Here is a 72,089-nt window from a genome sequence, read left to right as displayed (position 1 = left end):
GGCCTTTCGCTTATGTAATACGCCAGGGTCTTAGCAAAGTACAACTGATAAGACTTTTGGTGACATCTCTCCAAACGAGTTAAAGGTTTTTATCGATGATCTGGGGGCAACCACTACAAGGGAAATACAACTTATTATTTTAAGGAAATGTTTTGAGTGTTGAAAATAGTTTTGCATTGCTCTTAATCTATGAAAGTGCATCTTTGGGGTGCCCTATGGGTTGTTATTGGGCCAAGTGGTTAGTTCAGCTACTAATATCATGATCGACCCTGAAAAGATAAAGGTTATAGTCACTATGAGTCTGCCACGCACTCCAAAATCGATACACAACTTTTTGTCTCATCAGTCAGAGATTTATCAATGCATTGGAAAAAAGAACATTGCCATTGAAGAACTTGTTATCTTTTAACTTTCTGTTTAATTGGAGTGAAGCTAGTAAGTATCCTTTGAGGATGTGAAGTAAGAACTAGCAAAAAGCACCAATCCTAAAGGCACCTAAAAGAGATAAGGTCTTCTACATATTTTCAACAGCAACAATACAGTATTAGTTGTTTTTTAGCCCAAATTTAGGAAGAGAAATGGTATCATACAATTGCCTTTGCTAGTTATAAATTGGGGATATTTGAAGTCAACTATACTTACATGGAGAAATTGTGCCTTGGAATGGTTTTTGCAACAAAGAAATTTAGGCACTATATTCTCTATGAGAAGGTGGTATTCTTTATGAAGGCAGAAGGACTTAGACTGTTGATGAACAAGTTACAGCCACCTAACCATTTAGAAAAGTGATTAATTACTTTGCAGGAGTTTGATTATGAGATTAGGAGTAAGCCAATAAAGATATAGGGTATTGTGGAATGTCTTGTAGATTTCAAGAATCCAAAGAAAAATCTTGTTGAAGGGAATGACATCAAAGGTCTATTCAAAATCAATAGAGTCTCCATCCATTTCTTGTATGCAATTTTAATACATTATCTATCTACAAGGGGATTTGGGGCTGCTCTATCAAAGTCTGAGAAGAGAAATATTAAGTAGCAAGTGCTATGCTTTTCAATTATAGTAGGTGTCTTATATTGGAAAGGAGTGGAAAAGATTTATCGCTGATGCATAGTACCTGATGAACGTTTTACATTTAGTGTAGGGTTTGAGGAGCCCTTATCCTTGGTTGGTCTTATGCTTCAGTGGAGTTTTGTCAAGACCAAGGGTTTATTTAAACAGTACACTACTGAATGGTTGTTTTGTGAGCTATCTCATTAGGCCAAGAGGGCAAATCATTCCATGGTAAAATGTCATATTTTGTTAGGCCAAGAGGGTCATGTATCTGTTTAGTGCAAGTTTGGTGAATGGGTCATGTTTTAGTGTTGTGCTAGATAGATTTAGCAAGACTTGGAGGGAGCCTCTTGCTATGCACAAGCTTCTTATGGCCAAGTCCAGGTGATATTCTTCCTTTATGAGTACTTTTCTTTTATGCTATATGTGCTTGTATACTTGGGGAGAATTGTTCTTTTGTTGAGGACCAATAATCAAGACATGAAGTCCTAGGGTTAGGTTAGGTATATCTAGGGGAGGTTGGAGTAGTTATCTACCTCTTGGAAAAACATTGTTTAGCATTGTGAAAGAATTATTTTAGAAAGCAACCCTAGTGACCCTGTTTAGCTAGCCTGCTACGCAGCTGTTCTGGGAGTCCTTACTACTGTGAGGTAGTTAGAGAAGCCCGTCAAAAAAAGAAGAAGAGACAAGCATGACTATACTCGAAATATAAAAATACAAAGGTGTATTAAAAGGGTTTTTAACCGTTTTTAACCTCTAAAATAGAAACAACACTACAAGGATATGAGGGTATACCGATGCCCATTAGCGACAAGAAATAGCGGCATCGCTATTTGCGACGTTAATAGCGACGCAAATAGCGATGGTACCCAGAGGAAAAAACCACGAGCCGAAACTCGAGCGCGTCATTTTTCCCGCATTCACAAAAGAGAGAGCGAAAGGGAGAGTGAGAGGGAGAGCAAGCATCTTGCTGAAGGGAGAGAAAGAGAAAAAGGAGAAAGAAGGCTTCTCACCGCCGCTGCCGTCACCGCCGCTATTCGCGAAGAAGAGGAGGAGGTGTACGGAGGGCGAAGAGGAGCCGTCGTCGCGAAGAGGAGCTGCCAAACCCTTCTTCGAGCCTTTACAGTGAGTGCATTGTCCATTATTGCTTTGCTTTTGTGTTTTCTCTCTCTCTTTTACTTGTTTTTGGTATAATTTGTGTGTATTGAGAGAGGGAGAGGAAATGAGAGAGAAAGAGAGGGAGAGGGAGAGGGAGGGAGAGGAAATGAGAGAGGGAGAGGGAGAGAGAGAGGGAGGGAGAGGGAGGGAGAGAGAAAGAGAGGGAGAGGGAGAGGGAGAGGGGGAGGGGAAGGGGGAGGGGAAATGAGAGAGAAAATGAGAGAGGGAGAGGGAGTTTTCTCTCTCTCTTTTACTTGTTTTCGGTATAATTTGTATATATTGAGAGAGGGAGAGGAAATGAGAGAGAAAGAGAGGGAGAGGGAGGAGAGGAAATGAGAGAGGGAGAGGGAGAGGAAGAGGAAGGGAGAGGGAGAGGGAGAGGGAGAGGGAGGGAGAGAGAAAGAGAGGGGGAGGGAGAGGAAAAGAGAGAAAAAACATTAAACATAATAGGGAAAGAGAGAAAGAGAGGGTGAGGGTGAGGGATGGAGAAGAAATGAGAGAGGGAGAGGAGAGAGAAAAAATGAGAGAAGGAGAGGAGAGAGAAAAAGAGAGAAAAGATGTTAAACATAATAGGAAAAGAGAGAAAGAGAGGGTGAGGGTGAGGGTGAGCGAGGGAGAGGAAATGAAAGAGGGAGAGGAAGAGAGAAAAGCGAATGAGACAGGAAAAGGAGAGGAAAAAAAATTAAACGTAATAGGGGAAGAGAGAAAGAGAGGGTGAGGGTGAGGGAGGGAGAAGAAATGAGAGAGGGAGAGGAAGAGAGCAAAAGGAAATGATAGAGGAAGAGGAGAGAGAGAAAATGAGAGAAAGAGAGGAGAGAGAAAAAGAGAAAAAAGATGTTAAACATAATAGGGAAAGAGAGAAAGAGAGGGTGAGGGCGAGGGTGAGGGTGAGGGAGGGAGAGGAAGAGAGAAAAGGAAATGAGAGAGGGAGAGAAGAGAGAAAAAGAGAGAAAAAATATTAAACCTAATAGGGAAAGAGAGAAAGAGAGGGTGAGGGTGAGGGAGGGAGAGGAAATGAGAGAGGGAGAGGAAGAGAGAAAAGGAAATAAGAGAGGGAGAGGAGAGATAAAAAACATTAAACATAATAGGGAAAGAGAGAAAGAGAGGGAGAGGGTGAGGGAGGGAGAGAAAGAGAGAGAAAAAAGAGAGAAAGAGAGAAAAAAATGAGAGAGGGAGAGGAGAGAGAAACATAGAGAAAAAGAGAGAAAAAACATTAAACTTGATAGGGAAAGAGAGAAAGAGAGGGAGAGGGTGAGGGTGAGGGAGGGAGAGGAGAGAGAAAAAGAAATGAGAGAGGGAGAGGAGAGAGGAGAGAGAAAAAACATTAAACCTAATAGGAAAAGAGAGAAAGAGAGGGTGAGGTTGAGGGAGGGAGAGGAAATGAGAGAGGGAGAGAAAGAGAGAAAAGGAAATGAGAGAGGAAGAGGAGAGAGAAAAAGAGAGAAAAAACATTAAACCTAATATGGAAAGAGAGAAATAGAGGGAGAGGGTGAGGGAGGGAGAGAAAATGAGAGAGGAAGAGGAAGAGAGAAATGGAAATGAGAGAGGGAGAGGAGAGAGAAAAAACACTAAACATAATAGGGAAAGAGAGAAAGAGAGGGAGAGGGTGAGGGAGGGAGAGGAAATGAGAGAGGAAGAGGAAGAGAGAAAAGGAAATGAGAGAGGGAGAGGAGAGAGAGAAAAAATGAGAGAGGGAGAGGAGAGAGAAAAAACATTAAACCTGATAGGGAAAGAGAGAAAGAGAGGGAGAGGGTGAGAGAGGGAGAGGAAATGAGAGAGGGAGAGGAAGAGAGAAAATGAAATTAATTGTTGTTGTTTGTAGTAGTAGTAGTTTTTTTTTCTTTTCTTGTTTATTGTCGTTTAGTTTTCTTGTTTTTAGTAGTAGTAGTAGTAGTAGTAGTAGTAGTTTTTTCTTCTTTTCTTGTTTATTGTAGTAGTAGTAGTAGTTGTTGTTGTCGTTTTTTTTTCCCTTTCTTTTCTTGTTTATTATAGTTGTTGTAGTCGTGGTAGTGGTAGTGGTACATAGTCGTGGTCATGGTCGTGGTTGTGATCATGGTCACAGTCGTAGTCGTGGTCGTGGCCATGGTCGTGGTCGTGGTCATGGTCGTAGTCGTAATCGTAGTCATGGTCATGGTCGTGGTTGTCATAGTTGTAGTCATAGCCGTAGTCATGGTCGTGGTCGTGGTCGTGATCGTGGTCGTGGTTGTGGTCGTAGTCGTAGTCGTAGTCGTGGTCGTGGTCTTCATTGTAGTCATAGCCGTGATTGTTAAAGAAAATGAGAGAGGGAGAGGAAGAGAAAAAAGAAGGAACGAGAGAGAGGAAATAAACATACAGCATAATAAAGAAAGAGAAAAAGAGAGAGAGATGGAAGGAGAGGAGATAATGAATGGATAAAAAACAAAGAGAGAGTGGTGGTGAGGTCTGGTGCAACACCACGAGATGGGAAACACTCTGACATATATATGTTAATCTGTGGGTGGGTGGGTGGAGACTTTGCATACGTTAATTTTTGCTGAGTTATAAGAGAAGAAATCCCTTCTCAAACAATTTAAGAAAGAAAAAAAGAATGATAACAAAAACAAATTGTTTGTCATAACGTAGACAAAATGGAAAACGATGAAGGTCTTGTTGTTCAAGATTGCAAGGCATATCTTAATCAGCATGTCCCATGTCCTTGCTCTCAATGCAAGCTGGCAATTAGACAAAAACGTCGATTGTCTATAGAACATGTACGATGCTTCGGCGAGTTTCAATCTAAGATCATTGATTAGGCGATCTTGGATTTTCAACAAACGGTAAGAAAAGTTAATATCAATCATGCATTGTACTCACAAGCTAATTGAATACCATATACAAGAAGATTGGGTGTGGTTGGTAAATTTTCTATCTAGGGAGGTGACCTCTCGTCCCAAGGAGGAGTGCACCCTTTGTGGTCAATTAGAAGAGTTCGTGGGCATGCGATGGATGGAGTGACTAAGCCAATCCACCACTTGGAAGGTATTACCCAATCTATACTGTCAATACCAAAGGAGACAAGCAACCTTCCAAACCTACCTACAATCTTGGAGCCTGAGGTGGAGGCAATGATCGATGCATTGATTCCCATGGATGTCGAGACTTCTGATCCGCTTAGAGAGGAAGCACCCATACCATTATATGATGGGTGCCGAGTATCTCGCCTGAAGACCTTACTTATACTCCCAAGTGTGCAAGCAAAATATGGGTGGAGCAATGCGAGTGTGACCGAGTTGTTCAGGTACCTTGTACGTACGCTTCATTGATTTCTTTTCGGCACTATCATTAAAAACATTTGTTTTTTTCCAAGGTGTTTTATGATTTTTTTCAGGTTACTAAAATATCATATATTACCCCCTACAAATACCATGCCTGAGTCTCGTGATGATGCACGACATGTTTTACAAAAGCTTGGCATGGACTACAATAGCATCCATGTATGTATCAACAATTACATACTGTTTCGAGGAGAATACGAGACTATGGAGACATATCTAAAGTGTGGTGCTTACAGGAATCGACAAGACTTGCAAGAAGAGCAAAACATTCCTCAAAAAGTTCTTAGACACTTTCCACCTATCCCCCGCATAAACCACATGTTTCGTATGTCTGGCATGGTGATTTTGACAATGTGGCATACGCAGAATAGATCCACAGATGGAGTTCAACAAATATCAGCAGATTCACGTGCATGGAGCCACATTGACTCTACCTTCCCAGGCTTTTTCCAAGAGCCATGGAATTTTCAGCTCGATCTTGCAATGGATGGCGTGAACCCATTCGGTCTGTGCTCAACTTCTTACAGTGTGTGGCCTATAGTCCTTGTCAACTATAATATCCCTCCATGGCTTTCTACGAAGAAAGGACATTGCATCCTTAGCTTACTCATCCCCAGCCACTACAAAGTTAAAAATATGGACGCGTATCTTCATCCATTAGTTGATGAGCTTAAGATTTTGTGGAAGGAGGGGGTCACTGTGCAAGATATGAGCAAGCACAATAGTTGACGGTCTGCCAATATTCGAGCCATTGTCATGTAGACGATGCATGACTTTCCGGGATTCGGAGGGTGCTTAGGTAAATAGGCTTCCGTTCTCGTCGGTAATATCTATATTTTATCTCGTTCAAGTTTGTATTCACTGGATAAAGGTGTTGGAATAGGTCTGGTTACCTCAAGTTATCATGCACGTCCATTATGCAGTGGGCCACAGTTAGATTCCTGAAGGTCACGAACCATAAAGAAGATGGTATATCAAGGACACCTCGCTTTCTTGCCAGAGGGTCATGAACTCAGGGAAGGTTTTCTTGGACGACCTCCGACACGTATGAATGCCGCAAGCTATTACGAGCTGAAAATGGTCTACGCGGAGTCACATCCAAACGGAATGTGACGATTCTTAGTTTTCTACAAGTTGCCATATTGGACCCACTTACAGATCAACCACTATAGGGGCATGAATGGATTTGAAGGAGGTAGGCAAGATGGAGGCACTTTGGCCGCAGTCGAGTGCTGATGGTTGTGTGCAGCTACCTTGCGCTCCTTGGGTTTTGTCCACTAAAAAAGAGCGCATTGTGAAGCAAGTAGTCAAGTCTCCCACTTCGACGGGTATGATGCGTTCTCTCAAGTCTGCATTTTCTAAAGACGACCAATTATTAGGGCTAAAATCCCATGACTGGCATAAGAAATGTTAGGTTTGTACTATGAATGGATTGTAATTGGCGTGCACATTTTGCTATTTGGAGTGTAGTCATTGTTCATAATGCTTTCTCATTTGTGGCAGTTTGTACTACCGATCGCGATCGTAGGATGCCTTACTCTAGAAATACACGGGTCCATTTACAAGTTGTCGACTTTGGTGCAATGGATCTCACAAAAGGAGATTAAGATGTCCTCTATTGAATCAGTGAGGCATGGAGCAGTGGAGACGGTCTATCTCTTTGAGAAATACCTACCTAACAGCATGCTCACGATACAAATCCACCTTCTTGTGCATCTTTAGATGAAGTGGAGATTGCTGGACCTGTCCATACGCGATGGATGTTTTTCTTGGAGCACTTCATGAAAACCCGAAAAGGCTTTGTGTGACAACGAGCTCGGCTAGAAGGTAGCATGGCTGAAGGTTGGTTGGTGTCTGAGGCGCTAGTGCATATTTCACAATGGCTACCAACAGTGGATCCAGACAACAAAATGCTATGGTCACTGAAGGACGATGATAGATTGACTAGAGATGTGGTGGTTAGAAATGGGTTAGAAAAAAGAATGGATGCTGCAATGGAGGAGAAGGTGAAACACTTTTATATGTTGCACCATGCCTCTATGGAGACGTGGCTCACTAGGTACCAGATCCCTAAGCAAGATCAAGAGGAAGCACGATCTGAATTTCAACGTAGTACATGCCATCGATTGATTTGATATCCTGAGGGCATGGAGGAGATGGCGCGGTTCATGTCAACGCGATGGTTGCATGGAGCTTTGACCGCAGCGTCTCGCAAAGGAGCGGAGGTCTCAATTGAGGAGTGGGAATTCGCAAGGGGATGTAGTCCAAAGGTGATGACGTGTTTAGGATTTGTCATATCTATATTTTATATGTGACAACTAATTTGAGTGTTTCAATGTACAGTACAAAATATATAGTGCAGCATGGTCACGTGGACGATATTTTTGCATGGAGGGTATTGACAAAATGCTCTCCACAATGGACTCTAGTATCATGGCAAGGTTCGAGTAGGAGAGCCGATGACAAGCAACGGATCCAAACATGGTTATAGATGAGATGGAGTATTTTGGGAACTTACAAAGTATTGTTACGATGGATTACTGTAGCTTCTCCATGATACTATTCTATGTGCAGTGGTTCAAAGTGGTACTTGAAGAAGTTGGAGCAATAGTTTGACGAGGTCCATCTGGATTTCTCAAAATAGATTCCGAAAAAAAATGGACGGATTTGCATGACACCTTTGTGTTGTCGGCCCATTGTGAATAGGTACATGAACTCATTTTTTTGTTAATTGTATTACGACATGGTACATGTCACAATAGTTTAATCTCTCTTGTATGTGTTTGTGAACATGTAATCTTCTATCCAAACCCCCGACAACCTCGATGGTGGTATGTTATACCTTGAGCTCCCCGAAGTGCAAGAGTATATGATCAAGGCGATGTTCTGAGCATAGATGAGGATAATATGCAAATAGAGGCCTCAATATTGCAAGGGGTGGAGGCCACCAACAGCTTGGACCATGTACAGGAGCTAGCATCGGCTAACAATGATGGAAATACAGGAGTCCAAGAATACTTTGAGAACGAGTTGGACTCATCCTTTTGTGGTGACATGTCTATCGACCTTCCAGTGTATGCGGAGTTGTGTCAAGAGGTTGACATGGGACCATAGAATACTTCATACTTGGAGCATCCACTTACTCAATTCGTTGACTAATCGCTTATAAGGGTACATAATATATGCATTTTAAGTGAGAACATTTTTTCAGGATTTATATTACCATGCTTTGTATGATTTAAATTGATTATGCTAACATCATTTTTTGTTTGTTCAGGTGACCTTTTCAGGATGAGTCGAGGGATGAACGATGAGGAGTTGCAAGATATCTTCACGTGCATGTCTCTAGATTAGATGGTGAGATTCAGAGACATGGCAGACTATGAGCTATCTCAAACATCGTCAGGCCGCTCTATTAGATCCACTTCAGTGCAATCAAATGCTTCAGCTTAGAGCAGACAAGGTCGACGCTCCAGACTTGGGCCAGAGGGAGGGAGTGCTTCAAAATCTAGTATTTCTCTCTCCTCCCTCTCTCTCTCTCTCTCTCTCTCCCCCCTCAGTGCCAATTTCTATGCATCAATCTATGAGAGAAGGGGGTGGGATGATTTGAGAGATTTCAATAAAAAGATAATGTCAAGGCATGTTAGAGAATAAATTGAGGTTTAGAGGAGCGCCAACAGCTATCAGTGAGTGTCACCAGCCTTCCAAATGCAAAATGTGCATGAAATAAAGCGTGTTTTTTCAAGTAAGTGATAGGTTTCATCATTTTATGGTAGATCTTGGTTGCAAACAGTTGGAAATGGTTGTTTTTTATGGTCAATGATGTCTATGAGAAGCATTAAGAAAATTAGCAAGAATGGGTTGTTCATTAATTTCTTTATAAACATGTAAAACTCACAAATTGTGATTTTAGAGTAAATAATGGATTTTGGGAATTTCGATGTGTCAATGCTATTTACATGGGATGAAATAAGGAATGAAAATAGTTCTCATCAAGTCTAATTAGTCAAAATTATTAAATAAAAAATATTAATAGTTATCAAGAAATAAATAGAGAAAAATAAGTTTTTAAATCTTTTAAAAAAAGTACATTTGTGTTTGTGAATGTATGATAAGGCTAAGACATGAGGGTGAGTTTCAATTCAGCCCTATCTTTATGTTAAAGTGGGTACTTACATTTTTTGTTTAAAAAACACATTAAAAATGCTCTCTAAGCCTACCATTGAATGCAAAATCTCAAGCGGTAGGGAGAGAGGGGGGTACTAAGGGCTGATAATATGCTGAATTTTATTTATTTTTTAATGCATGGCATATAAGACACATAGTTTTGAAAATCAAGAGGGTCGAGTAGAAAAGCATGCTCGATGCTGGCCATATGCAACACAACAATTACATGTAGAGTAAAGGCATGAAAATATGTGTTTTTACACCTTCACAATGCTAGTTATTGATGAAAAAATACTTGAGAAATATGAATTATACACAATTGCGTTACATGCAATACATGGTATCATCCTGGATGCACAACAATTGTCTTCATGAACAATGACCCACATTGAGGAGGTGAGATACACTAAGCCATAGGGCTAGTGATTAATCTCCTTGGTGAGTGTGTAGTGAGAAATATATTACATCTCTTGGAATGATTGTTTAAAAGAGAGGACTATGTGTCATATGTGTTCTACATATGAGCGGTACATCTTAGGCCAATCCCCGAGGTGTAGGAGAGTTGCAATGGGGCCGCAACAATCAGTTGAAGGGGCGCTCTCTTTGTTTGTGCTTACATGATGTATTACACTAATATGTGTAGGGACTCCCTCTGAGGACTATGGGAAGGGTTATCCATTGGATTACCATCCATACAAATGCAAAGTTCTATATTAGAGGTTATGGTAGTATACCCCTTAGACGCTCTTGGCCCCGTGAGGCCAAGGGGTGGTTTGGATGTTTAGTAGAGGCTTGACTAGTGCCATAGAGCCAGTGTCGAGCCCATTTCAGGTCTCGACACATGGTCTGTCTGCCACCAAGAGCTACTAATAATTGGCAGTCTCAAAATCTTGGTCGATAGGGACCAATTTATTAGTGTATACCAAAAGATAGTGAAATAGATCCAAAAGATTGTCAAGCTGAGCTTCACAAGTAAGAAAGAGATAAACAGGAAAGACAGCAAGCAAAAAACATTAGGAGATATTCTCATTAGCAGAGTGGTCTGATATCCCTACAAGGGAGGGGTCTTACTAAACCTAGCTCCATGCATAGTCTGTTAGAAGGAGGAGGAAGTTCTAGTACTTCCCCTCTCCCAGTTAGTCAACCCACTTTGGGTAGGGTAGTTGGCACCATTCAAAATCCTTTGGTGAATCCGATTGTTATTATGGTGCAACCGATTGAAATCCCAGTAGGAATTTGGACTTCCCACTCTTGGGATTTCCTCTATGCATTTTTAATGGGTTAGCATAGATGTTAACCTCAATTCGAGATAGCGAAAAAATGAAGGAAAAAGCGAAAAAATGATGGAAAAAGAGCAAAGGCGTAGAGGCGGCCCCTAAAGCTAAGCTAAGGCAAAAAGCACAATTTTAAATGAAAGGTGCCTTTAAAAACTCGTGTAAAAGAGCGCCAGGCTCCCTTCTATGCCATTTGTAAAAGAATAGATGGGTACAGGCTTAGGGCATAAAGCAAGAAGAAGGAATTAGAAAAAGGGACCTTGCCATAATGGCCAATCATGTAAAAAGGGATGGGTATGCATGGGATTTTAGGGCTTGTATATAAAGTTCAAAAAGTAAATGGAAGCCCATTCTTTGGTGTGTGGCTAATAAGAGTCCTCTCTTCTTCTCTTCTTCTCTTCACCTTGCTTGTGTGTGCGCTCTTGAGAGAAGGAGTGTGAGAGTATGAGGGAGTGAGTGAGTGTGTGGGAGTGAGGGATCAAGAGGGTGAAGCTCTTCACCATCTCCTTTTCTCTCTTCTCTTCTCTTCTCTTTTCTCGCACGCGCAGCTATGGTGGATGGAGCTTGGAGATGGAGGAGGCTTGAGGATGCTTCAGCTAGCATCTAGGGTCATGGAGCTACCGGCGTGTGGGAGAGAGGAGGCAACTCATTTTGGCATCAAGGTAAGCTCACTACACCCCAAGAGGATCAACGGCACGTTGGCTAGGTGAGAGATAGCCATGAGAGCTCGCTTGAAACACTTGAAACAATAACCGGTCCGTGCATCTTGGCGGTTGAGCGTGAGCTCCTACTACATTTTGGTTTTGTTGTCAGGACCAACGGATTCAAGCTTGAGCACTTGTGCATCTCATACGAGCATCGAAGTAAGGGATTCATCCCTGAAATGGAGCTTGAGATAGGTAGGAAGTTTGGGTTTTTTATCTTTGAAATAAGTATTTTGGGTTATTTTGTTGGTTTGATGATTGGAAAAGATGGAGAAATCATTTCAATTTTTTGCCTTCCATCTTTGTTGCATTTAGCATAGGTTAGGATTAGGAAATCGGATCGGAAAAACATAGGGTTTGCTATTGTAAAACATGGCAAAATAGCGCACAAATCATGCAAAAATGGGAAAAAAAAGTGCTTGGGATGTTTAATGTCGGCAAGTGAGTGATTGGGGATATCAAAACCTTATGCGAGAAGGGGTTTAAGAGCCAAGAGGTCAAGGAAGAGCTCATTTCATACCCTAATATTAAGAAAGAGAGAGAGAGATAGCTCTTGGAGATTCGATTCGATCTTGCCGCTAGGGAGTCTACCGCACGTTCGAGGTATATCAAGCCCTTCCCTTTATGCCTTGGTACTGATCTGGAAGCTCTTGTGCAATATGATTGCATGTGTTGCAAGATTTGAGCAAATTACCGCCTTTACTGCAGTCATCGAGCACCGTTCGGCCCATCCGAGTGGTCGGTTCCTAGGCGGAGTCCCAGAATCGGCCCTCGGCCCACTTACTCTTGACCGACTTGGCCCACTAGTCAATTCGACAGCATATCACTCGGCCCACTCCCAACTCGGCCCCCGGTGGCCCTCGACCTGTCCGAATGAACCAACTTGGCCAAAAGTTTACTCGGCCATGTCGAAACTCAGCCCTCGGCCTGCGTGTCTCAGCCCGTTTGAATAGACCCCCTCGGTCCATCTAAGTGAATCTCCTTGGCCCATCCAAATCACCTCGTCGTCACCCTGTTTGAGCTTCCCATTCAGCCCTTGGCTAGGACAACTTGGCCCGCCTGAGCGACACACTCGGCCCACAATTTCCATTCGACCCTTGGTCCATGTCCAAATCCATCACTCAGCCCCTGCAATTCGGACGAGTTGGGTGGAGTAAGGATTTTTCCAAATTTTCAAGAAATTAGACTAGACCCGCAGCTAGAGTTCGACCGCGTAAACCTTTGTGAGTCCTCCGGATGTACAGAACTCGATTTTGGCACAGGGAATAGGCAAAATCGTAGGACGCAACCACTTAGCAGCACGAGCAGGCTATTTCGAGACCCAGAGTCTAGCAACAGCCAGCTGAGCCAAAGACCTTGAAAAAACCTAAAACGGGTAAGACAACGCAGTAAGAAACCCAAAAACCTGACAAGACGGCCAGAAGTGGGTCAACAAGCCTATCAGGCCTAAAACAAAGCAAGAGTGCGTAAGCCCCTTAGATAATTATTTTCCTCACTCACCCTAAATTTCCACACTTGAAGTACACTTAAGGACAGTTGAAAGCCTGATTGAGCACAAGTGCACGGGAAAGAATACACACACACCGAGTAAAGATAAGTTGAGGATTGGATGCAATAAGTTCAGAAACTTGCTTAGATAAACACCTCAAGGAACCCACCAATAGGAGAAGATCCCAAGACATAGATGGACGACCAAAGCACAAAGTAGGACCAAGCAAGAGATGCTAGAGAAGTGGATCTGACCAAGTTGCTCAACCTGATCGACAGCTTGGTGGGGCACGAGAATGTGATCATCCGCAGGCCAAACGAGGAACTCAACTTAGGAGTTTTTCCAGAGGCAATTTGGCAGCTAGTGAGTAGCTATGATGTGCGCGCACGGTATGAGCACCACGACAGAATGGTAGAGGCCATCATAACAGACTTGGAAGAGGAATGGTAGCTAGCCCACAAGGCACTGCAAGGCATAGTCAAATAAAACCAAGACCAACATGCTAGGAGCTTAAGGCAGAACACAAAATTGCAAGGTATAGCAGGTGCTAAACCTAGCAGGTGAGAATCAGATTGATCATGAGAGAGCCCTGGAAGGAGACTTGACATTGAGTGAGCTTCCCATGAAGCGACTGCTCGACAAATAGCACTGGAGCAGAGTGCTGCAGCACTAGCGACATCATTACTAGTAGGATTAGAAGAAAACCAAGGCTCTATGGGCCAATCTAAAATCCCAATTGTTGCAAAGCAACTCGACAAGTACCAACCCCACAATGATCCATACAACTTTGTAGAACAATTCGAGCAAGTCTGTGAGGCCAACGATCTCACCGACTTGACTCAATGCTCTCAAGCATTCGGGTTTTGCTTAGGTGACAAGGGTAGGACTTGGCACACGATTCTGGATACTGGAGAACGAGCGGAATTCAACGGCCTCGAAAACTCTTTATCAAGAGATTCTCCAAGCCCAAATACTTTGACAATCTACTAGTAAGACTGATGAATGTCAAGTAGAAAGAGAAAGAGGACATCCGCGACTATGTCACCTACGTGAAGAGCCTCTTCAAGAGAATCCCCATGGGAGAACGACCTACCGAAAGAGCAGTGTCCATCGTGTTCATCAGTGGAATATGGAGTGAGGAGCTGAATAAGGCCTTGGCAAGCAACTCGAGCTTGTAGCAAGACTCGCTAGCTAGGGTGTTTGAAGAGGCCATTCAAGTAGATGACCAGCTGAAAGAGCGGATGTCTAGGAGCTCAAATTTAGAAGAGATCAACTCGTGGAGTTCAGAGAGAGCGTCAGCCTCTAATGAATGATCAAGTCCAATGGCCCAAGACAAAGGGAAAGCCATTGAGACAAGGCTGAGGTAAAAATGGAGATAGCCAAACTACAGGATATGTTGAGATGACCAATGTATCCACACGTCCAATGCGTGTACTGTGGCGGAAACCACTTGTTGGGCGAGTGTCAAGACCCTAGGTCATGACCTTGCACTAATTGTGGTAGGTTTGATCATGATGCCGAGCATTGCAGATTATCGAGAAGGCTTCCGTACTCACAACCATATGACCATCCATATCTAGCGAGCAAACCCCAACAATTCTTCGGAAGGGGAGTCCTATTGGCCCTTCCTACACCTAACGATGTTAAACCGACTATTCCTAGAATGGACATAAACCCTACATGCATACCTAGACTGCCTGGTCCCTACATGACCCATCCATTGAGTGACGCTCCAATCCACTATGTGGAGGAGCCAAATGAGGAAGAGACTTACATATACCCATATGTCTCACATGATGACGAGGGCAACACAATCCTTATGGACTATCAACTAGTACCGTTGATGGCATTAGGAAGAGGCCAAGGTAGAGGCCTAGGAGAGCAGACGCAAGATCCAATCATATGTTGGACTTGCGGTCATTCAGGGCACGTCTCATCATGTTGTCCTAAAAGGGAGCAACCAAATAGAGACAAGGCAAACCTAAGGTGCCCTGAGTGTAGAATCACTCATCTCTTCATAGACTGTCCCAAGAAAAAACCATCCTCAAGTTCAACCAACATGCCATCTGTCCCATTGGGACTATTCGGTATCAGGAACCTTGATGGGGAGGGCACACCTATCCCATTGCGTGTCATGACTAGAGCATAGATGAAGCAAACTGGCATATCGTTGCTAGGTCCTAGCACCCTTGATGCAGCCTCAATCGGGAAGAAGAGTCATAGACAAAGAAAGAAGAAACCCGAAGCTAAGATCACGCTAAAAACTGAGAGTGCCACAACTTTGCATGTTGGAAAGAAGGTCATTGACTCAGAGGCAGAAACCTCAGCTCCTAAGACGGCTGAAAAGGGAAGTGCTAAGATAGGGGAACACAAGCATCCAAAGTGCCAACTAGAGGCTATTGAGAAAGTGAAGGAATGGGTAAAAGAGGTCCAAGAGCACCTAAAAGATGTTGAGCCCATCCTAGAGGATGAGGTCAAAGATCTCTCCAGCATAAGCTCGCTAGTCTCACCCCTCCACCAAAATCGAGAGATGCAACTGCGCCCTAAGCAGTACCGCTTAGGCAAAGCCTTGATGCTATAGGCCAACAAATCAATCATGGCCATTGACGAGGACAATCCAGAATAAGAGAAAGATGAGCAACCAATGACCTCCTTACCATGTTAGTGACCACTCCTATGACACTGAGCGTGGGAGATCTACTTAGGCTACATTCCACTCTATGGCAAGACCTGAAGCAGTGGGTTGAAGGATCATGAGAGTCCTTGCACGTTAATGCTTTCGGGGAAGGCACCGAGATGCATGCGGTCTTATAGCCCTATGTGACACAACGAGAAAGGGGATTGTAGACACAGGAGTAGGGGTTACGCAGTGCTTCAGACTTGGGAAAACCCGCTTGTTGAGACCTCCAGGTTCAATGTCACACCAGCAAACAATATGAGAGTGAAACCATTTGGGGTACTTTAAAATTGGATGGTGAAAATCATAGGTGTCCTGACTTTATAGTCATGAAGGGGGTGGACTACGATATCCTATTAGGCCAACCCTGGATGTGCAATGCCATAGTCATCAAAGATTGGGGTAATGGCTTAATCTTGCTTGGCAATAGAACGAAATTTGTGAGGGTAGAGATGGACACTTGGAAGACCTCACCAGCTAACTTGGATGCCATCTCCGCGATGCTTAAAGGTAACACTTAAGTCGAGAAGTCCTACCGGCCCTTGACCAAGTATATCCCATGCCCGAAGGATGAGTGAGACTGGATGCATGTCCTGTTAGATATGATCAATGCCCCACCCTCATTAGGTGCTACCAATGATCCATGGTGCTCAAAGTTGTAAGGCCCCCATTATGAGGAGAAGCCAAATGTGAGCCCGGACATTGGTTGTGAGTCCTGACTTGTATATCAGATGAGGTCTATGTGATCGGATGGCAAAAAGGTGACCATTGTGGGTCTAATCTTTGGGTTAGACAAAGTGGTTAAGCTGGTAGCAACTCGAGGCGCATTGCATTGAGTTGCGGTGTAAGGGAGTTAAAAGGGGTCCCTATTGTGGGGTCCAGGAGTTGCGGAAGCGGTCCCCCCTGGTGGGGGTCTGGGGGCAGCGCCCCCAGGCCGATGGTAAAGGGAATACTCCCTGGCCGACTAGTGGAGGCTCATATGGTAGGTCAGCCGACCTAATGACCTTCGCGGGCTATAAAAGCTAAACCCCTTCGCAGCCATCTCTCACTCATCTTTCACCCAGTTAGAGTTGTTGTTCCAGCTAGCCTTAAGCTCTTCACCTATCTTCTGTCTAGATCGCCATCTAAGCTTCACACAGTGGAAGCGCACGGGTGGATAGAGCCATCTTTGTATCAGTTGTTTGAAGTTAAAGAATTTACTAATTATCCTCTTATCTGTTGTGTACTCTCTATCTCTTTCTCAGATTCTGTTCGCTGCGCCGTGTAATATTTTACATGTCCTTGCTACAATCGACTTGCCATTCTTAGATCATGAGGCATACGAGCAAGCCATCACAAGACAATTGGCAAGTCAAAAGACACACCCTCCGTACGAGTGTACATGATGGTAGGAACCCTTTGTGGGCGATCTAAACCTGTCACATTCCAAGTGCCAAATAACAAGAGGGAACTCCAAGAGATTTTGGAGTATTTGATTGGCAAGTTAGCTGGAAATCCAATAGCAAACTTCAAGACACTCCAAGATCTATTAGACAAACCAAGGTGGCAATGGACCAAGGTTTGGACCCTATTCCTCGATGAGAGACAAGAGATATACCAAAACCTAGGAGACGATGAACAGTCGGGACGAAGATGACTCCAATGACGAGTACAAATATTGTCATTCTTTCAGTGACAAAAGTGAGGGTGAGATAGATACGGTGGAATACGACATTGAGGGATGAGAAGTAGAACAGATACGAGTAGACTCCAAGCCATAGAAAAGAGTCTCTTTAAGATAGAGCAAGGGGTCATGTGCATGTATTGCGACCGCGCTTGGTTGGAACACATAAGAGCCATAGGTTTTGAACAAGCAGGCCTAACCCAACTAGGTACGACACTAGTGCTTAGAATAGAGTCACCCTCTGAGTTGCGACCACTAGGAGAAACCACCTCTTCTAGCGAAAATGACAAGTTTGATTTTGAGTCAAAAGTAAGCTCAGGTAGCAACCCAGAAATACCTAGATCATCTAAGACCAGACGCACCAAGGGGGACCTACCCGTCCACCTGAGACGCAAACAATTGAAGGAAGAAAGAGCAAAACAGCCTAGGGACATGCAAATGGAAGAGAAAAGAGAGCCACAGGATCTCCTGAAGAGATTTACAAAATTCAAGAAGGGTGACAGGGTAGTAATCCTGTTGGGTGCCAAATGCCAAGGGCAAACGAGTGAACCCACCGAGGGACCAACCAAGGTCAAGGATATGAACCTAGTATAGGAAGGGGAGACACCCCAACTGGTCTTTATTGCTGATGACTTGACTGAGGAAGAGGAGACGAGTCTTATTGCTCTCTTGTGAGAGTATATAGATGTGTTCACTTGGACCTTAGAAGAGCTTAAGGGGGTAAATCTGAGTGTAGTGACTCATAACATACCCATGATGCCAGATGCAATGTTGGTCAAGCAGTGACCATACCCGATGAATCCAAAACATGCTAATGCAGTCAAAGAGGATATTGACAAGCTGATGAGAGCAAGATTCATTTACAAAATTGAGCACACAGGCTTGGTGTCACCCATAGTCATAGTGATTAAGAAAAATGGAAAGATTAGAGTGTGCATCAATTACAAGAAGGTGAACGATGCCACTAAGAGAGAAAACTACCCATTGCCGTACACCGAGAACATGCTCAAAAGAGTGGTAGTCAAAGAGGCTTACAGCTTTCTAGACGGCTTCTCTGGATACAATCAGATGCAAGTGCATCCTGCCGACAAGCATAAGATTGCCTTCGCCACTAAGTGGAGTATCTTTGCTTACATAGTCGTGCCCTTCGGGTTGACTAATGCCCCAACCACCTTTCAACTCCTCATGTGTACCATATTTAAAGACATGCTTTGCAAGGAATTGGAAGTCTTCGTGGATGACTTGGGTGTTCACTCGACCAAAAGAGAACACTTAGACAAACTCCGAGCAGTCTTTGAGTGGTGTTTCCTATATCGTCTCTCCCCCTTAAAGTGCTAGTTCTGGGTGAAACATGGATGCATCCTAGGTGCGTGGTGTCAAAGAATGGCATTGCCACTGACTTCTCGAAAGTCAAGGTTATTGTTGATCTTCCACCCCCAATCAACTATAAGGGAGTTCAATGCTTCTTAGCCATACGGGATACTATCGACGGTTTGTGCTGAACTATGCATTGATCACCAGACCTTTGTACAAGCTATTGATCGTCTTCAAGTGGACTGAAGTATGCCAATGAACATATGAGAAATTGAAAAAGGCTCTGACTAGTGCACCGATTCTACAAGCCCCAGATTGGACCATTACCTTTCATGTGCATATTGATGCTTCAAAATTCACTGTGGGGATAGTGTTGTGCCAACCTGGCAAACTCAACCTCGACTATCCAGTGAGCTTTGCTAGCAGGAAACTCACTGATACTAAAATGAATTACTCAACGGCTGAGAGAGAGGGTTTAGCCATGGTATTTGTTGTAAAGAAGTTTCGGCTTTATCTATTGGCTATGCCTTTTACTTTCTTTGTGGACCATCAAGCCTTGCTATATCTAGTAAACAAACCTTGCACTATAGGATGCATAGCTCCTTTGCTCCTTCTACATTTAGAATTTGACTTCTCCGTGGTTGTACAAAAGAGAAAACAACACTACATGGTTGAGCACATGTTACGCATCCCCATAGGAGAGGTCGCTGGACAGGGCTTTGCCGATGAATTGCCAAACGCCCATCTGGTTAACCTTTCCAGCGAGTGAGATTTATTCAAGGTTGATCTAATGCCATATTGCACACATGACATCGTCCAAGTATGCTGGAGCACGGACTACCTGAGCAACCGATAGAAAAAGCCCAACTTAGGTGACTTATCCTCAAAATCCAACCCTATCAGCTGATAGCATGCCAACTATATAGGCTAGGGAAAAATGGGTTGTTGCATATATGCATATACAAGCATGAGATGCACAATGTGCTCGTAGAGGTGCACAATGAAAATGCTAGAGGGCACTTTAGTGGAGACACGATAGCCCACAAGGCACTGCACTCTCAACTATGGTGGCCCACACTTTTTTGCGATGCAGCACGATTCATCAAGCATTGTGACAAGTGTCAATGGACAAAGGTTCCGATTGGCAAGGATCAAATGGAGTTGACCCCAATCATTGCACAACAACCCTTTGAAAAATGGGGGATCAACTTTATAGGACCCATTAGTCTTGTGGCACAATATTCGCAAGCCAAATATATCATTGTGGCCACAAACTACCTAACAAAATGGGCAGAAGTGAGAGAGCCACGAAAGAATGATGCTAGAATGACTATCAAGTTCTTATGGGAGTAGGTGATCTCATGATTTGACTACCCCATCGAACTAGTCAGTGACCAGGGCACGCACTTCATTAATGAAGTGATAGCGCATCTTCTATCCACCTTTCTAATTATTTATCAAAAATCCTCTCCATATTACCCTCAGGAAAATGGGTAGGAAGAATCTACAAATAAGATCCGTGTATACGTCTTGACCAAAGTAGTCTCTGCTTCGCGCAGTGACTAAGATAACAAGCTGATGGCAGCCTTGTGGGCTTACCGTACAGCTTATAAAATGGCTGTCGGCGAGACTCCCTTTAGGTTGACCTATGGGACTGAGGCAATTCTACCATTAGAGTTCTTCATTGCTAGCCTGAGAATAGCCCTTCAAAAATGATGGGAAGGGAAGGAGGCATGGACGCAACGCCTGGTTGAGCTTGAATGCCTCTCAAAAACTCACCTTCTAGCCACTCATGTGCTCATATGCAAGAAGGCACGACACAAGAGCTGGTTTGACAAGCATGTCAAGCAACATGACTTTGAACAAGGAGACTTAGTGCTCCTATACTCAGTTAAAGGACACAAGCAAAAAATGAAGTTTAGAGGTCTTGGGCCTTTCAAAGTTTGTGCAATCAGCCAAACTAGCAACCTTGAGCTCGAGACTCTAGACGGCAAGGGCATAGGCTTCTTCATTGGTGGCAGTCGCATTAAGAAGTATTACCCTCCCACGCATCTATTGCATGAGCCACCAATGTTAGAACCCCTTGTCAAAGCACGAGTCGCCACAATCACGGAAATTGATGATGAGGATGAGGAAGCCGTAGAACCCGCATACCTCCACATCACGGTCACTACCAAGCAAACATGCGCTTTCAATGCCTTGATCAACAAGAGAGCAGACTTCAATGTCTTAACTCACGATCATTGGATCCAACTTGGTAAACCACCACTACAATCCACTAATGCCAAATTAAGGCCATATGGAAGCCACTCAGACGCACTTCTCGGCAAGTGCAGGGTCGCTGTTGCTATCAAGATTGAGACTATACCAATGATTTTTTATGTGTTGCCAAACACTAAATATGCAAGCACGGAGTTGTTGCTAGGGCGAACCTTCAAGAAGAAAACTCACTGCAATGTCGATTATGAGTCGCATCGCATCCACCTCACCATAGGCAATGTTCACATTGCTACAGCCTTCAACAAGGGCTGCGCAACCTCATCAAAGTCTGCAATGCCACTTGTAGAAATACTCATAGCCAAGTCTACGGAGGGGGGTAGTGCTCAGCCACCATCCACCGAATCTTAGGAGCCACTACTCACAGTAGCAAAAACTAAGGCCCAACAGCCTAAGTTTCAATGGAGGCCTAAACAACCGCAACCACCGCCTAGGAGTAGACGCTCACATCCTCATAACACAAGAAACTCTAAACCTAGGAGGCTGAGACGCAGTTACAAAAATCAAAGCATGATCAAGCCAAGATGGGTTCCTAAAGCCCTCTTGCATGTGCAAGGCTACTATGAGGGAAATGCCTGGATATGGATCCCTAAGGTCCGAATGGCCCAAGGCACTACTCACACATCACCCTCAAGCTTGATCACCCTAAGACCCATAGAACCTCAGAACCAGAAGCCGCAGCGCTTCCAGGACTCACCTCCTACAAGCTCACCCACACATAAGCCCAGAAGAGTTGAGAAATCCTATCATCCCAAACCACAAATGCCTTTACACACTTCAACCCCTGCTAGTGCCGATAAGACTTGCCAAACCTAGTCCGAGTGTAGCAACCCATCCATAGCAGCTACTACTCTGACGCTCATCCACAAGGCTCAACCACTGCTTCATGGGAAACTGCCACCATCTGCCACCAAGCCTTTTGGCCCCATCAAACCCCAGCCACCTGCAAGCCTTAAACCCTCCTACGAGTAGAAATCATTCTTAACTCTGGCCATAGACCTAGCTAAAAAACAAGGGATGACGTTATTGCTTGTCTTAGATGCCTAGATGCCACATTCATGTTGTTGGCTCTAAGTTATGATTGCTTGGACTTAGGCCTGTTGCAAGAGCCTTTAGCAGTTGAAGTTTGCACGATGCCTTGTTCTTGGGAAACATTCAAATTTGCATTTGTCAAAACACCGCACTCAACTGTCGAGTTGCTATACACTGAGATATCAAGAGAACAAGCCATCAAACAATGCCTCATTACGTCCTACGATAAGTGCATGACTTCTTCAACACGGACAAAGAATTCAAGGAGTTAAAAGCATTAGTTGGCACTGACTCCCCATTTTTACAAAACTGGTACACTCTGTGATTGCAGTGGGAACTTGAAGGATGTGAAATCATGACCAACACTGAGCAGCGCCGCACAATCAAGACATCAAAGTATGACCCAACCTATGTCACACCCACCTCATATAGAGTGTTCACCACTCTTTGTGGTGGCTGACCCATGGAAGAGCACATCAAAGGATGCACATATCTTGATCGTCTCCTGACCAAAGAAGAGCTACACATCGCTAGCCATGTTGATTATGGAAATTTCCTAACGGATGTCCTCACTTATATCACACATGTAAGTGTTCGACACTTTGATCTGGACCGTGAGGCTCAGTTGGAGTATAACTCGGAATTCTATACTTGGCTCATGCGCAAGTAACCCTTATATCTAAACGTTGAATGCCCTTGACCTCCTAACATTCAATCCTAGGAAGAATTTTTCTGAATCTAGAAGGGGAGAGGGTAAGGTGAATCAATTTAAAACCAATCAAGATCAAGAAAACGCATAAACACATAAGAAACTAGTGATGTAGGAGGAATGTCATAAAAGCTTTGAAATAAAAGGAAAATTTTCTGAAGGGAAGAATCTATGATGGATCTTAATGCATTCATTCAACAAACATAAAGTATTTATTTTCAACAAATTATTATTTTTAAAAGCACTAATGGGAATTATGGTTCATGACAGGAATGAAAGATGTCGTAACAAGACCGTGCCCACCGACTTCCCTTCACGGAAGAGGAGAGGACCCAGTATGGCATCTCCTTTGAAAGCCATGCCTACAACCAACTAAAATTTCGAACCATCCATAACATCGAGGAAGTAGTGGCCAAGGAGGAAGCAGCCAAGAGGGTCGTAGAGCAGTGCAACCTCACTACACAAAGTGTGTGGAATTCCTCAAAACTTACAACCCAAATCAGGAATGTGGAACTATAACAGTGGGAAGGGGGGAGAAGGCCAAACAGGTGTAGGTACCCTTGAACCCAGCCTTGGTGGAGAAGGCACTGGGGTTAGAGCCTAAGGTGGAGAAGAAGTAGAAAAAAAGATGTCTATGCCATGCTTAAGATGAAGAGGTGCTAACCAATGATGGCATCACTATCCAAGATATCCCTGATGCTAAAGCCCACATGCAGGAAAAACTAGTGGACTCAGTATTCTCCAACCGGCGCTACAATTCCCTCATGCATCGGATCAGTGTGCCTGTGCTAGAGAATGTGGCAACTTGCACCCTAGATGAGGTTGATTGGAATGGCTATGTGTGCAAGACCATAAACCACACAGCAAAATCACTAGTCTTGGGGAGCAAGCCAGTAGGCAAGGAGTGCCCAGCCTCCAAAAGCACTGAGAGGAAGAAAGCCTCATCCAAAGCCTCTTTCATCGGCTATGGAAGTGTTTTGACTTCCCTCATCCAGGAGATAGTAAAAGAGGCATAAGATGAAGAGGAAGGAGAAGGAGAAACACCTGACACATCACCCCCTCACCAAGATCAAGAGTTGTCCAGTGACATGACCTAAAGTGACAAAGAAGGGGGAGAACAGAAGGAATAGTCAAGCACAAAGCAAGCAAAGAAACCTAAGAAGAGGATGGCACAAAAGAAGAAGCAGGATAAAGGCCACAAAAAGGAGAAGGAGGACTTCGAGAGAGCCAAAAGGGAATCCCTCAAAAAGGTGGAAGAGAGGGAGAAGAAGAAGAAACAGGAAGCAAAAAAGTTGAAGGTAGAAGCCAAGAAAGCCAAGAAGGTTTCAAAACAGGAGGCCAAAGAGAGAAAGAAGAAACTAGAAAAAGAAGAAGTAGTTAAATTGGAGGAAGAGTCTAGGAAAGCAGAAGAAGAGAGGGAGAGAAGGGCTGCTGAGGAAGAGGAGGAGCTGAGAAGGAAGGAGGAGGAAGACATGGCCAAAACTACATGTCGATCTATAGAGCAACAAAGTAGGGTAGATGGCCTAGGAGCTCTGAGCCCGCCCAGGGAGGAGGGGCTAGGCTCAAGCACTCAAGTGCCGGAGATCATACCGCCAGCTGCCATTGAAGGAAAGGGTAAAGCCCCCATCCATCCTATCCCGACCCTCCTGGTGCCTACCACCAAAGTAGCCACCCTCACCCCAAGCATCCCCACTAGTGCCGACATCTCAAACTTTGTGGCCTAGATGCAATATTTCATCAATAAAGAATTAGCCCAAGGGAAGAACATGGAAACCATAGTCACGGGGTAGAAGAGGCCAACCACAGACGCCGAATCTAGACAAGGTCCAAAACGCCAGAAAGTGGAGGCCTCAACCACTCCGATCCACATGACGATGATGCCACCAGCTAACTATGACGAATATGTTGTTGAATTACTCTCTCAACTAGAGAAAGCTAAAGAGGAGAGGAAGATAGCTGTGGCGGAGTTAGCTGTGGAAAAAGAGTTGGTAGATATGCTTTTCATCTTGAAAAGACCCAACAAATAGCCATGCAACAAAAGGAGATCTTTGATCTCAAATAGGAGCTGAAGGCTAAGGACGATAGGGAGGAAAGCTGGAGGCAGCGGCTGGAAGATGAGAATCGGGAGTTGGTAAAAATGCAGAGGGAGTATAAACTCTTGATCATGCTACATACTAACCGCAAAGACTGATAAGATCGAACGAGGCATGGAGGAGTTTGCCGCCAAAGAAGAGGAAAGGAAGCAAGAGGAAGAACAACATCACAAGGATATGGAGACCATGACTGAGAAGCTGAACTTAGAAAGAAAAGAGCAGGAGAGAATGAGCAAATAATTGAAAGACCAAGAGCAATGACTCATGCTCTGGTGCAAAGGCAGGGGGAAGGCATGGAGGAAATGAAGAAGAGAGCCAAAGAATGGGTGGGATAGAATGAACGGAGGATGAAGACCTTGGCAGGTCACTTGGCTCTTGTGGAAAAAGAGAAAGTCCTCGTAGAGAGAAAAGCAGAGGCCGCCCAAGTAGCCTTCAACACTCAACAAAAAGCCTTCTTGAATACACTAATGGATACCACCCACTCAGAGGAAGGGGAGTCTCTCGAGGTGGCAACAAAGAAACTAAGCATAGCCCGCAAGGCCCTGCAAGCAGGACTGCACATGCCACCCCAACCTGATGCTGTGGGACCGAGTCTTGATGATCAACGGAAGTACTTATTGATGGCCAGCCTAACCCCCTAGGAGGTTGATGCACTAGGCTTTGAAGAGGAAACACAACAAGCAGACCAACAGAGGGATGAAGCTGAACTCCAATTTGATATGGGAAGATTTAAAGAAGAGGTGATCCCACAACCCCCCTCGCCACATTCCCAAGAGCAGCCATCAATTGACACATCTACGGAAAGACAAGCCTCCCTTAGGGAAAGGAGAAAGAAATTGGTAGAAGAAACCAGGAAACAAATGAGAGCCAAGTTGGTCGTGCAACCATCCGCACCTCTATACCACCATGCCCAGATGACCTCCCTGCAGGTTTCCATGCTGAATTAATAGTTTGGGAGCGACAGGAAAGGGACAAAAAACCCTTCTCCTTTAGCTTCCTTCTGCCCAATAGCCTGAGAAGAGTCATGCCACTTAAAGTAGTGGAGGAAATGATTGCGATTGGAAGCTGACTAGGCCAGCAATGTCTAGAAGAGAGAGAAAATAATCCCACTTTCTTGGGGACCGAAGAGGTAGAATTTTGGCAGAATAAGGTCTTTGAAGTGCCACATTCTATACAAGGCTATAACTGCCAACCCATGTGGAGGAGATGGGTGTGCGACATTAGCATGCTTGCCTGGATGGCCTTTTGTAACACCTTACCCTACGAGAGAAACAATCCTACATTTATGGCTTACCCTCATAGGGTAGGAGTGGATTTTGATGCTACCCTCCATGGACGCTATGACTTCCTCATTATCTATAATCCTAATTGTGCCTCTTTTGAACAAGCTCTCACCTTCACCTTTGAAAGCCTAGATGTTTCCATGACCCGCTTCCTTGCCAACTTTTCCTCTTGTCCCGATCCAACCTTCATAACCACCTGTAACTACCTTAGAACTCTTACTTAAGTAGGACCTTACCCCACAAGAACGTGGCCTCCCACCTCTCTTTTTTGATCCTAAAGCCATCGATAGCTACGCCATGACGTGCTTGATGATGAGACCTAGCCTTCCACCTTCTTTTTGCCTAGCTCTTCTTGAAGATATGAACAATAGTGAGTTCACCCGATGTAACCACCCCTTCCTCTCCACCACTTTGCTCCATGTTAACATGAATCTCAAGGGATACATGCAGAGCTGGCAGTTTTTGAGCAAATCTATCTAGCCCCCTTCTCCACCTACTCTAATGATGAAAGTTAGAAACTGGCTGTCATCCTAGCTTAATTTTAAAAAAATTTAAAAAATAGAAAAAGAAAAGAAAAGAAAAGAAAAATCAAAGAAAGAAAGGAAGGCAAGAAAACACATCACAAAAAGAACAAGACATGGAAATAAAGACTCACATGAAGACACAACCAGGACCACACAGGACATGATCACTGCACCTAGGGGTCCTCAAGTTAGGCGTGTTCGGTGGGTTTGATCCGTCGGCTCCACTCCTAACCCCCTATCCCCTTTTTGACCCCCCACTTCACGCTTAGGGCACATCAACGGTAGGACATACCTAGGGAGGTAACACTCATCTATGGTTAGACCTATCACCTTACACTACACACACCGAACCTCCCTACTACACGAACAGGGTTCTCAAGTATGGGACATCACCTAGGCCCACCCAACTCCCCGTTCCACCAACATGAGCACAATGCACCACAACAGTAAGGTAGACACTCCCCTTAGGTAGAGCACCACACATTCTCCTTTCAGGTACTACAAAATGCAGCAAACCACCAAATTTGGAGACCCCATCATCCACTTGACATCTGATTGTCTTCTCCGTCAACCATCATTGCCAAAGCTTCCAAAGCATCTGAGTCCACATGTGGCCCTACCATCACCTGACCAACAACTTGCAAACCGCCTAGCCTTTACCAACAAATAGCTAGAAGTGCCATGGGACTGGCACCCGTCTCGGAGGGGGGTAATGTTAACCTCAATTCGAGATAGTGAAAAAATGAAGGAAAAAGCAAAAAAATGATGGAAAAAGAGCAAAGGCATAGAGGCAGCCCCTAAAGCTAAGTTGAGGCAAAAAGCACAATTTTAAATGAAAGGTGCCTCAAAAAACTCTAAAAATTCTTGTAAAAGAGCACCATGCTCCCTTCTGTGCCATTCAGATGGATATAAGCCTAGGGCATAAAGTAAGAAGGGGAAATTAGAAAAAGGGACCTTGCCACAATTGTCGATCATGTAAAAAGGGATGGGTGCCCATGGGATCTTAGGGCTTGTATATAAAGTTCAAAAAGTAAATGGAAGCTCATTCTTTGGTGTGTGGCTAACAAGAGTCCTCTCTTCATCTCTTCTTCTCTTCACCTTGCTTGTGTGTGTGCTTTTGAGAGAGGGAGTGTGAGAGTGTGAGGGAGTGAGTGAGTGTGTGCGAGTGAGGGATCAAGAGGGTGAAGCTCTTCACCATCTCCTCTTCTCTCTTCTTCTCTCTTCTCTTCTCTTCTCTTTTCTCGCATGCATGGCTATGGTAGATGGAGCTTGGAGATGGAGGAGGCTTGAGCTAGCATCTAGGATCGTGGAGCTACCGGTGTGTGCGAGAGAGGAGGCAACTCATTTCGGCATCAAGGTAAGCTCACTACACCCCAAGGGGATCGGAAGCACATTGGCTAGGTGAAAGATAGCCATGAGAGCTCAATTGAAATGCTTGAAACAATAAGCGGTCCATGGATCTTGGCGGTTGAGCATGAGCTCCCACTACAATAGAGGAAGATGTGGAACTTTATATTAATGAGTTCCAAAAGTTAATGTTCAATTATTAAATCCAAGATGAAGGACACTTGATTATGTTCTTTAATATGACTATGAAAGGATGAACTTTAATACTATATCACAGCCTACAGGCTCGAACCATAACTACGATTGATTTATTCTTTGTGACCTTTTGAAGAGGGTTTGCCCCTAAAAGGGGGGGTTAGTATTGGCTACGTGTTCTTAATGTAATACATCAAGAACCTTATGAGAATGTTTGAGGCTATGCCAAGAAACTGAAGGAAGTATTTTGTTAGTTTCAAACTTACATTTCCATTTCATCTCAGTTGATGCTGCTTAGCTACAATACTTTTTGCATGGGCTAGACTTTAATTTTTAGGTGTAGTTGAGTAGTGTTGCTCTTGTCGACATTGATAGGGCTATTAAACAAGCAGAGAAGATAGAGTCGTGATTACAAGAGACCTATACCTATAGGAAAAACTAGAATTTGAGTCTAGGTATTTGAAATACATTGGCATTTATGAATGGAGGTCAAGGGATACCCATGAGTATTTCCAATGTAAGAGGAAGGATAATTCAGAATGTGCCCATGTTACTAGCTCCTCCTAGTGTGACCATGCCTATGGCTAGTCAAATGGCTCTGCCAAGTGTTGGAGGCCAAATAATAAATCCTAATGTTGTTCTAGGGAATCAATAATAACTAATTTCTAATCAAGTGGTTAGGTCAATGGAACGATAGGTAGATGATCGCGGCTATGAGTCAAGTGCCTCGAATGTCCTTGGCAAATTTAAGGATATGATGAAGCACTATACTGACACCATCACTAAAAAATATAGAAAAATAGTTGTTGATGTCAATTTCCTTAAGAAACAGTAAAATTTGATAGGAAGTCAACACCGTTAAGAGGGTGCCCCCTAAAGATTCAGCTGTAAGTGGTGTGGTGGCCAACATTTCCCTAGGAATTATCCAAATGTTAAATGTGATATATGCAAAAAGTCCAACCACTTAGCTTGTACATGTTGGAGCAAGATTATCTCTCTCTAGCAAGGAAGTAAACAACTAGGTCCAATCAACCATCAAGCATTAGGGAATAATCTCTAGTAAGATAAGGGACTTAAACAAATACCACAAAGAGGGAAGGCTATTGTAGAGGAGCTGTCTAGTGGCACCGGAATGAGCCTTATTAAAGTTGTATGTGTCAATGGAATTGAAGCTTCTAATCTACCAGTCATTACAAGAGGTCAAAAGGATAAAGGCGATGACAAAGACAAGGTAAAACCTATCGAGGGAAATCCTAAGAAAGATGATAGGGAACACAAGTCCTTAACCCTGATATGGAAAGCAGACCTCTAAAAGCCATTGATAGTAAAACTGACCTTAAGGATAATGAATTGCCAAAGAAGAAGGAAAAATCCAAAAAAGAGGCAGCAAAGCCAGTTCAAGGACCAAAGGAGAGAATGGTCTAGTGGAAGAAGAGAACCATTGCTAACTATCAAAGTTAAGCCAGAAGTAAACCTCCTACAATTGATTGAGTTGTCTCTAGGAGTGCGCAAGAAATTCAAAAAGATTCTATGCATGGGGTATATCGTGGAGCCCTTGGGCATAGCACGGGTAGGAGATGATTGGTTTGAACATGCTGAAAAGCATTACCCAAGGGTGACAACATCCATTGACTGTATATTAGTGGACCATGCTATTTTGGATACAAGATCCTTCATTAACATTATGAGTTCGGAATTGATGGAAAATACCAACGTTCAAAGCGACGAAAAGTTCATAAAGAAATTTGCCCCCATTGTCGCAAAAAATGTCAATATTAGCGATGCCATAGAATAGCTGCTATCAGTGGCGCTATTTGCGTCGTATATGCGACACTGATAGCGACACAAATAGCGATGCTTTGCGACACACATTGCGACACTAATAGTGACGCATGCAATACAATTGTGACTCTAATAGCAACTGTAATAAGGGAAAAAAAATTTGTGGTAGGGCAGCAAGCTGCCCTCCCACAAATAGCACTATGTGCTTTATTTGGGCCATACAAAATAGTTTCAATAATGTGTACAATGCTAGTCTAAATGAAGGCAAAGTGTACTTGAATCCATAAGACTGATACATAAAATAAATACAATTTTGCATAATGAAAGCAACGGTACAATCATGGAAAGATACAAAGGATGATAATAACATAGTGCATAGAAAATGCCTAGATAAATCACATGACCAAAAAAGAAGAGCATGTGTGCTCTACAGATCCAAGGGCGAGCTATAGATCATCGCCATCCGAAACCTCATCCTGCCGCAAAGCAGCATCGGACGGACTTTGCAAAAAAAAAACAACTACACATTAGTCCACCATACAATAATACATTTCAATTAAAATTAGTAACTATGGACAAGAAAGATGAGTGACTTACAGGGCCGCCGCATCCATACAATCGGTCGATCAATGCAGTGAGATCGTATCTCTCTGTATATTGAGTCTCTAGGCCAGTGGGATCACGGTTTGCAATGGAGTGCTGCAAAGAAAACAAAATACAACTGTTAGAAACATGATTGCAAAAAAAAAAAGGCAAGCAGAACAAAAGAAAAACTTACAAAGTTCTCTAGATAAGTCCTTTGGCCACTACTCCCAAGATGACGGACCACTCCTACCTCCAGTCATGCCCTCGTCGCCTCGCGTTGTTGTCTCCAACATCTTGGAGAATCTATAGCCTGCTCCTTGAGTCGGCGCTAGTTATCCGCTTCTAGTCACTCGGGCTTTGAGTCCCCACTTTTAAGTGTCTTGCGTGCTTCCGATCATCTGTGTGACGTGTACGCATGCATGCACTTCATCATCTAGCATGTGGAAAACCTATCTCTCATTATGCAAGGATGCAACTATGTAGTCCTTGCTTCCCTCCGGTATGTTTTTCCGATGATCCAAGACGTTGTGTCGAAAAACTTGTTGGCACAACTCTCTCATACAAGCCATCACCCTCCTCTCCTCATCATTCATGATGTTGACTCCTATCCTAGTTATCTACAAGGTATCCATACCCCTCTACGGTATGTCTAAGATGTGTCCTCTCCCACCTATGACCACGCCCCTGGGCATATCCAGGAGACCCTCTACATCTGGTATACCTATGGGGGTAGTATCTCTCGGACTAACACCCATAGGGGTGCCACCTCTAGACGACTATGAGAAAAAGTTGGAGTGACTGGAGTAGACGTCCCCACAGATGCGACAAAAACCATAGGTGACACAAGTCCAATAGAATGACGAGACGGAGACATTGCGTCAGTACCTCCACAACAGCCACTGGAGCCACGCTCTCTCAAACCTACACAAGAGCGAGGAGTAGCACTTGTATCCTAAGCTGACTGTGGGCTCACTACATCCGCATTTCCACAGTACCCCCCAGAACCACTCCCTCTATCTGGCCTAAGTCTAGATCGTCGACCTTTTCTACTAGAAACTGAAGCATCATTAGAGCGCATCAAAGTAGATCTAACAGAACGGCTTGATGGTGTTCGAGATAGATCTTGGTCTTCCATATCTCTGAATCGAGCCATCTGATCTGGAGACATACATGTGAAGATCTCTTGTAGCTCCTCATTGCTCATCCCTCGACTTATATTGCTGATCTAAATATCCACAAAGGTCAGCTGCACATACAAAAATTGATGTTAGCATAATCAATATAAATCAAGCAAAGCACGGTAATATAAATCTTTAAAAAACGATCTTACTTAAAACGTATAACTTATGTATCCTTATAAGCGATTCATCAACAAATTGAGTAGGTGGATGCTCCAAGTATGAAGTACCCTATGGTCCCATGTCAATCTCTTGATACAACTCTGCATACATTGGAAGGTCGATAGACAGGTCAGTACAAAAGAATGAGTCCACCTCATTCTCAAGGACTTCTATATTTCCATCATTGTTACTCAATTTTGGCTCCTCTATATGCTCCAAGCTTTCGACGGCCTCCACCCCTTGCAATATCAACCCCTTATTTTGCTTGCATATAGTTCTCATCTACGCTGGGAACATTGCTTTGATCATATACTCTCGCACTTCGAGGAGTTGAAGGTATAACATACCACCATCAAGGTTATAACGGGTTTGGATAGAAAATTACATGTTCAAAATAATGTACAAGAGAGATTTAACTTTTGTGAAATGTACCATGTCATAATAAAATTAAAAAAACATGAGTTCATGCGTCTGTTCACAATGGGCTGGAAATACAAACATTTCACGCAAATCCATCCATCTTTTTTCAAAATCTATTTCAAGAATTCTAGATGGATCTCATTGAACTGTTGCTCTAGCTCCTTCAAGTACCACTTTGAACCACTGCACATCAAATAGGATTATGGAGAACCTATGGTAATCCACTGTGATAATACTTTGCAAGTTTCCAAAATACTCCATCTCACCTATAACGGTGTTTGGATCTATTGCTCATCGTCAGCTCTCTTGCTCGAACTTTGCCATGATACCACAATCTATTGTGAAGCGCATTTTGTCGATACGCTCCATGCATTTTGTCTAAGAAATTTTTTAGGCATGGTTTGCTCTTGCAAGTCTTGTCAATACATGTAAGCACGACACTTTGGACATGTCTCCATAGTCATTTATTCTCCTTAAAATAGTATGCAATCATTGATACATGCATGGATGCTATTGTAGTCCATGCCAAGCTTTGGTTAAACATGTCGTGCATCATCATGAGACTCATGCATGGTATTTGTAAGTGGTAATATATGATACTTCAATAACCTTTAAAAAAATCATAAAACACCTTGAAAAAGCACAATTGTTTTTTATGATAGTGCTGAAAAGAAATCAACGAAGCATATGTACAAGGTACCTGAACAACTTGGTCACACTGGCATTGTTCCACCCGTATTTTGCTTGCACACTTAGGAGTGCAAGCAATGTCTTCAATAGAGATACTCAAAACCCATCATATAATGGCATGGATGCTTCCTCTCTAAGCAGATCAGATGTCTCGACATCCATGGATATCAATGCATTGTGATCATTGCCTCCATCTCAGGCTCCAAGATTGTAGGAAAGTCTGGAAGGCTACCTATCTCCTATGGTATTGACGATATAGATTGGGTAGTACCTTCCAAGTGGTGGATTGGCTTAGGCACTCCATCCATAGCACACCCACTAACTCTTCTAACTGGCCACAAAGGGTGCACTCCTCCTTGGGATGAGACATCACCTCCCTGTAATAAATTTTTTGGCCACATCCAATGTTTTTGTATATGATATTCAATTAGTTTGCGAATACAATGCATGATTGATATACACTTTTCTTACCGTTTGCTCAAAATCAGAGATCGCCTGATCAATGATCTCTGATTGAAACTCGTTGAAGCATCCTATGTGTTCTATAGACAATCGATATTTTTTGTCTAATTTTCAGCTTACATTAAGAGCAAGAACATGGGACACGCTGATTAAGATACGTCTCACAATCTTAAACATCAAGTCCTTCATCGTTTTCCATTTGGTCTACATTATGACAAACAATTTGTTTTTGTTATCATTCTTTTTTTCTTTCTAAAATTGTTTGAGAAGGGATTTCTTCTCTTGTAACTCAACATATGTAAAGTCTCTACCCACCTATGGATGGGCCTACAGTATGTAAATTCTAATATGCTATGCATGGGGACAAGGGAGTAGCTACCCTATGTCCCGTCCTTTGGTATTGTATCGGACCTTGCCACCTTTTTTCCTTTGTATGCACCTTTAACAAAATCTCTCTCTCTCTCTCTCTCTCTCTCTCTCTCTTCTACTGCTACTACTGCTACTGCTCCTCCTACTGCTGCTGCTACTACTACTACTACCTTTACCTTAAAAGGAATTTAGGTGGGGATGCTACCCTATGTCGAAGTGTTCCCCGTCCTTTGGTATTGCATCGGACCTCACCACCTTTTTTTCTTTGTATGCACCTTTAACAAAATCTCTCTCTCTCTCTCTCTCTCTCTCTCTCTCTCTCTCTGTTGCACAAATCGGTCGTTGTATGAGCGTGTAGTGAGTGTCAGAAGGTCCTCGAGAACAAAATAACTCTACTTTTTGCACACAAATCAATGAAGAAAGCTTGCACGATATGAACAAGAGACCAATTGGATGCAATCTCCCCCCATGCCTTGTGTAAGCGCTCCACAAAGCATGTACTTCATATATTATTCATCTTCAAGCTCAAATAATAGCCCAAATTACAAAATAGAACACTTTAACTTTTGAGTTTGCTTTTGTGCCAATAAAGAATTAAAGCTAATGGGCGCCCAAGAAGTCAGGCGGTACCCAAGTACAATGTCCAATACAAGTATTCAAATCGTGCGCCCATGCGCATACAAAAATAATAAATGAATATCAAGCGCTTTAATAAATAAGCGCGACGAAATATAAGCGCCATGCCTAAGATACGCGCCCATCAAAAACCGATGATAACTTGAATACACGCTATCTTCCAATGCTTCCCAATGCCACTGTTGCTCGATCTACACATCAACTGAAGCATTCACAATTGTTAGAAAAATAATACAATTAAACCAACAAAAGTGAATACCTAGTAGTCTTCAGCTACATAAATAAATTGGTTAGAAATCAATCCTAACCTTAATTTATCACGAGTGCGCACTTTAAACTCATAAACATTTATTAATTTAAATATATATTTTACAGAATCACTCGCTATGGAATCACCCATGTACACACAAAATTAACAAAACGCTTGAAAAGGATAGGCGTCCCCATCGACTTCTCGCACAAAGAATCCACTTTGTGTATGAGCCCCGATAATAAAATTTTATGGAATCCACCATGGAATATGCCTCCTGGCATCATACCCAACTTTAAAATTCATAGCCTGTCTTTTCTTATTTGCTTGTTTTGTATATGATTGCTGGGATTTGGCAATCATATCTTTAACTTCATCAAAAATAGTAGCATACATGTTAGCAATATCATCAGCAGTTTAAAATTTTTTTTATAATGATGCAACAGGTGTAGACAATCGATATCCATAAATAACTTCAAATGGTGCTTTCTTTGTAGCTGTATGTGGTGTATTATTATATACAAACTGAAGTAAATGTAGATGTGTATCCCATGTATGTGGTTTTGAAATGGTGCAAGCATGCAAAAGATCTAAAATAGTACTGTTAGTAGCTTCTGTTTGACCGTTTGTTTCAGGATGAAATGCAAATGAAAAATCAATCTTTGTTCCTAAATTAGCAAACAAAGTAATCCAAAATTTATTACAAAATCTAGAATCACGATCAGAAATAATAACTTTTGGTAAACCATGGTTAGTGAAAACAGTTTTTAAAAACAATTGAGCAGCTTGAGATGCAGTTAAAGTTTTCTTGCATGGAATAAAATATGCTTGTTTGCTTCTTCTATTTGATTTTGAATTCATTTTTTTAAATTTGGTTATGTCAAAATGGTGCTTTACATGGTGGTTGTATTCCAGGAATTAAATCTATTTTGTGATCTTCAGGACATGAAGGTGGTAATCCAGGTGGTAAATTAGCAGCAAAACAATCTTGAAATTGGGCAAGAAATTGTGTATGCCTAGGATGCATTTGTTTTTCTTTAGCTTAAATTTCATTCACCCATATTAAATAAGATTTGCTACTTTTACGTAATGCATGTTTAGCTTGAGTATGAATAAGCAGTGGAAAGTTATTGGAAGTGTGCATACCATGCAATGTGATTTGTTTTCCTTGAAAATAAATTTTAATTGAATGCGTAGAATAATCTATGTCAGGATTGTATTGATGATGCCAAGGCATTCCTAAGATAATGTCACTAGACTGCAAAGGTACAACTAGGAAATTTCTTCGTTCAGTATATTCACCAATTTTAATTTCTAAATTATGCACCTCTTGTGTTCCATTATATCTTGTACCTAGGAATGCAGCCTTAATGCGATAATGTGTAGAAACAGTTTGTAAATTCAATTCTTTGACTAACTTTGCAAAAATAAAGTCATGTGTGCTCCCATCATCATGTAAAATATTCTTTTCTTTACCATGCACAAAGAATTTCATTGTTAATAAATAATGGGAAGTTGGCATACTTGGCAAAGTATCCGAAGTAGTACTAATGTCATCATCATCTTCCGTAAAGTTCGGTATTTTCTCACGTTCTTGTTCTTCTATTGCACCAAGATAATTGACATGGACAAGTGGCTTTTTGGATTGACAATTGGCTGGTAGATGTCCAGGTTGATGGCATTTGTAACAAACTATGGGTTTTGCTTTAAATACATTATTGGTAACGGTAGGAAGTTTAGGAATGTTGGGATTTGACTGTGGGGATAGCTTAGGGTTTGGATTGGTGTTTGATGGCAAGGCAGGTGGTCATGTCCAAGATTTACGGAACGAAGATGGAAGAAAATGACTTTGATTGAATCTTCGAAAATTTGAATTGAATTTTTTGGAACCATAGTTACCATCAGTTGGAAATTGTTGTGGTCGCTTGTATCTTCCGTGAATCTTGTCTTCAGTGTCATGGGCCAAGGAAATTGCATCTTCAAGGGTTATTGGCTTGAACATATTGACTTCCGCATAGAAATGTCCAAGTAGGCCAGACATAAACTTGTGTTTATGAGTTGCTTCAAGTACATCTTCGAGCATTCCGAGTTGCAATAGAGCATTCCAGCAACGTTCAGTGTATTGGGAAATAGGTTCGCAATCTCTTTGTTGTAGAAGATCCCATTTCTTGATGGCTTTTTCATGGAATTGAGGAGGAAGAAAATTCTGCAAAAATTTATTTTGGAAAGTCTTCCAGGTAGTGGGACAATCAACGCTCTTGCGGATCACAATCCACCATAAGGATGCTCGGTCAACTAAATGGTTAGTGACACGTTTAATTTTTTCTTTCTCAGAATATGTTTCTTCATGGAAGTAATCATCAAATTGACTGATAAAAGCAAGTACAGTCTTTCCATCGCGTGATCCATTGAAAGTATGAAATTTGAAGTTTCTTTTACTTATCTTTGTTTCTTTGCGAATAGATTGGCCTTCAAGTCTTGTATCGATGGTACGTCGTATAAGATCTTCGGATTGTAGTCCATCTTGGTCAGTGGTAGATCGTTGCAAATTGGCCAATTGAACTTGCAAAGCTTGTCGAGCTCTTCATTCTTCATCGAGCTGCATCATAATCAAATCCAACTTTTGCTCCATCATTGGTTCAAGTAAATCACCTTCAGCCACCCATAAGATCGTCCATGTTTTGTTCAATCATCCTGCAAAATCCAAAAGACCTCACACTCTCGAAATCTTATTAGCGGGATGAGCGTAGCTCAAAGGCAGGTATACAAGGCTTGTAAATTTTGTTTGGATTTTGTAGTCTTTCTCTTTTATATTTGCGGTATTCGTTGTCACAACCGTCTTCCAAAAGAATAATGTTGCGTAGATGGTGCACAGATCGGTCGCAGTATGCTCACGTAGTGAATCCCGAAAGATCCCCAAGAACAATGAACTCTACCTTTTTGCACAAAAAACAATGTAAAAGCATGAACGACAAGAAGCAAGAGACCAATTGGGTTCAATCTCCCCCCATGCCTTGTGTGAGCACTTCACAAAGCATGTATTTTATGTATATTTCCATCTTCATGCTCAATAATAGCCCAATTTACAAAAATATGACAAGCTTTTAGCTTTTGAGTTTGCTTTCTACAAAAATAGGAAATAAAGCTAATGGACGGTGCCCATGGAGTCTGGCACTCCCAATCTCAATGTCCAAATAAAAATAACATATCCATGCGCATAGGTTCATACAAAATAATAATCAATACTCAATGCCTCAATAGACATAACAAAATATAGGCGTGGCGCCTATCAAAATATAATCCATAGGAAGCACAATGGATGCACGCTAGAGACTTAAATGCTTTCCCCACTCTGTTAGCTCCACATTGAGCTAATAGCAATTGAGGTCAATTGCTATCCCACCCCGGGGGTATGATGCCAGGAGGCATATTCCATGGTGGATTCCATACCACGGTGGATTCCGTGCCACGGTGGATTCCATGAGGTTTTACGGTGGATTACGTAAACATAGATGACCGGGGCTCATACACAAAGTGGATTCTTTGTGCGAGAAGTTGATGGGGATACCTGTCCTTTTCGGGCGTTTCATTAATTTAGTGTGTACATGGGTGATTCCATAGCGGGTGATTCCGCAAAATACATATTAAATAAAAAAACGTTTATGAGTTTAGAGTGCGCACTCGTAATAAATTAAGGTTAGGATTTATTTCTAACCAGTTGATTTATTTATGTAGCTGAAGACTGCTAGGTATTCACTTTTGTCGATTTAATTGTATTATTTTACTAACGATTGTGAATGCTTCAATTGATGTGTAGAGATAGCAGCAGTGGCGGAGGAAAGCATTGGAGTCTAGCGAGTATTCGACCTATGGATTATATTTTGATAGGCGCCATGCCTATATTTTGTTATGTCTATTGAGGCATTGATTATTGATTATTATTTTGTATGCGCCTATGCACACGGATATGTTATTTTTATTTGGACATTGAGATTGGGTGTGCCAGACTCCATGGGCACCGTCCATTAGCTTTAGTTCCTATTTTTGTAGAAAGCAAACTCAAAAGCTAAAAGCTTGTCATATTTTTGTAAATTGGGCTATTATTGAGCATGAAGATGGAAATATACATAAAATACATGCTTTGTGAAGCGCTCACACAAGGCATGGGGGGAGATTGAACCCAATTGGTCTCTTGCTTCTTGTCGTTCATGCTTTTACATTGTTTTTTGTGCAAAAAGGTAGAGTTCATTGTTCTTGGGGACCTTCCGGGATTCACTACGTGAGCATACTGCGACCGATCTACGCACCAATAGAAACTACGTATAAACTGTGCATGACCTTCGTATGAACTTCTATTCTTGCTGAAACTGGTTCAGCAAGCCTGCGCGTGTGAACAGGGTCTACTAGAGAGAAATAGAGTAGTTCGTGTGCTTCTGCGTGTGAACTGCCTCTTAAATAGTTGTTGAAGAAGACTTTAATGATCTTTGTAACTTAGATTTCTTAGAAGACTTGGAGTAATAGGAAGCTTTAGTGGATTAAACCAATCGTGATTTTGAGGACGTCAGTATGTTGGTGACGGAATCGACGACAGCAAAAAGATACTCCCACCCGCATATGATTTAATTCAAGGAAATAAGCTTTTCAATAAGCTTATTATTAAGCTTAGTAAGCTTTTTGTTAAAGCTTTGAAAGCTTTTGGCTATGGAGGCTTATCTGTTTACTCACGACTTGTTGAAGGAGCTTGGCCACCGGTCCTTCACCTACAGAGGTTGGTCCTTCGCGAGATCAGAGAGTGCAAAAGGGGGTTCTTGACTACCAGGAACACGCTGGTATCGATCGTTCGCGATGTCGTAAAGTTCGCGTAAGAGCTGCTGAACACGGAGTTCAAGTTGCAGTAAGGAAAGAGGCTAACAAGAAGAAATCGAATTTTTGATGCCAAAGTTCACTATACTGCTTGTCAAGTAAATTACATGAGGTCCATGTTTAGAAAAATCTGTAGTATCTCATAACCAGCTTTGCATTCAGGTGTTCGAGGACAGTTCTGCCATTGGCACATAGGCTTGATGAGTTTGATTGGGCAGCAATCCCTGTGAACAATTCTCAGAAATCCTTACAATGCCAATACAATGAAGTTTTGTGGGCAGCCTACTGCTTTCTCCTCATCTCCTCCTCGATGTTGACATCTTGCAAAATTGTTTCTTCACACTCATCAAGCTCCATGTCTGGCATTTCATGCTCGGGCCTAGAAGGTAAGATTCCCTCCAATGCACGGCACTGATCTGGGGTAAGAGAACCAGATTCAGGAAAATCTACAGAGAAGTTAATGTAAAGCTTTCCCTTCATGACAGGGCTCTGATCCCTTCATCATTGATAGCCTTAAATTGACCTGGTTTTACAATCTCCCCAGGGGATGACTTAATAAGCAGTTGTCGAGAGTCAAGATGACTCAAAACAAATTGGAAGCCACAAAGAGCCTCTGTTAGGTTCAAAGTGTGCTCAACAAAAAGATCATCACCCTTTCTCTTGAATTTTGGATACTCCTTGAGTTGGAGGACAAATACAATGTCACTGGTAACAGTATCAGGTGCCTCATCAGCTTGCAGAGATGCTTTGGCTATTTGCTCTTGCTCAAATCTGTGGTAGTAGATGCCCGATCTGTATTGTGTTCCAACATCATTTCCCTGTTGTTTGTATTGAGTGGGATCATGCTTTCCCCAAAAGACCTCCAAAATTTTTTCATATGTCACTTGTTCAGGATCATACTCAACTAGCACTACTTCCACATGATTCGTTCTTCCAGAACAAACATCTTGATACGTGGGACTCTTTGTATTTCCCACTTAAGTGATTCGAACGAGAGAGACGCAAGCTGAGCATAGGTAGAGTGATGGGAGCCTGTAGGTTGCGTGTGTTGATCTGATGGTTTCTTCTTTTGCAGCGTCTGACTCTCATGAAGGCCGGCCAGCATTGTCAGTACCCCTGCAAAAAGGACATACAAGTCTACACGGTCCACAGCTCTTAAATAGTCGTTCGTCTTAAGCAGTAGCAGTAAAACTCGTGGCAACCTCCCAAGAAGCCCCGAGATTTCAGAAACATATTTTGATGCATACATCTGGATCTCAGACTTTCCTCTTCAGATCCCCCTTGACTTCATCTAGGTCCTCTTTGAGATCACTCACAAAAGTTTTGGAATCTCGGTCTACTTCCTCCATGTGTTGTGTGCAGGACTGGAGTCCAAGCTTGGTTCGCTTGGAGAGGCGAGCAGAAGCTGCATCGAGCTCCTTCACAAGAGTGGCATCTGGAAGTGCCTTCTTCATACAGTGTGCCAACAGAGTCGGCCGCTTTTCTCTTCAACTGTACAGTATTACCCTTTGAATTTTGAGTGCCCCAATCTCAACATAGCATTGGTAAGGCTATTTTGAGGATGCAAAGCTTTTGATCTTTCCCTCCAACTTTTGAAACAGCTTACACTTGTTCTAGACACTTGTCTCTTATCTCCCCCAAGATTGTTTTGACAGAGAGAACAGAATCAATCTCCCTCCGGTATGCAGAATAGACCAACACATTCTATGTGATATGCTCCTGGCATCCATCACAGAGATCAAGATCTCCCCCATCACCACATTTTGCACAAATGTCATCATTATCATTGGGCTTATACCAGCAGCTCTATCGTGTCTCTTCACTGAAAGAGCTACTGCAACCTCATGTAGTGACTGCCCATCTGATAGAAATATACTCAAATACGGATTTCGTCGAGAACCCCAACCAACATGAGCTTCAAATGATGAACAGCTAATCACTTCATTGCAGCATCCACAACGAATTCCCAAGCCTTCCTTCAATTCCACGGTATCATGCACTTTTCTTGGAATTCATCATTGAAATTGACAACATAATATTACTCTTTGGCATCAGTTTTTCATATTTTTCTGACACACACACAACATGCATACAAACTGAAACACACACAAACACAAACACACAAGTGGAGTATGTACATTGGATGCGGGTACTGAAAAGGATGGAAAGATAATGCAGCAATCACACACAATGAAACATACACGAAAAGATAACACAGTTGCACAACAAAAATGGAGGTGTTTACGGCTCGGATGCGCAGCAGCACGATAACGACGAAACTGACTGTAGAGCTCGATCGTTCCAGGAGCTCTGCCTTCGTGCAAGATGATAAGCAATTGGAAGCTCTCGATCTCAACTTCACTCTGATACCACTGGTGCATAGATCACTCGTCGTATGCACGTGTAGTGAGCATCAGAAGGTCCCCAAGAACAAAAGAACTCTACTTTTTTGCACACAAATCAATGAAGAAAGCTTGCATGACATGAATAAGAGACCAATTGGGTGCAATCTCCCCCCATGCCTTGTGTGAGCACTCCACAAAGCATGTATTTCATATATTATTCATCTTCAAGCTCAAATAAAAGCCCGAATTACAAAATAGCATGCTTTAGCTTTTGAGTTTGCTTTTGTGCCAATAAAGAATTAAAGCTAATGGGTGCCCAAGAAGTCAGGCAATACCCAAGTACAATGTCCAATACAAGTATTTAAATTGTGCGCCCATGCGCATACAAAAATAATAAATAAATATCAAGCGCTTTAATAAATAAGCACGACAAATTATAGGCACCATGCCTAAGATACGCGCCCATCAAAAATCGATGATAACTTGAATACACGCTATCCTCCAATGCTTCCCAATACCACTGCTGCTCGCTCTACACATCAACTGAAGCATTCACAATTGTTAAAAAAATAATACAATTAAACCGACAAAAGTGAATACCTAGCAGTCTTCAGCTACATAAATAAATTGGTTAGAAATCAATCCTAACCTTAATTTATCACAAGTGTGCACTCTAAACTCATAAAAGTTTATTAATTGAAATATGTATTTTGTGGAATCACCCGCTATGGAATCACCATGTACACACAAAATTAACAAAACATCCGAAAAGGATAGGCATCCCCATCAACTTCTCACACAAAGAATCCACTTTGTGTATGAGCCCCGGTAATAAAATCTTACGGAATCCACCGCAAAACCTCACGGAATCCACCATGGAATATGCCTCATGGCATCATTCTCTCTCTCTCTCTCTATTCTACTACTACTACTACTACTGCTACTGCTGATGCTGATGCTGATGCTACTGCTACTACTGATGCTGATGCTGATGCTACTGCTACTGCTGCTACTGCTACTGCTACTGTTGCTACTACTACTACTACTACTATTACCAAAATCACACACACACACACACACACACACTCTCTCTCTCTCTCTCTCTCTCTCTCTCTCTCTCTCTCTCTCTCTCTCTCTCCTACTACTACTACTGTTGTTGCTACTGCTACTGCTACTGCTACCTTTACCTTAGAAGGAATTTAAATGGGAATGTGTACATAGATCCATTGGATCTATGCTACCGTGAGACCAATTCCCAGGGGATAAACATCCTAGGCTTTGTATCCTAGTGTCGAGAATAGAGACATAGTCCTGAAGGTTAAAAACAAAACTGAAGTGTAAGAATAAGTAAGCTTACTAAGTTCTAGATATTAGATTAGTTGGACTACTATGAACGAGTGTCATAACTATCGAGGAAGGCTAGAAAAATCATAGGAATTATTTATCAATATCACCTATTTAGTGCAACAACTCGCAGGAGTTGACTTAGCAACCCAATTAAAAGTGACTCGGAGTCATTTTTTGGTGTATTTGCTAGGAGTCAAGTGCACTCGAATGGGTGATTAATCTCACTGGGATAATTAAATCCTAGGTATTGATGAATGAACATAAGGTTTCTTTTCTAAGGGACTATTTTCTGAATTTGTCCCAAGATTTCCAAAGGAGAATATTGGATTGGGCAAGAGACACAAAATTAGTAGAGGGAGGCAAATATTTTGACCCGCAATTAATTGTGGACGTAGAACAATTATCTTCCTAGAGTTGGAGCTATAACAATTGGCACAAATCATAGTTTTATTAGTAGCGCACTTTGGGCTAATATATGTAGTAGAAATATATACAATTAGTGTATCGTACCACTTCGATTAGTGTTATTGTAATGCTTATCAAACTTTTAGAAGAGTGGTATGGGATAATGTGTTGCCTTGGATACATGTATACAGAGGTTTAAAAGTTACTTTCAACACAAAAGATGTTAGAGGTTGCTGAAATTTTAGGCCTAATCCCTGAGCAAGAAGAAAAGTTGCCTTATGGAGAAATAGACCTAGAGTTAGCAACCATTCTGAACCTTCTAAGCACACATGCAAGCAAAAAATTTAACTTTATAACTTCAAAAAAAATGTGTGAAATTTTGGAGTATGACAGTAATAGCTATTTCATTAATAGTGGATGAATTCAGAGGAGAGACAAAGGTAGCAAAATGAAGCTAGAGATCAACGAGCCAAAGAACGAGCAACATGATAGGAGGCTTGGCTATTAGAAAGGCTTGAAAGGGTGAATGCATTATTTAATATGGGGATAGATGCTATGTCTAACTCAAACATAGAACCTTTTAGGCCTAGTATATCATTTGATAGAACACCGTCAAAGGGAAGTGAAGTAAACTCATATTAATGGGACCAAGTCGCCTCAACCACTAGTAGTGCCACTGGAAAAAGGAGTAGACAAAATAGTGGAAGTAGGGGGGGGGGGGGGGAGTGAAGCTAATGCTATAGTAGGGAGTATTGAACCACCCTTGATTGGGATTTAGAGGTTGAATTTGGATTGTGCCAACTATTTAAGGAGCCTAAGGAACATGTGTGGTTGGATATTACACAAGATTTAGGGTTAGAGATATTATTTAGAGAAAAAATGGCTCGCAACCCAGTCAGATTAGTTGACTTCACACAATTTGGGGGATTGTAGGATGAGGACCCCGATGCACATTTGTAAATATTTGAGGTAACCTATGTTGCTAATGAGATAGTAGACAATGACCAAAAGCTTCATATTTTCCTTGCAACACTAAAAGATGAAGTAGCAAGGCGGTATGGGAACCTAGATGCCCAACATAAAGTGACTTATGCTGCCTTATCAAGAGCATTCCTAGAAAAATTTTGACGACAAGGTTTCCAAGATAGTCTAGCCCTTCAATTGGATTATTTGTCCCAAGGAACAACCGAAAGTGTTGAACATTACATTGAATGTATGGAGACAATTATTCAAAAAATGAATCCATCTCCTAATGAGCCCATGCAAAAGCATAAATTTATTGATGGGCTTAATCCTAAAGTTCATCAGCATGGTAGCCTACAACGGCAAGCTACGTTGGCAGATGCTAAAACACATGCTATATGGTGGGAAGAAATGCAACTTAGCCAACAATGACGGAGTGACTTATTTAAAGAACCTTGGATGGAATATCCAAGCACTTCAAGTGGAATATCTAAGAACGTGCCTTATGTGACCATTCCTTTAAATCCATTGGTAACTGCAAGTTCAAATGTATCAAGTGTACCTTTAAATCCATATACTTCAATTCCAACCTATATGATGCAGACAAGAATGCCTTCTATACCGCAATCTCAGTCCCCTCTTGATGAAGTGAAAGTAGCTAATATTATTGCGAAATCGCTAGGAAAGTTAAAGGAGGAAATCATGGGTGCAATGTAAGCACATTTGAAAGAAATTTATTCAATAATCACATAGTCTTCTAGTGCACAATAATCCTCGAGTAGCTCAACTCCAAGCCCACCTAGATCGAATATCTGGTGTGGTAAGTGTCATGGGTATGGCCATGTGACTATAGAGTGTTTGATGCCTTCAAGACTAGTGCCTAACCATCTGCCATTCTACACTTTTTGCCTTAAGACATGGCATCTAGATACAAATTGTTGGCATAAGAAAGGTCAAGAGCAATAACAAGCTTTTTCAATGCAAACGAATTACAATTACATGGATCGTAATAATACAACTTATGCGATTGGACCACCTAATCAGCCTTTTAGGCCAAGGGGATTTCCAACCCAAGGTAGACCCCCACTACCTTGAAATAATTACAATAGTGATGGAAATAGAGGAAGAAATTCTCCTTTTAGGAGAAATAATGGTACTTTTTGTAATCCAATGGGGAAAAATGGACAACAAAGGCCTATGGGACGGGTAATTTGTTATTGATTCCAATAGGAAGGTCACATAGCTACATATTGTCCAAATGTGCGTAAAAATCAAGACTTACTCCTCTTTGTAGGAGGTGTAGTGGCAAAGGGCATCACGAAGAGAATCTCCCTAAGTGAGAAGATAACAAGACTAATGACAGGGGTAAGCAAGTTTCTAATGAACCCTCAACCTCATTTGCAAATTTAGTTGAAGTAGAAAAAACAAGGCAAGTGAATGGAGTTAGGTCTAAATTCATACCCTGTAGGGTGACCTTTAAGGCTGATCCCATGATTGGTGTGGTTACTAGAGCACAAAAGTAGCAACGAGAGGAGCAAGGTCTAGAGGAAGAAAGTCTACAATTAGGGGGAGCAGCGAAGGATAAATCTAAGGATTTAGATCCTAATGTAGAGCTACCTAAATCAGATTCTCCACAACATTCCTCCAACCATCCATTATTACATGTGCCTTTAGCAAATCCTAAGATTCAAGTGGGAGTAGCTCCTTTTCCTGAAGATTGATTCCCCCTAAGGAAGGAAGTAAAGGGCAGGCAGAATCCATGAACAAGACTTATGATCTTTGGGCTACATTAGAAGAAATATAATTGACTATTAACTTTCAATAATTGCTAGAAATAGTGCCTACATGTCAAAAGTAGCTTTATCATAAATTAGTTCAATGTCGAAGGAAAATGATTGAGATTAATGCTTCTAAAGGGAGTGCAATTTCTTCCAAAAGAAAAGCAAGTAAGGACGTAAAAATAGTAGATTTATTTGTGGATCCAAGAGCTCCAGTTATAGATACTACTATTAATGGCCACTTGCTGAATAAAGTGCAGTTAGATGGTGGTTCAATAGCCAATTTGATGATAGAACAAACAATGCAAGAATTAGGGTTGAAGAATCTAGAACCTACACATATAGTTATACGTGTGACTGATCAAAGGAAAGTGATTCCTTCGGGGTTACTTTGAAATGTGAAATCTGTAATTGCTAGCCTAGAATCTCATGTGAATTACATAGTAGTTCATTCACATCCAAATATCTCTTCATATAATGTGTTGTTGGTTAGATCTTGGTTATACCAAGCAAGGTACACTCGGGATTGGTATAAAGGTTCAATTGTGATTGGTCCTCAAAATGATTGAGTTAAAATACAAGTTATTTCAAAAGGATTTTTGAAAGAGTCAGGAGATGAGATGGTTAATGAAATGGATGAAAAATCCAACAATGAGTTTTATGATTCAAAAATGGAGAGGACTGATCACGAAGGGCCTTATACGTAGTTATTTAAATAGAGCGCCTAGAAAGAGCACAAAAAGTAGAGGTAAATATGGTAATATGCTGTAACATTTTCATCAAATAATGATTCGGATAGTGATATTACTCACTGGTTGTCTACATTTGAAGATACAACCCTAGACTGCTTAATGCTCTCTACAATGGAAGCCGGATACTTTGATGATTCTCTTGAAACATATTCCCAATTATCCATGGATTAGGAATAAAATAATCAAGAAGATGCATTTTTTACGTAAAGCAGGGCAAAAGCAATTTTTATGGATGAATTGGAAGAGGAAGAGATGCTTGAGTGAGTGGCATTCAATGTAAACGAGATCTCAATGATCTCTTTGGAAAATATGGACGAATTTGATGTTACGAAGAATAATAATGGCATGACGCCTGAGAGTAGGGTTTTCGCTTCTTTCCCTTATGAGGAAAATGCTCTACCCTTTGGATTGGCAGAATTGCCAAATATATTTAGTTAAAAATAACTTATTGTCACCAACTAGAAAGAAAGAGAAAGGAGGAGTAGGAATAGGTGCAAACCATTACAAAGACCAATATCACATGATGATGAGGATGGCTCGGTTTTGGCCTTACAAGGGTTTGCACAAACATCTAGTGAACATCATGGTAATTATGTTAGGATCAATAGATAATTAAATGAGGCTTTGGAAATAGAATGTGAGGTAGCACTGACTGTTGTAAATGAAGCAATGAAGATGATTTCCGAGTTACAAAAAGAAAGGCATAATTTCAATTTAGAGAATGGCGATATCTAGATGAAATTTCACTTCTAGAGTTGTATTTATAAGAACAAAAGTCAAAATTAATTAGTCAAGAGTTACAGATGGAACAAGCCTTACCTATAGATAAGAACTATTGGGACGAATATGAAAAGACTAATAGATTTTGGGAAAAAGATAAGTCTAAGTGTACTTTTGAGTGAAAAACCATACTAGTGTTCCTTGGTTGTATCATCCCTTTAAGCGCTTCAATGGAATTACACAGAAGATGTATAATTGTTCTAAGGGACCACTAGTTGGTTATCAACGAGTCCAATCTAAACCTGCTAAGATCAATATGCAAAATATGCGAGAGGTTGTATTACCTCATCCCAAAGAAAGGGTGATGGATTTTTCTATCTATGGGGATGGAAAGGAACCACAACTTAGATGGTTTGAACCTATGACCCCGAGGGATTTTGTAGAACTTAAACAAGTCATACATTATTTGGGTTGTCAAATTCAAGAAGAGGAAAATGAGGATATGCATTCATTAATTATTAAGCTTAAGGGTAACCAATCGTCTTGGAGTTTAGATGATCAAGAATGTTTAGAAAACAACAATAAAATCTTACATCAATATCGTCCTAAGGTACATGCTCAATATCTATGTGATTTATAGTAGATACTTAGCATAATTGATTCTATCCAATCCTCATTTATAATGAAGTCTAATATAGATTTAAGCGCCCCTAATGGTTGATTGGATAAATACTAGGAAATATATATTGCAAAATCCTTTTCTAAGATAGCAAATGTCTATAGAATGAAAGTTGATGGTAGTACTCAAGATAACCTTGCTATTATTCTTTATAGGGCTTTATCCTTGGTACAATCTGTGAATGCGAGGGAAGAAGAATCAAAATTGAGTGCCAGGCATAGTTCCCTTGAAAATTTATCAATGGGGATATCTGAGGATTTACCTACAATCAAGGCTCGAAAAATAGGCTCTTTGTTTCTTGAAGAACCCGAAGTGGAAGTAGTTAAAATAGAAACATCAAAAGGAAAATATTTTAATCTAGGAGCTCACTTGGAATCCCAAGATTGAGAAAGGTTTGAGGAAGTATTACGAGCACATGTTTGGGAATTTTCTTGGCCTTATACTGACCTTAAAGGTATTAAAGTTGAACTTTGTCAGCATTATATTGATCTAAAACCAGGTACAAAACTCATATGTCAATGCCAACAACGAACAAATCTTGTGTATGCAGAACTAGTCAAAGCTAAGATTACTAAGCTTCTAGATGCAGGATTTATTTATCCTATTGCATATAGTGAATGGGTCTCCCCTATTGTGCTAGTACCCAAGAAAAACGGTAAGAAGATTTGTATTTGTGTTGAATCTTATAGAAAGCTGAATAGAAAAACATGTAAATATCATTTTCCTTTGCCATTTACAGATTAGGTACGTGATAAAGCTGTAGGCCATGAGCTATATTCTTTCATGGATGGGTTCAATGGCTATAATCAAGTGTTAATTCATCATGAAGTTCAATCTAAAACTACCTTTACTACTGAATGGGGTACATTCACTTATAAAGTGATGCCTTTTGGTTTGTGCAATGCACGCGTAACATTTCAAAGAGTTAGGATTACAGCCTATCAAGATTTTCTTTGACAATGGATGGAAGTTTTTCTAGAGGAGTTTTGCATCTTTGGGACAATAAAAGAAATGCCTAATCCATTGGTGCAAGTGTTTGAAAGTAGTGACGAAGTAGGTATCTCCTTGAACCCTGATAAATGTGTTTTTGGAGTGCCAAACGGAACATTGTTGGGGCATATCATTTCTAAAGAAGGCATCGTTATGGATCCATGTAAAATTTCTAAGATTTTTGCACTTCCACCTCCAATAAACCTTAAGCAATTGCGTGGATTTTTGGGGCATCTAAATTATTATCGACGATTCATTTTCGATTTTGCAAAAGTGACCTCACCTTTGACAAATTTGCTACGAAAGGATACTCCTTTCAATTGGGATGATGTCTACCTGAAAGAATTTGAATTTCTTTAAAAAAAGTTAAGTGAAGGACCAGTATTGGCACCCCCAGATTGGACAAAAGATTTCCATATTCATGCAGATGCATCTATGTATATTGTAGGAGTTGTTTTATGTCAAGCTGATGACAATAAGGTGGATCATCCAATTTATTACGCAAGTTGTAATTTAAGTGATGTGAAAAGAAATTATACTACCATTGAGAAAGAATGCTTATCAATGTTGTTTGTAGTGGAAAAATTTTGTCATTATTTATTAGGGAAAATTTTACTATTTATGTGGACCATGAAGCGTTGAAGTATGTGCTTAATAAAGCAAAACTTTCAGGACATGTGATTTGTTGGATGTTATTATTTCAAGAATTTGATTTTCAAATAGTTACTTGCCCTGGTAGAGCTCATGTTCTAGAAGATCATCTTTCACAATTATTAACATTTGATAAGGAAGAAGGTGTGGAGGATGATTTACCAGATGCGTCACTTTTTATTGTAGAGACGCAAGTTCCATGGTATACTGATATTGCATATTTTCTTAGCACAGCTCGTTATCCACCTGGTGCTGATAAACAATGAAAGCAACAAATCTTAATGCAATCACGCTCCTATGGATTATTAGGGTGTAACGTGTCCACCTGTTGTCTTCAGGACACGTCTTAGCATTCCATCGGAAAGGATGTCTAGAAAGCTCCGCCCGGCACTCCCATGGAATGTTACAGGGTTTGCGATCTAGGACTTTCCGCGTCTGCCATGTAGCGGAAGTATTCTGGCCGTTTCCACTTAGGACCAACCTGAATCAGGGTTTTTCCTATTGGTCATTTCCTAAATGGCAACTAGCGTCGAGCCCAAGTGAACTACTTTACGTAGAAATGCTAGGTCCGAAGAGGATTCACACCGCACTTGGTTCAAGGAGAATGGGAAACGAGAGGGATGCAAGGCTTGACCTCTCTGCCATAAGGCATAGTCCCATTCCGTTCCCCTAAAACAGCGTAAATCGGAATTATTATAACTTAGATTCTAGGTCAGCCCCCTTGCTGTTCATGTCCTTTGAACGATCTTCTTGCTGTCCATCATGATTGAGAAAAGTTCTTGACCAACTGGGACCACCCATCCGTAGGATGGACCTATGGTCACATCCTTTGCACTTTCCTCAGGTTGTTTTAGTTATTTAATTACCTAACACATTTAGTTGGACATGTATCAATCAGCTTCCTTAATTTAGCTCATTAGGCACTAGTTCCTTCACGTAATCTTAGCACTTGACATAGAAAAGCAATGTCAAACAAGTTCCTTTTCAATAGATTATCATATTTATCTTTGAAATACATAAAGTCTAGCCCGTAGGCTTATCCAAGATTCCGCCCGAAGACTAGTATGCGAGCCTCGAGATCCAATCCCGAGTCACGTTGGCCTCTTGTGCAGGGCCCGAAAAAGGCAAGGGATTTATGGCCAGAGCCCCCTTTCGCACCCAAGCATCCTCCTGCTCCAAATAGCGCTCAATGGAGAGACCTCTCGCAGTAGGTTCGGTCCACCTTCCCGGCGCGGTTAACAACTCCCTTGGTTAGGGTCAGGCAGATAGTCGGGGGTAACTGAGGCTTCCTCTCCCTTCAAGCCTTCAACCTGAAGCATTAGATATCTTTTCATCCTCTAATTCCTTGAGCAAACAAAGCAAACAATGCTCTCTAAACTGTTACAAGCACAATTATTTCCAGCGGTCATTATTTTGCCAACTGCTAAGGAGTGAATCCTTCTTTCCGAATGCATCAAGCACTCGATCTGGGATCAATTGCGACTTGGCAAGATCCCTAAGGGTTTGTTGGTTAACCCTTATATCCTTGGGTTAGGGCCATACCCTATTAACCCGACTTAATTAATATCTTAAGTTCAAATAGCAATACATATGTTATTCCAATTTACTGATTGATCTTTTGCTTCCAAGCAAATATCTAATCCCTGTATCCTTAGTCACTTTACCCAAGAAAGGTACTATATCAGGATGATTATTCATCCTCTTGCAAGATAACTTTCGTAAGAATCTTCCAATCTCATTCCGAGGAATTGGCCATTCCCTTGTGATCAAATCACAAGATCGTGCGACTCTACAACCTACTGCACAAGTGTCGCATCAAACTATGGGACTATTTACCCATCAAATGGAGTCACGAAATCATGATTAGATATAACAATCCGTTCCTGATTGCATTGGGCCGACATTGTCGGTCCTAGGGTTCCAAGTTCAAACCGAGTTTCATCTTTTTAGCGAGAGATTCTTAGGGCAACCCTAGATCATTTCTCACAGGTATGTCCTACTGTCCCTACATTCCGTGAATGTGGGCAAGTCTTTAGGTTTAAGAGTTTCAGTTTTTTTTTTTGGCAATAAAAGCGATTAGGTAATGTCCTCAACGAGCTAACCCTAGTTAGCTATTTGGGATATGTTGCATTGAATTAACCCTTCCTAAACGAGTCCCTCACGGTTTCTAGGCGTTTAGGTTTAGCCAAATTTTCCTTGTCTATTCTTGAGATAATTATGCTACCATTTCTATAACCACATGATTCATTGTCTACGTGTAAGTGGATTTACAAACCCTAACTTTTCGGGTTAGGATCAAAGCATAGGTTAAGTTATAGCATAATTCCAATTGATCATCCTATAACATGCAAACAAGATTCATGCTACTAAGCTTTCAGATTTTATGTTAAAACATGCAGCCTTTTTCTACTTTCTTTTTCGAATGAATTTGTCGTATGCTGAACTTACACACCCTTTCATTGATTTAAGTTTTTAGGACACTTGCCTAGAGTTAAATCTTCTTCATGCAGCCCTAGCAATTTCCTATAGTTGCTAGTCACTTTCTTTAAGAATCATTTAGAAAAAAAATATGTTCAATAATGCAATATGCGGTTTATTTCTTCCATGCTTAATCGAAGTGTACTATCATCATTTCGTTTTGTAAAAAAATGGACATTAATTAATCTAATTTCATTACTTTGCAATGCATAAAAAACGACTTGCTAGAAACACATAGAAATGTTATGCTCACTTTATTTTGTTCGTTTTATTGAAAAATATTAATGACCGAATCCCTCAATTGTGAGTTATTAGCCAAAGTATTTTCAATCGAAAAAAACATGCATCTTCATTACTCAAATGATCCATGCATAATTGAAATATTACGACGTTAATCAAATTTAGGAAGAAGAACCTGGACTTGTGGTGAAATGTCCAGATGGATGTTAGGAGACGATCCTCCAGCGGTTGCGCCTTGTGCTTTCTTAGGAGCCATCACGAATTTGACCTTTCCGCCTTGGACGCAGATTTATGATGTTGGCCGTCTCCTTTGCACATGAAACTCCCTTTGTGATTCCACCGTCCTTCAGAATCGAACCTTAGAAATGGAACTTATTAATTTCTCCTTCCTTTCGTAGAAGCTCCGGGGTGCAATTTGTCTACACGGGAAGGGGTTTAGCACTTGGGCTAATTGGGAGATTGCGGGAAATCCAAGAGGAAAAAAGGGCTTTTTAAAGGCCTCGGATAGGACTCCACAGGAAAGGGGGTACTAAATGGACTTTAGCGGATTGGAAAAGGGGACAAAGGGTGAAAAAAGACCTTAAAGAAGAATTTTTATGGAGGGGGGAAACCCACGGGAATGGAATTTAAATCCCGGGGAGGGGGGGGTGGAAAAATCTTTTGAGAGTAAGGCTTATTAAAGCCACAGGAAGGGGGGGTTTTTTTTTGGATCCCGAGGGGGGGGTAGTTTTAGGACGCACTTGGTGGACAAAAAGGGGGAAAAGGGCGGAAGGAAGGGGTGTAAAAGACCTTCTAAAGGAAGGCTTTAGGGAAGCCACATGAAGGGGTGTAAAAGACCTTCTAAAGTAAGGCTTTAGGGAAGCCACATGAAGGGGGGCTTCCTAGGAGGCTTTAGAAGCTTCCTAAGAACCTTCTAAAGCTTCTGGGAGTTGCCGTGGAGACCCACGTGGCGAGAGAGAAGGAGATGATTACTGGAAGTAGCTAATGGACAGTGCTGGGGTGGCAAGCAGCAGCAGATCTTCAACGTCTTCTTCCCTCCACTCTCAATGGCGGCATCCGTCATGAAGATTATCACCTCCTCCTCTCTGTCGATTGTCAGCTATGTGACGGCTCCCACTCTCCTCTCACGACCCCCTCCCCTCCTCAACAACAGCATGACAGTCTTGTCCTTTCTCTATCCCCCACGATGCCCTGGTTTTTATAGCCATGAGGGAGAGGTACCTCCCTCCCTCCATGCTACCATTGGCATGGGGTTCACCCCCCCTCTGGCATCCAGCAGGGATGCTCATTCGACCCCTTTGCTCATCAATGACCTGCTTCGCAAGGCCTACGTGCCCGTGGTTTACTCTCCCACCTCTAGCATAGCCTTCGGCTGGGGAGGATAAAAAGATTTGAAAGAAAGATTTCACCATAAATCTTCTCAATTTCCTCTTGACCTCCTCCCAAGAGGAGGTTCACATGGAAATATGCGGTTATTTCATTAACCATAGTTTCGGTTCTACCAATGATACATCGTGTTTTAAATTTGCACCGTCCGTGACCTAATGTCGGCATTTGTCTTTTGCCCGAGAATTCACACGGCTTCATAATAGCTAAAATATTACATAGGGGGTTACCTTTATAAATTATTTCCACACAAGGGTATCTATCGACGATGTGCAAGGGAAGATGAAGTCCTAGTGGTTCTTAAGGCATTGCATGATGAGCCATGTGGTGGTCATTTTGCTGATGAATTAACAACACGGAAAGTTCTATTAGCTAGTTATTGGTGGCCTACCCTATTTAAAGATGCTTATTATTGCTGCAAAAAATGTGATGTTTTCAAAGGACTGATCATCCTTCTAAGAGTTTTGCTACACCATTGACACCTATATTGGCATTAGTGCCTTTTATGAGGTGGGAAATTGACTTTGTGGGCCCAATTGACTATATTACCAAATGGGTGGAAGCGAAAGCACTTAAGATGGATAAATACATTGAAGTGACTAAGTTTATGTATGAGAATATCATTAAACATTTTGGTTGCCCACTAGAATTAGTAAGTGACCGAGGTTCCCATTTCTTGAATGGTCTTATTAGTGAGCTAATGTAAATGTACAAAAGTAAGCATCATAAATCAATGCCTTATTATCCCACGGCTAATGGTTAGGTTGAAATAAAACCAATCACATTATTTAAGGGATTTTAACTAAAACAGTTGCTTCTTACAGATGATATTGGGATGAGCATCTATATGAGGCATTATGGGCCTATAGAACCACTTATAAAGTGACAGTGCAAAATACACCCTTCAATTTAGTTTATAGAAATAATGTTATTTTTCCAATTGATCAAGAGTTTCCTACTCTACAAATCGCCCTCCCGTTACGATTAGGTGAGGCTGAATCGTTGAAGCAAAGGATTTTACAATTAGTGAGGTTAGATGGGAAAAGACTATTAGCTTTACAGAGCTTAGAAGCAATGCAGAAACGTCGTAAGGTGTGGCATGATCAAAATATCAAAATACGAGAGTTTAAAGAAGATGATTTAGTTTTATTGTATGATAATCGATACTACAAATTTCTTGGGAAGCTTAAATTTCCTTGGTTAGGACCTTTTAAGATTGTTAAAGTTTATGATAATAGTTCTCTTGATGTACAATATATTAATGCTGAAAATGAGATATTTAGAGTTAATGGCCTTTGCCTTAGACACTTTGTGACTTAGTTTTATTAGGTATAGTTAGGTAAGTGGTTAGAAGTTTATGATAATGGTTCTCTTGATGTACAATATATTAATGCTGAAAATGAGATATTTAGAGTTAATGGCCTTTGCCTTAGACACTTTGTGACTTGGTTTTGTTAGGTATAGTTAGGTAAGTGGTTAGAATGACCCTTAACTAATCTATATTTGGATTTCTTTTCTTTTCTTTTTTAGGTTTTTGATGGGATGCAGGTATGGCTTTTTTGGGGATGGATACACTTTACCCTCGTTTTGATGTTGGTAGTTCTAATCCTATTCATGTCGGGCCTTATAGTATTCCATGTTTTCAAATGCATAACATGTTCTTATATGCACTGAGGGGGGAGGCTTGTTGTGGTTCTTCTTTTGTGATCATTTTTTGTTTGCAATACCATCCACCCTTTGGTTGTAGATAGTGTCAGCAGCATCTTTTCGTGCATGCTCAACTTCTATGTTGGCAATGTTGCACATACTTTCAACGTTATGGTACCATTGTAATGTAGGATGCTATAGGTTACCTCGTAGGTTACACTTATCAGAGCCACAATAATGATAGTGTATTCTCACCTGAGCGTGGTGTTGCTCAGTTTAGGGTGGGTAGAGAGCAGTAGGAGTTTTTCTGATATCAAGCTATTGTTTACCGTTTTACTCCATCATATCTCGATGATAAAGTAAATGTCACTTGTCGCTATTGGGATTATATATATTGGTATATGGATGCGACCGAGGGCTACTCTTTAGGATGTTTACCAGTGGCACCCATGCCCTATTATGACGATGCAACTGCGACTATGCTCCATGATGTGACTGAGGTTTTTAGCAATGCACCTGATAGCCGGTCCATGACATTTGATGTGTCTATGCTGGAGACTATTCATGAGCATCCTATATCTTATAGTTTAGTTGATCGTCTTGACTTAGATAGTGTGGATGATTTTGGATTAGGGTTATTGTTTACATTAGAAGATCTTAGGGAGTTTGAAGTTTTTAGTTCAGATCTTTTGTTTTCTTAGAGTCTTTTGGGTTTTTACTTTATTCTACATACTTTTAAAAAAACATACAAAATAAATATTCCTTTTAAAAAAACTTTTGGTTTGTTGATATCTTTACATTTTAGGTTTTAGCGCACTTTAGTTTAGTTACTCTTTACATGGTTAGGTAATTAGTTGCACACACGGTTGGGATACTTCCCTAGTGCTAGGAAGTTTGATTTCTAAAGGAGTTTCACTCTTTATTGATCTAACATATTAATGGTTTAGTGGTTAGTGGTTGAGTTCTGTGTAGGTTTGATGATTATTGCAATTTGTGAACCACTATGTTTATCTTTGCCTTATCTTGGAGTTGCAAGATTTATATACATAACAAGTTGTTTCATACCTAATTTATCTATTTATATTCATTTGCAATGAAGGAAAGTAGATATATATATATATATATATATATATATATATATATAACTTGATTGAAATAATTTAGAGATTTCAAAGGCTAAGTTATTACAAAACAAAATAGATCACAAAACGTTTAAAACACAAATAAATCGAAAGATACATAAACAATTTAGTCTATATGAAGTCCACTCATATGGGATGGGACTTAGCACTAGGGAGTGATTGAAAGGGGGTGATATGTGTGCATGACATAGTGAATTTCATTATATGGAAGTCTGATTAGGAATCCAATAGAGTTTTCCCTTGACTTTTTGTCATTTTTTTAAAACTATGTGGGGGTAGCTAAATAACAAGGTTCTCTCCACGAAATTTTGACTAAGAGTAGTGTGGAAGGGAGACGCTTAGCCGGTGGGTATCTTTGTCCTATCATTTGCCTAGCAAGAGTGACTAGTATTATGTGCTAGATTAGATTCCTCGAGTGAAGTTGTTCAACTTAAATGTTTGACCATTCAATTAATTGGTGCATTCTTAGCCTTCTAGTTGATCCTTTTAAAAATAAAATAAAATTCAATCCAAATAATAAAAGTATAGAAGAGTCTATATATTTATTCTTCAAAAGGTAGAGGAAAAAAAAGCAAAAAAAAACTCCTTGAGAGTGTATGGTTTTTTTTTTAAACACCAAAAGAAGATAACCATCGCCTCTGAGGTCTTGGTAGGCTATATGGATTTCCTTGATAGGTGCCCTGTGTCTGATGCCTTGCATCTCTTTGGGGTGGGACCTTTTGGGATTGGAAGAAAGCCACTACTATTATTCAAAAAAAACAAACAAACAAACACTCTAGACAGTTGGAAGTTAGGGATCATTGACCAGTTGCTCTAGTAGAACATGGAGGGTTAGCAACTAAACCATAGAAGTCCTATTTGGTGTCATAATATTAGCTTTCTTTTTTTGGGTTCTTTGTTAGGCATGGACCTTATCGGTGAGGCTATTTCAGAAGCAATATTCCTAGTGGGATAGTAGTGTGGCATTTTCTTGCCTAGAGGGATTATTGTTGTTTAGCGGCTCTAGAAAGCTTCCTAGTTGGTATATTCTATGCATTGGATGAAGCTCTGTTATGCACTTAAATGGGGAGAGTGGAAAAGGGGAATGTTAGTATGCACAAGTTTTTACACAACTTAATTGAAACATTTATCTTGCTTGCTTAATAATATGACACAAATAAGTATTTTCCTATCTTTTCAGTATCTACTACTTTTCTATGTGCGATTTTGCAGATCTTGTAGCTGTGCTTGCAAGGATGCTTCACAATTAAGTGAGGGAGAGTATATATTTTTTCTTTTGAAGTTGCGTAGCAATGCTCATGGTAGCTGTGTTTGCAATGTTGGATGTTCGTGATGTAGTTGTGCTCATGAGGACACTTCGCAATTAAGTGGGGAAGAATGATAACACCTACAAACAAAGCCTAATATTGCAAAAACATTTAGCAAAATTGTACACAATTGGCACATTGTTACCAACATTTTACATTAATTTAATGCAGATGTGGTGTTCGTTTTTGTTGTCTTTGGAGGCCATGTCTCTGTAGTTGGCTAGGAGATGTCGATACAAGGAATTTCTTGTATGAGAGGAAGGTGGAGATTTAGACAATCTGATAGATTTACTTAGTGAATCTCAATTATGACTATCTAAAATTTTCCCATAGGGAATTAGTATCACCTAGAGAAGATAAGATCTTGTCTTCTCTCCCATGACTCCTCTCCCCCATGGTCTTCCCTCTCCCTCAATTGATGATGACCTCTTTCCAACACCAAATTCAATTTTCCTTTAGTGAAAAGAGGCAAGTCTAGGAGCTTTGTGGTGGTTTGGCACATCTCCTAAGTAACACTTTCATGCCCCTCGTAACCCGCAATGCAAAGCATATGATATCTCCTTAACCAAAGTATCTTTGCCCTAGTCACCAAGCCAAAGTGTTAGACTCTATGATCTCAATGTGAGGACCATTGGATACACCCTTATTCTTTTAAGGGTTTGATGCATGAACCCTCTACAAATACCTCACACCTAGTCTACCCACAAATGTATACAAATCTAATGACTCTATGTGATTTGGTGGTCAACAATGTGAGACAGATTTAATATTGTCAATTTCAAAATGAAAAAGGCGCATTAGAGCTCTAGTTAGGATTGTACCATTAGATTTCAAAGTCCTTAAAGGCATACATTCTAAGGTTTAGAGGGGGGAAAGAAAATGAATTGGATGAAAAATTGAAAATTAGAAAAAGAACCAGGTCGATGCATGATGAGCAAGAGGAAGAAGGGAAACATGTCATGATTTTGAGTGGTGAGCTCATTTTGATCACATACCACATGAGCATGGAGTTGCTAACTACACAAATGGAGACACATTCGAAGGTACATATGACATGGGAAAGAAGCAAGGGCATGGTGTCTACAAGTTTGCAAATGGGGCAGTTTATGATGGACAATATAGTAGCAATCTTAAGGAAAGTCTTGGAGTACAAAAATATCCCGACAATAGCTCATATGATGGATCTTGGAAAGTAGGTAAAAAAGAAGGCTATGGGATTTATACATATGCAAATGGTGATATGTATCAAGGTGATTGGTTTGATAATAAAAGACATGGTGTGGGTACATATTATTTCAAAGAGAGCATGAGCCAGTATTGTGGAACTTGGGCTCTTGGAAAACTTGATCATGGGAAATGGGTACTCAAAGATGGAAACTCTTATGAAGGCCAATTCATATCAAACAAACCGCAAGGTCTTGGCAAGTTCAAGTTCTTTAAGACTAATAATGTCCTACATAGAGAATATGCAAATGAAAAGTGGAGATCAAGAGATCTAATCTCAATGCCATAATTGTTCACTTTGTATAAGCAATGGAATGTGAGAAGTGGGAAACTTACTCCCACACCATCACCTCCTAGAATTTGATCCTAGAATGTTGTCCCATGGAAAGAAAACATTGTTGTAGTCACATGTGTTGGCACGACTCATACACATTTTGAAGGCGAAGGCTAATTGAAAGGGACGATGGCGTCTAGTTAATTAATTGATAAGGTCATGGGAAGAGTTGATTATATTCCCACGAAATCACTGTCTGTGGATTGGAAGATGAAGACCAACGAAGGTAGAGAGCCTCTATGCTTATACCTACTACCATGTCTAATAATGAAGATGATGAGCAAGAGGAAGTTGAGGGGGCGCCATGAATTGGAAGGAGAGAGAGAGGAGAGAGTATCAGCTTGACAAGTGCCATTTGGCTTCTACCCATAGTCACGAGGTCAAAGCAGTGTTCACAAACCTTCATCATCAATGTGATCCAAGTAGAAGAAGTATGTTGCCTCGTAACATCAATCGTTTCAGCACTCTATAGACAGTGCCTGACATGACCGATCCCATGACAGGTGTAGTTAGAGAGAGAGAGAGAGAGATGAGGAGACTACCAAGCCTCCATCCCTGCTCACCCGTGCACTCGACCTCGTGTTCTCTTTCGTCCGCCTCACTGAGTTCAAGATTCTGTTCGTCCTCTTCTTCTTCATCATTATCATCATCATCTGCATGTGATAATACTTGATCCTCATCCTCCTCCTTATCAATTGTATCTTCATGGCAAGCAGTCATCAACGAACACAACAATTGATGATGATAATAAAGACCATCTCATGAGGTAGGGAAGGAAGCATGAGAAACAAGGAGAAAAGAAGGGTGTAATACACCCAATTCACATTCTGCATGATCATCGCCATGTCTTCCCTCTAAACATGGAAATGGAGCTTTAATGTATCCATCCTATTCAAAGTGATGGGGCATGAGAACAAGTTTTTGCCTTCAATTGCTCTATTTGGCAAGTGATTCCATGGAAGTATGAAGGAGATCTTGAATTACTCTCTTTCCCTCTCTTAGTCATCGCTAGGAACACCATGAAAGCTAAGCTCTTATGTTGAAAATTAATCAATATTAATCTAAAAGAGTTCTAAGGGGCCATTCCTACGGCAACCATACAATTGGCAAATGGATCTCTTGAGAGACGAGAAATGATGAGCTTGCCATGCACAATGATTGGGTAGACTTTTTCTTCATCGAATTGTAAAGGACATGGCTTTCAAAAGCATAATTGTGACTCTCGTACTTTATGTAAGTGCCTTACCTCATTTAACAAAAATAAGTGATTAAACATAAATATTTCTTTGGTTTATAATTTTTATAAAATGTTTTAAGATCTGAATTTCTATGCTAAATGGTTTTTTGCATTTTATAGGTCTAATTCTATTTTTGAAATAAAAAATAGTAACAAATTCTTTAAAAGAACAAACATGAATTTTTATGAAATTTTTTGTTACATAATTATGAGTCAAAATATTATTTCCATGAAGTCTATAATGCTAAAATTTATTGAAATTTTTTAATAATATTGGAAGATCATTTAACATGTTGAAAATTTCAAAGATGGTTATTTTTTAGTAAAAATTTTAGTTTTCATTTTAAAAAATTATGTTTTACATCAATAAAAATTTTGATATTTCCATGGAAAAGCTAAAAGTCAAATTTTTTATGCTTTAGTAGATTTCTTAAAAATTAAGAAAAAACCAATTTAATGTTATTCTTGTTATTCGTATAAACATGATGTTTTTGATTGATATAATTAAGAGTATACGTGGTGTGTTAATCTACGATATGGAAAAAAAAAAGAACAAATGTAAGGGTATTTTATGATAGTTACTAAGTTAGAAAATAACTACAATCCTTAACCAAATTATAAACAACATAAAATTAACCATTTATTTATATGATGGCACGAGGGGATGTCTCAACATCTATATTAAGCTTTTACAGGTTATTCATTTAAAAAAATACTTAGATGATCGTTAAGATAAAGAGTGGAAGGCCACTAGGATAATTGATAATTAAGGGGAGATATGGGGGTTTAAAATAAACAATGTGTACACATAAGAGTGCAGAGAGAACTTGTTTTTATCTTGATCGATGTTTAGTAATGAAAAGAAAAGAAGAATGTTTAATGATTAATAAATAATAAAAGGAATTTATTATATAAGGGCAAAGAATAGATAACTTTAAAAGAATTTAAATGGAGATGTGTATATAGATCCATTGGATCTATGCCACCCTGAGACCAATTCCCCAAGGGATAAACATCCTAGGTTTAGTATCCTAGTGTCCAAAATAGAGACATTTCAATGAAGGTTAAAAACAAAACAAAGTGCAAGAATAAGTAAGCTTACTGAGTTCTAGATATTAGATTAGTTGGACTATTACGAATGAGTGTCGTAACTATCGAGAAAGGCTAGATAAATCATAGGAATTAGTTACCAATATCACCTATTCAGTGCAACAACTCACAGAAATTAACTTGGCAACCCGATTAAAAGTGGCTCAGCCCATGGCATGGTTACTGGTGTTTAAGACCCCAATGTCATTAGGCAGGAACTATTAGGGAAAAATGTGTTGCTGCCTATGATCAAGAATGGCTCTGACCATGGGGAGTGTAGCTCAAAGAAGCCTAGGAGAGAGTAGATATGCTTATTGCCAAATGATATCTCATCACCAATGTAATGCACTTTGTAATATTCTCTTGAAGTAATGAAAATTGATATTTGTTGGATTTGGGTGCAATGTAGTTTGTCATACGCGTTGTTTATTATTATTTTTAACTTGAATGTTAGGTTTATTTATCGGATTTATATGCAACACAATTTGTACCCTAAATTTAATACGTAGTGCATTATCGAGTTCATGCGCAATATGTATTCATTCAAATGCATGTAAAGATAACTCAAAGACATAAATACAACAAATAACAAGTCAATAAACAAAAATAAGATACGCCAAAAAATCTATATTCATATTCATAACATTTTACATGGGATCCATTACAACCACGGTTTTACAAAATCTCTTTGGAAGCTACATTCCATATATGTTTTAGTAGTACACTCATTTATATTATACCCTTATGTGTGTAAAAAATGTATAAAAATGGTGTTTTAAAAATACCTTATTTTGAACCCACGTGATGTACATATATATTAATGAGTAACTTACCCGAGGCTTGGCTTCCATTGATGCTTCCAATGCTGGCATGGTGGTAGTGGCGGGGCGAAGCTGGGGGAGGTAGCCTGTGCATGGGATTTCTAGGGGGTGTCTTTGGGCCGCTTCCTTGGTGTGTGCCATGTCCTCTAGAAGAGAAAACTCAAAACTCAAAAGTGAAATGTGTAAAATGAGATGAAACTTTAAACTTATAGCAAAAAAAATTTAAAATACTTAAACTTGAATTAATGTAGCTAGGCTTTGGAAAAATATGACCAATGATTCGATTGACGTGAAATTTTACTTGTAGAGTCCTCTATGACACATCAACTACCCAAAAAAAAGGCCTCATCAAAAGTCTTTAGGACACCTATCTGGCATCTAGACGCGAGCCTCCGAATAAGTGTCCTAGAGGCTTCTGATATGGCCAATTTTTTAATATCCATGAGTTTTTATGATGCTAGTATATGTGGGTAAAGTTTGAACATATTTTAATTTATAAAATTAATGGTTCAATTATTTTTTGAAAATGCATTAACTGGATTATAGCTCATTGATAACAAAAAAACTCACCACCGAGTGTGCACAACATCATTAAAGGTGTTGTCAACCAAACTACGTAAAATATTGGAAACTTAAAAATTCACAAAAAATAAGCCATGGGTCAAATGAAATATCGTATATCGGATATAGTATTGCCAAACTGCTAAATACAGTAAAGATATAGTGCATCAACCCATGTACAACTGATCACTAATGTGTGTGTGATTGTAGATTGAATTTATCCTCAATGAAACTACTTTCAAAATTAGAAACTTAGAAATATACACAATGTAAATCATGGAAAAATAGAATATCAAATATCAAATTTGGCATTATGAAACCATGAAATACATAGCAGATAGTGCATCGCACCAAGTACAACTAGAGTTAGAAAAAATTTAGCTCTCCATTTTGCAGGCCATTGCTATCAAATACTTGAAGGTCTACTAGAGAGATAACCCAAAACTAAGCTCCTTACAATCTACAACCAAACCTAAGCTAAAAACATAGATCCAATTACAAGGTAGCTTCTCAAAGCATATTGTTGACATTAAGATTAAATGCATCCTTATTGTTGTGGATCCTACGAACAAGAACCATATCTATGGGCTTAATAGTGATACGTCGCGTATGAATGGCTAAAAGTTGAAAATCATTCATTAGATCAATCAAGTAACTTTCAACTACTTCCTTGGAGAACAAGTAAGGCTTGGCTTGACCATCACCCCACATTCCTTGCTTGGTTCCTTGAAAAGAACTTGTGATGATGCCCTAACTAAAGATCTTGCAGTATTTCTCACACTAACCTAGAGAATGGTGCCTTAGGAATAATCAAGTTGGCACTCTTCTGGAATTTCCTTATCTCTCATAATGCAACTGTGCCTAGTTTCCATCTTTGCTTCTTATGTGTTGGAGGATGTGTATTACCAGCTGGAGCAGTAGTGGGAGGTGGAGCAACTGGAGCATGTGGACCACCATTTCTAGACAATGGCGAACCATCATTATTGACCACACTTCGGCCACCATTGTTGGACACAGTAGGGATACCATTATTAGCAGTTGGTCACTCATAGTACGCTCACTAGATTCAGAAGAGTGTTGAGCTCTTGCTCTTGTAGGCACCTTCTTGATAGGAAACTTGGAATGTGCCATGGTTGTGATGATGAAGGATAGAAAGGTGGAGGGTAGAGTGAAGAGGAATGGGAAAAAATAAAAGGAGAGACTTGATTTAAGTACAAAATTTTTAAACTTACTATGATATAAATGAATTTTAAAATTATCATTTCATTTCATTTTTCCACCTCATCTATAAGAAGTTGGGAATAACAAATTAGTGTTAATAACATTGATATTATGCCATGTCACACTGACATTGGTATAAAAGGAGAGAAGATGTAATTTTCCACATCTTTTTGGACACAATAATACAATTACAGACTTTCTCTCCCTTCTTGCTCACAGCTTCTATGGCTTCCCCTTATTTCCTATATTTCTCTCTCTAAATCTAGTATTTCTCTCTCCTCATCACTCTTCTTCTCTCTCTTCTTGCAATCTTTCTCTCTCTTCTACAGTCTTCTCTCTCCTCTTTCTCTCTCCCTAGTTCTCTCTCTGACAAGTGGTATCAGAGCTTAAGTCTTTGATCCATTCTTTTCTTCCATTTTCAGTCCCATTTTCCTATTTCAAAATCAATTTCAGACAAAAATGGTACAAGACAGTGACTAGTGGAGTGCTGCAGGACATCTACAGTTAGTAAGAGACTACATCTGGAGATATCCAAGGTCAAATATGGTGGATAATGGCTTAAATGACAGGATGTCATCAAATTTTATGCAAAATTGGAGGTAATTAGGGTAAAGGATGGTTAACCAAGCTTAGTTTGGGAACAAATTGTGGTTACTTTGAAAAGAGGGAGTTCTCTTTCCCCTTTTCTGGAGTTTCCTGCAGGTTTCATGGAAGTTCAGTACCAAGATCTGTTCATCTCTCTTAAACCCCTGATCTTCTTGGCCAACAATTACCTAGAATAGATCCCTCTTCATGAGCTTCAAGATGAGCACAAGATTGCTCCAGTTTGGCTCAGCTATGGAGCCAGGAACAGCCCCAAAAATTGCGGCGCAATTTTTGGGCTGATCAAGCCTGCTCTCTGTTCAGGTTGCTCCTCCCTCAGGCCTTGGCACTCTCTCTGATCTTTTGGCAAGCATAAAGCTTCAACAAAATGGAGATATTCAGCCTTCTTCAAGGTTCTTCAACCCTTCCTAAACCCTAGGTGAACAGTCCATGGCAGCCATGAAAGCTTCAGCCCAATCTTCCAAATTTCAACAATTTCTTGAAGATTTTTCATCCTTTTAGCCCATGGGATCATCTCAGCAACAAGGATTCTTCAACAAATTGCAAGGATTAAGCACGAAATGGTTAAAGATTGAAGATCAAGAGTTTCTATGGAGCAGAAATTTGGGGGAAACGGGTCTAATGCTTCAATTTCAAGCATTTGAGGCTCCAAGATTATTCCTAAGTCCTCGATAAACAAGCCTTGTGGATTATTTTACCAACATTGGACAACTGGGGGCTCTATTAAGCATATGAGATTGATTAAGTCATCCTCAGCCATGTCAAATGTACTCTTCTTCAATTCTTAATCTCTCATTAATCCAATTGCTGAGCTTAATCCATTTGATTGAGAGATTAAAGAATTGAACAATATTCCTCAAATTCTCAGCCAACCTTTGCTTGAATCCATCTATTCATGAATGCAATGCTTGTTTAATGCATATTAGTCCCAATCAGTGAATTAGAGGCTTCAATCTGAAATTTTAGCATAATACTTGAATCCCATTGACTGAATCCATTGATTGATAAATTTGTTTACTCTAATCCAATTGATTGGTTGAATTTCTTTTGCCCAAGTTGAAATATTGTAAAAGGGTAAGTACTAGCAATCAGTGAGTCACTGAATTGCATTGGTAAGACCCTTCTCCTATCCCAAATTTTCAAAATCTTATTCAATTGCATCTCATGAAAGGCTGAATGAATATTTCAGAAATGCATGTCATGCTGATTTCTTAGAACACTAGCCTCTGCCATGTTGATATTCCCACCGAGGAAAAAGGTGGGTGCCGAGGGAGATAGTGGGACAAAAGAGAGGTGACCCTCCCTCACTATCGAAGATCCTGAAGGGGTGCAACCAACCGACTCGGGGGGAACTTTGCCCACCTCCAAGTGATTTGAAGCCCATGTAGGGAGCCTGTCATGCCGTTTTATCCCTCACACAGGTACACTGAGTGGAGACTTGAAGATTTAAGACTTTCAAAGGGCTCAAGTACCTATAGGACCAAAACAGGATAATATAGGGAATTTATAGGTCACTTACAGGATACTTACAGGTGGTTACAGGTACACCATTTATTACTGAAGCACAGGTGCAGGTACTATAGGGTACCCACAGGACCTATATACCCTTTTGCAGGGTTTGGTAGCCATTTGGGGTTACTATCTTGCATTACAGGGTCAAAACAGGGCACTTACAGGTCTAGATAGGGTGCAGGACTGGACAGTTCAGACTTTGAAATCTAGTTACAGAATTTTCTATCCTAAACCTGTTATAGTGTGCTATAGCTCATCTCGAAGAGGGAATTCTTAGCTTCAATTTGCACAAAAAGTTCTGAAATCGGAGCTCCCTAGCAAAAGTTATAGCCGTTTTTCTGACAGGGGATACTGCAGGACTGCACTAATATGGCAGGACATAAAGGCAAAAATAAGGTCCAGGTTGATTATGCTCAGCAAATCAAGGATTCCATGATGGATAGTACACTTCAAGAGAACCTTGAAGAGCTTCAACAACAAGGAGAAGTCAGCATACTCAATAATAATTTGTGTGCCCATGAACAAAGACATAGGGAACGACATGAGGCCATCTTATCAAGAATGGAGCAAATGGTTCTATCTACTGATCAAACCAAGGCTTCTATTGATAAGTTGGTGGAATCCAATGAAAAACTTATGGCAAAAATTTCTAAATTTATGCAGTTGCAAATGGCATCAAGAGAAGCTAATGATAAGGCTTGTTCAAATAGTGGCCCTTCAGTCCCACTTCAGCCATCTAACCAAAATGGTCATGGAAATGGGATTATTGGAAGTAGAGGCATTCCAAATAGTCAGTATGAAGTAGGAGAAGCTTCATAGAGTCATGATGACTATTTGGACAGTTTGAATGGGGCCAACACTCAAGCTTTTGGACTGCATACTCAAAATTCTAGGGGTGCTCTACCAACAGGAAGATTACATAGTAATTCTCAGCCACATGTTGAAAGATTTCCGTCTCAATTTGGAGGCTCCGTACTTGGTAATCCTGATCAGCCAATTTTGGGACAACAACCCTTTCATGAAAGGGAGTTTAAAGACAAAATTGTTTTAGCCAAATTTAATGGTCAGTCATCTTCACCATCTGATTTAGAGGAATTGACCTCTAAGATGGAGTCCTACTTTGATATGTACCCTAAAACTGATGATATGAAGATTCACTTTGCTTCCTTGCATCTAGAAGGATTTGCCCATACTTGGTGGAGGTATATCAAGAAAGAAAATATACTTGTAGAGAATTGGGAAGCTTTTAAGGCACTTATGGCTGAAGTCTTTGTTTCGCCTCTTGAGAAAGAGAAGTTAGCACGAAGATGGTATGGTTTGGAACAAAGGGGCCTAAGTGTAAGAGAGTATACAAACCAATTCCTCAACTTGACCATGTATGTGGAAAGCATCAGTGATGAGGCTAAGCTTCACAAGTTTATGTATGGTTTGGAGCCATCATTATCAGCTGATGTTATGGCACAAAATCCTACTTCACTTTTTAAGGCTATTGAGCTTGCAGTGCGCTATGAAAGAAAGTATAGAAAATAATCTTCATTTCAGCCTGGTTTTGGACAGCCAAGGACTGTTTTAAAGTAGGGACAAGTTGGTAACACTTATGGCAGTAATCATGTGCCTAATGGGAGCTTACGGGTACCAACTTATCCTCCATTTAATGCTTCTAGGCCTCAAAGTAATTTCAGGACAACAAACAGTCCAAAAGTTGATTTCAAACAAGGGGATAGCAAGCCTAAGTCCATTTTAGCCAATACAAATCCTAAATCTATTCCCATGGATCTTTACAAGGAAAGGAAGGACAAAGGCTTATGTTTCAAGTGTGGGGAAAAGTATACACCTGATCATGCTTCAAAGTGTGTATACAAAAATGTCAAACCTAAGCTTCAGAGTATGTTGGTTTTTGAGGATTTTGAAGATGATATTGATGAAGTTAATGCGGTGGCACTTAATGCTGAAAATGAAGATCTTGAGGATGTTGAGATGACAAGCTCAACACATGCGGACATTGATAATGGACCGGCTGGTTAGATGGGTCCACACGTCTACACTTAGTACATCGGTGGTCATTATGACTCTCACATGGCCACTGACTCATTACTTATTATATTCAGGATGTTACACCTATTTACAGTTGGCATAGTTATAGCGCCATTTGACTAGTGTAGTCGGTTATGCATCGTTTGACTTAGGAGGCCACTTTCCTTTATGTTGTATCTTATCTATACTTTGTGTACATTGTAAAGTGTAAAAAAGAAGAAGAAGAAATCAACAAAAAAAACGTTTTGGCATCCATCTCTCTTCTTGTCTCTTGAGTGAGCTTCTCCTTGTGCATTCTATGTGTGTTCGGTGCAGCATCTTGAGCAAGTCCCCCCACCACGCGATTCTTCACATAGTATCAGAGCCGCGCCATTGAGAGAGGCTGATTTGGAAGGCTGAAGTGAAGGAGAAGAAGCAAGGTTTGAGCAAGCAAGCCACGGGTAAGAAGCTCTCCCATCCTTCCACTCTCTCTCTTGAATAGTGCCTGTGGAGGCATTGGAAGCATGGCAAAGCAAAAATCTCAGATTGCTGTGAGATTTGGTGTACGCAAAGAGCGCTTTATATTCTGCAAATAAGCCCTTTAGGGCCTTACTACATTCATTTTGGGCATTTGAGGCCATTTCAGGCCCCGTTTTAGAGCCGCAAGGTTGCCGACAGCTGTTTCAGGGTACACTGTGGCTTCGACTGTATTGACCGAAAGTGGGTGCGCAGGTTACAGATTTCAAATCTATAAGCTCAAAGGTGTTTACTAGCAAGTAAACACAAGGTTTAGTTGTAAACTGGTTGCAGATTGTATGTATTGTTGAGCAGACAGTGAAAAAGGCTATCTAGTGTATTGCTGTGCACTACAAGTTGAGGGTTGCAGAAGATTTGCTTGTTGTTTGGTATTAGTTTTGTGATAATGGCAGAGAATAGTGGAAGCCCCATCATTGAGAAGCTCGACAAGAATAACTACCCTTCATGGAAGTTCCGTGTTATGAACTTCCTTATTGGAAAAGGCCTCTACGAGTTTGTTTCAAGTGAAGAAAATGAGCCGGAGGTGAATGATCCTCCAACTGCAGAAGAGACAAAGGCATGAAAGAAATGGAATGCAAAAGACAAGAAGGTCATGTATTGGCTGTCTGCGAAAATTGATAATAATATGCTGGGACATATAAGAAATGCAGAGAATTCATATGCAGCTTGGACCATACTTGAAAGTATGTTTTCCGTAAATACAAAGGCACAAAAGATTCAACTCAAACAAGTGTTGAACACATTGAAGAAAGGGAATATGTCTATCAATGAGTATGCGCTGAAGGTAAGGAGCATTGCAGATGCATTGGTAGTAATTGATGCAATGCCCGATGATGATGATTTGGTGTCGTCTACCTTGGGTGGACTTAACAATGAAAAGGCTTGGAAGTCTTTTGTAACTTCCGTATATGTCAGAAAGCCATTTCTAGATTTCGATGAGTTGGTCTCCCTTATGATCACTGAAGAGATCAACATGTAGAGTGAGACATTTGAAAGAAGTGGTGAGTAGGTCCAAGCTTTCTACTCCAGTTCAGGAAGGGGACGTGGCAGGTTCTCTTCAAGAGGCCGTGGTATAGGACATGGTAGTGACAACCAACAAAACAGATTAAATCAGCAATTTGGTGATATGCATGTTTCAGGAGGTCGTGGTAACTTTAGAGGCAGGGGGAGCTTTAGAGGAAGAGGTTGATGGTAGAACAAAAGTTCTAACAACTCTGGTATTGTGTGTCACTTGTGGCAAAATAGGTCATATTGCAGCCCAATGTTATGCTAAAAAAGATGATATCCGCAGTGATAAGTTGCAGCAAGGAAACTATGTATCGTTTTCACGACAGAATGAAGACAAAAATGAACGTCTGTTTGTTATGCAACATATGCTGAATGCTGTTACAAGAAAGGGAACACATGATGATGTTTGGTATGTTGATTCAGGTGCATCCAATCATATGACCAGCCATGCAGAATGGTTTGGAGAGATGCAGGATTTGCAAAATGCAGGTTATGTGCAGACGGGTGATGATTCATGCCACCCAATTTCACACATTGGAAAAGTTTCCTTGTCCTTGCATGATAGTAAGACAATGAGTCTTTCAGATGTATTACATGTGCCATCTATTACAAAGAACTTGGTGTCAGTGGGTCAGATGGTAGAGCAAGGGGTGCAAGTCAGATTTAATGCAAAGGGCTGCTTTGTAGAAGACTTCAATGACAAGTGCAGGTTAGTTGCAAAGGGAAGTAGAGTTGGACATATGTTTACTCTGGATGCTGGAATTCCTACTATGAATGCTGCTATTTATGCTAAAGGAAAATGTGTTGTTGCAAACATTGAGATTTGGCACAAACGGATTGGACATACAAATGTTCAAAGGCTGAAATTAATGCAGTCCAAAGGGTTGGTTACCGGTTTGCCTACATTTATAGTTGCAGAATTTCATAAGGTATGCGAAGCATGTCAATTTGGTAAGCAGGCAAGACAACCCTTTTCACATGACAGAGATGTAAGCAAAAATATCCTTGATGTTGTGTATACAGACATTTGGGGGCCTACACAAAATGTATCTCTTGGAGGCAGTTCATACTTTGTCACATTCATTGATGATTGTTCTAGAAAGCTGTGGGTATATTTTATGAAGGAAAAGAGTGAAGCGTTTGAGCACTTTAGAACTTTCAAGGCTGCAGTTGAAAGAAAAACATGCTTGAAAGTAAAGTGCTTGAGGTTAGATGGAGGGGGAGAGTACCTCTCAAATGAGTTCAGTGATTTTCCAGAGGTCTCATGGGATAAAGAGACAGTTCACATGCAAGTATACCCCATAGAAAAATGGGGTTGCAGAAAGGAAAAATAGGCATATTGCAGAAGTTGCACGTGCCTTGATGGCTGAAAAGAATATGCCTGAGCATTTTTGGTCTGAGGTTGTTCATATTGTTGTTTATATTATGAACAGAACTCCCACAGCTGCAGTTC

At 40.7% G+C, this 72,089-nt stretch overlaps 2 pseudogenes; one reads left to right on the top strand and one right to left on the bottom strand.

The window, feature by feature from the left end:
* Nucleotides 1–39,928: 39,928 nt before the first annotated feature.
* Nucleotides 39,929–40,895, bottom strand: LOC148015368 (dnaJ protein homolog 2 pseudogene; annotated as a pseudogene).
* Nucleotides 40,896–59,399: 18,504 nt separating this feature from the next.
* Nucleotides 59,400–59,989, top strand: LOC148015367 (uncharacterized; annotated as a pseudogene).
* The last annotated feature ends 12,100 nt before the right edge of the window (nt 59,990–72,089 follow it).

The sequence above is a fragment of the Lygodium microphyllum genome, chromosome 24 (genome assembly GCF_053477565.2).
Source record: "Lygodium microphyllum isolate KBCC chromosome 24, Lygodium_microphyllum_v1.1.10, whole genome shotgun sequence".
Classification (NCBI taxonomy): Eukaryota; Viridiplantae; Streptophyta; class Polypodiopsida; order Schizaeales; family Lygodiaceae; genus Lygodium; species Lygodium microphyllum.
Note: the sequence above shows the minus strand (reverse complement) of the source record. Positions and strands in the feature narration are given on the sequence as shown.